We start from the raw sequence: 72,089 nt of genomic DNA on the forward strand, positions 1-72,089 counted from the left end.
TTTGTCGTGACGAGCTGGGACTGCTATGTCTCTAATCGAAGATGGTGGACTACCGGGAGAGACATGTTGTAGGATCGGAATAATAAATCTGAACATTTTGCTTGCTATAACATATCTTGCAGAAAATCTACGAACAATTTCTCATCATCCAATTTCACTCCAGCACTTTATAAGACTGTTTTATCCCTGAATCGGAGCCAAACAAAACGAATGCATATCGATTTATTCAGTGATGTTGCAGATCCGAACCCGTGTACAGTGTGCGACAGTGTGGTCTGTGCCGCTAAAATCTTGAAAAAGAAAAACTTAACAAAAGGTGCACAAACGGTTAGTTCAGAATAGTTATGCCTTAAGATTGTATTTGTATGGATCGGTCATTAAAAATGAAACTACACACTTGAAACCTAATTATTGGTCACCAAAATTTGATCATTGAGAGCATCTTGTCATGTTCTTTGAACTCATCTATTCCTGTCCAAATTTGTGCCGCTATCGAGTCAAATCTTGGCCTAGACTGAGGATCGTGGGCGAAGCAACTCTGCAAATCATTCTTTGTTTGAAATTATCCAGTCCCATAGATGTTATCAGTTGAACTAACTACTGTAATCGACCACATGTGTTGTGGATAGTGATCGGATTCATTATCCAATGTATTGCCACTTAGCACGTATTTTCTGACTTCTTTTGCGTTCATTTCAGCGTACGGTTCCTTGCCATCATGAAAGACCTGTTAATGAATAACTACCTTTCCGACCCACTTCTTTCTTTCCTTTTTTTTTAAAAGAACTATGGCTCTACCTCCCACATGAAAACGCCGAAACTCCACACATCCGTCTTCACAGTATACTCTCGTTTTTTAAGAGTTTCTGGAGCTAGATATCGTACAGGTACCTAAATGCAAGCACATTTTATAAAACAAGTCGAGATTTGGAACAGCAGATAACAAAAGATTTGGAAATAAGAAGCTACATCTTGCTGGATCCTGCCAAAATTTAAATAGGAGCAATTGTCACTGTCGAATTACAAAAGGGTGATTTTTAATATGATTTTTAATAATTCGGTCATCAGATGACCGTGCTGCCACTGCTAGACACGTGCTGTGAGGTGAATAGCTCAAATATCAGCATTAAATAGCATTTGATTCTGAGGTATGATATTCTTTTCTACTGGTAGCTATGAGGCCCAACAGTAAACTCAGGACTTTCTTTCTTGGGCGTTTGATCGGATTAATCACGTTCGATTTCACTTTTTCAGAATCTGAAGAAGGCGATATTGCCGAAACATTAGCCACGAATAGAGGATAGTAACAATCTCGTGCCCGGCTCAATTAAATAAATCAATTATTGAAACATTAACATCCCGAGGTTTCTCGAAAGTCGTATATGGAGACTGTTTCATGATTATCATACTTATATGTGACCTTTTTTAGTGTCTTTTCCTTCTTCTGTGTTCCCACGATACTAAGTCCAAAATCGGAAATTTTTGCAACATCATTTTTCCCAATAAGACAGTTTCTAGCCGCAACATCTCGGTGAATAATCTGGAAAATTAGAATTTTTGGAAACTTTTAAAAGAGAATCTATCGCATAGTACGATGAACACCCACTCCTTGTTCTGACAAGTACTGAAGTCCAAGTGCAGCTCCGTGACAGTACTTGATGCGAGTGAATATAGTTGGGCCCGGCTTTGCTTGTATAGCATCGAGAACGGAACCGCCGGTAAAATGAAATGAATGGAAGAATTGAATAATGTTAAAATGTATAATAAAGCGGACAAAAATGTGCGTGGTGATAGTATCAGAGTCAAATTTGAATAAGGGAAGTGGAAGCTTCCTATTCCTTCGAACCATGTCAACGCCAGAGCCACCGGACTGGGGTTCTGTTAACGTCGCAGGCTATCTTGTATTACTAGCATAGATAAGAATCGATAATGTTTCTCAAGACGACGCAATTCTTTCCAAAACGTTCTGTCCATTCCAAGTAAAAAATCAGTAAGGTAAGATTGCTTATGTTGGTACCTTGTGCAAACTCCATTACTATCATCACAGGCTCCTCGTTCGATGCGACACCGATCAGCATAATCACGTTTGGGTGAACAAGTCGCTTCATGAGCATGGCTTCCTACGAAAAAGACACATCGATCAATTTTGTGCGATAATCATACTATCGAATATGTCCAAAAAAGCCTAACTCTAAACAGCTTCTCATTTTCCTCTGAAGAAATCGATCCAATGATTGTCTTTATAGCCACATCCTTTGACTCTATCAATCCACAGCGAAGTATGCCCTTGTAGACATCACCGAATGCACCATCGCCGAGCTTTTTTGTCCTAGATCGATGCGAATAAAAGTGTCCAACACATGGTGCTTCACAAACTATGCCAGTTCGAGGAATTTACGCTCTGTTTGTCCTTCAATAAGGATATGTGAGACAAAAAAAAGAAAAGAAATGTAAAGTAAGGCAAATACCCAAATTTACTGTGTGTGTGTGTGTGTGTGTGTGTCATATTTTTGCTATATTATCTGCGATCGTTTTATTCTATTATAATCACTTATCATTATTATTTACGAATGAAGTACATATTTTGCGATTGATAAAATTGCGAATGTTGCGAATATTATATATAGTTATCACTTTGCTATTTTTCATATCGCTCGTGAATTGTTGATTTTAAAAGCATCAAGTAAAGGTTTAATCACCCACATTTGAGGTTACACGCCCGCGTGGCACGAGTTGTGAGTTCGGTTAACCCAGTTGCGGTGCAGGGATAGCAAGCCTCTGCAAGCTTGCAGTTTTCTGCCTTAAGCTCCAGTATTTGCGCCTCGCATTTCAATTCGCCATATCGCAAGTTACTTTGATAGAAATACTCGATGTCATTGTGAACGATCAGCTGCAAGGAATCGATGAATTTTTTGCCGCGATTCGCGAAATCCGTTCTAGCTGTCTCAATATGGAGTGAGGGCAGAAGGAAAGCATCAATGTCCGAATCTTGGAAACGGTGCAGTTTGTAAGCGCCACTGTAGCGGACATGAAGGAACAAATGGAGCGGACCAGAGCAAACCAAGTCCTCGGTGAGCCGCAGCCAGCAACTTGCAGTGCAACACTAGTGGACAACTTCTCGCAGACGGTAGAGAGTTGCCAGATGGCAACCGACGAGAAGGATCGTGGTGAAAGTTCCGAACAGGCGAAAATTGCGAGTAATGCAGAGTATATGGAAGCGGTAGAGATGGAATACGAAAAGGCGAGAGACGACCCGAAAGAAGCGGCGATTCGCGCAGAGATCAAATCGCTGGAAACGGAACTCTCGAACATCCAAAAGCGCCTTCGAGAACTGACGAGGAAGCGAACCTGTAGGCAGCGAGAGTATGAGGCAGGAGTTTACCGCACTGAAGAAAGGAAGATGAGATGTGTCTTCTGCGGTGAGCAAGGATTGCACTACTCTGACTCCTGCAGTAAGATGCGAACCGGCGCAGAGAGAAGAGGCTTCCTGAGAAGATGTGGCAGATGTTTTAATTGTTTGGAGCTGCACTGCGAAGGTGGCTACCAGTGCGTAAAGTACCGGATACCCTGCTTCCATTGCAAAGAAAGAGGACACCATTCGGCCACATGCGAACTACCGGAGACCTCAGTGCAAACGGGAGTGGAGAAGCTGCAGTGCGAGTTGGCGATTGACGACATCTTCAGGAGGCTCCGTCAGCTCCGAAAAATGGACAGCGAGAAAAGTTAAAGGAATTGTAAGAAAGGTGGCGAAGATACGACAAGAAGAACCCTGTGGGGGGGAGTATCGCGGAAGAACGCGATTCAAATGTTTTGCCCACGTTCCCAAAACATCCTGCCATTACTGAGGAGATAAAGCATATCAGAGAAATATCAACGCAGATGTTTTGGGAACCTCGTCCAGCACAGTATAAAAGGGAATGATAAATGCGCAAATGCGAATAGCGATGCTACGAAGGTCTCCTATCTCTTTTCTTATTTGCGCGATTGTTTTCTCCATGTATTTCTTTTGCGATTGCCTATTCAATATTGTTTATCATCCTTATATTTGAAATATATTATGCATCATATTTTTGCTATATTATCTGCGATCGTTTTATTCTATTATAATCACTTATCATTATTATTTACGAATGAAGTACATATTTTGCGATTGATAAAATTGCGAATGTTGCGAATATTATATGTAGTTATCACTGCTATTTTTCATATCGCTCGTGAATTGTTGATTTTAAAAGCATTAAGTAAAGGTTTAATTACCCAAGTTTGAGGTTACACGTCCGCGTGGCACGAGTTGTGAGTTCGGTTAACCCAGTTGCGGTGCAGGGATAGCAAGCCCCTGCCATTTTATACCCTAATTTTACAGCAAATGCCATTATTATAGATTTTTATTGATCATTGAAGGCGTGCGAAGCGAAGAACACCACAACAAACCTGACGTCCGGCCTTAGCCAGGCATTCAGACCCGATGATGTATAACGAACGTCAAAAGATGCCCAAAAGGTTTGGTGTAATGCAGTTTTGATTAAGAGAATACAGCATGAAGAGGGAATTTGAGTCGAGTAGAGAAGAGGATGAGCCACAAAAAGCAAGAGACATTCTGATGGGGTGTCATCGAAAAGTTTTACGGGCTTACTGGGATCATCATCCGTACATCAGTATGCTCTGCATCCTATGATCAATTTGTATATCTGTATGGAATTCTTAAGTGGGATATGACAAGTTTCTGTTTTTTTTTCCCTTGGTCTTTTGCAGTATCTTTTTCTGAGTTTGAATTAGCATTTGCCATTTAATCAGTCAACGCATTAAGCGGAGAGTTTAGGATTTGAATTAACAGGAAACCAGCTGTCTTTCCTATGAAAACTCACTTCACAATCTGTTCATGGTTCAATTGCCATTCAGCTCGCTTAACCGCTTTCTTGATAATCGTTCCATCTTCATCTAACGGTATGCGATATCTCCGATGGTATTCGATCAAACCTGTATGAATATTTTTGTCAAAATTAGTATCGCATACCATATACTATCAAGCACTAAGCACCAACGTTCTTACCCGAAACCCACTTGAAACCGTACAGTCTCACATAGTATAGCTTCGCACGTCGGCTATATTTAATGTGTATATGTCTAAGTTCATTCTCATCACGTTGTTTCTTCTCTTCCTTAACATGGAAAGAGTAACGATGGCAGGAAACTCTTCGAAGAAAAGTTCATGCTACCTCCATTTCTTCTTCAGTCTTCTCTTGCGCCTTTTCCTTCTGAAACGTGTTCGTTAAATGGTATATGTGTTATTTAATAATTTAGGAGTTGACAACCTTGAATATTCTAGAAACCAGAAACCGGAAGAGATACTTTTTTCATAGCCACGGTACTGCCATAAGTAGTTAAAAGTCAAGTTACACAAAGTAGATAGCGAGAAAACCCTCAGGGTACACTAAACCGTCAGGTGTTTAAGATTTTCAGAAAGGCAACCCAAATTCACGTTGAACAAGGCAACTAAGTCCTTGCGATATCTATCTCACAGGTACAAAAATGTATGTGCACGTAAAAACTAAAATCTCAAATGATTGCTAACATTGTGTAGTTGTACATATTGGGCTGGGGCAGAAGCCTATTCCTTTCAATATTTCTTATGACCCCACATTTCTTAAGTATATTCATGTGTGTAATGGTTAAGCGAGTGCGGGTGGTGCAGCTTTTAGACTTTTATCGCTCACACTGTCATGCATCAGAATCCTCCTTACGTGTGCGAGAGTATAGAGTAAAAGCGTAACTCCAACGAATCCCACCTTCGCTGCTTCTTCCCCCTCTGTGACAATTCTGACTTGAACGCAAACAAGGACAACAAAATAGCTCATGGTGTACAACGTGGCTCGTCAACAATGGCGAAACTTTGACCATTTGTTAAGTACGAATTAACAACGAAATCAGCGAAATCCACTGGTCGAATTCTGCATAGTCACTGAGCAAGGGTGTAGATCTGAGGATCCACTTACTTCCTCCACCAAACATGCCTCCAATACACGAAATTTTGAGACAAGGGAGGCTAACCTCATTTTTTATCTACATCAAGTGGTTTCAGTAAGTCAATCCAGTGCGCTTGGGACGATATGCATAGATTAGACTGCATAAACTACTTTTTGCAGGTCATTTTGGAAGAAATTTGAAATTTTACATCCTACTACCCTGCTATCCCATCTGTATCAGTTCGCGCGAATTTGATAACAATATTCGATGTGATAGGTGAATCGCATCCTTCTACTTTTCCAAATTATTTTAGCGTAGAATAATGTGATCATTAACATTACGGTTTTGAAGATATGAGTCCTACACCAAAACACGTTAACCGTTAGTTGCTAGATAGGAGGTTTTGTGTATTGTGTTTGTTTTCGTCCAGTCTCTGCTCACTTCATTGTCTCGCCGGGATCTCACACTGTTAGACCCGTTGTCCCTACTTTAGTTATCCCCAACGGCAGTCACCAAGTTCATGTAATACCAGCTATCAGCAGGTAACAAATGCACTTAAATCAATAGAATCGATATATAGTAAGATTAGCAGGCGGAAGGGCTTGCAGGTGAAAAGTAGCCTATCGTCTGTATTCTATCCTTAGGTGGGTTCGGCAAAGTTGGGACGGAATCGATGCATCTGCTGAGATATGTATAACTTATGATTTTTAGTGTGGTGATGATGATCACTTCACTTTACGCTAGCACAACATGGAAGAGAGGAGCAGAATAAGAGGTCCGCCACTTTGAATAATGTTGGTGCATTGTTGCGCAGTCATTATAGCAGCAAATAGCCAGCATAGACAGCTAATAATAAATATCAACATTAACAAAACCTCTGTCGCTTCATTTTTCCGGACGGAGATTATAAAGTATTCCTGCAAAAGGTTTATCCTAAAAATGTGTCTTACAATAAATTCGTATAAATAGTGAGTGGGAACATACTGGCGCGGATGACTTCTTTTCTACTCTGACTGCCTGCCTAACCAGAAAATCTCCCACCTTAGTCAGTAGATCATAAGCCTGAAATGTGGGTATTGTCAGTGCTCCTTCTCACATGGACGTTCCTTTTACTCTGCAAATTTTAATATTATAGTGCTTAAAGGTAGCATACCACGAAATTGAGGTGGTGCGGATTTCAGGTGGAGTATTCATATACGGGGTCGTAGACTATGGAGACGGTGATAGTTCCGCTCATCTCTCCCTGCATCACAGTAAGGGACGCTACGGTTGCAAAGGTGGAGCGTTGGAGTAGATGGCATCGTACAAAACAGCATTCAGGGGCCGGCTGTTTGCAGTGATTCAGGGAGAAATGTGCGGAACCACCCCGGTCCTCATAATCTATGACTCCGTATACGGGTACTCCACTTGAAATCCGTACCACCCCAGATTCGTGGTATATTGCCTTTAACTAAGGAATTGTGTCGGAAATTCACCTTATTTAGCCACTCGGCTTTTGACTGGAAAGAGAAACAACAGAAAAAGATAGAAATGTTAAATTCTCAACAAATTGATGGAAAATCTTCCGCGTTCCGTGGCATGATGCGCAAGGTGCTCACAAATTGGCCATTATTTTGACTCCATTGGTAAGGGTAGACCAGTAGGCGGGCTTGAGCGTAGTCGGAGCACTATCCTCCCAAAAACAATCCCACTCTTAGTATTGTCCATGTTCCATTGTACTTGAATCTTGTCATGGCGAATCCGTACCTTTTTTATTGATTTGTTTCAGCCCTGGCCAAGATTAGTGATTACCCTTAATAACAGCTAACATTTCGGCGTATCGCCTTTGTCAGAACCTGGAAAATCAAAGGCATCTGTAACTTATCCTCTCAAGCGCCTCATCAATTACAAAAAGCATTCAAACGATAATCGTACTTAATGAACGACACAGCGGCTAGCGCTTACCTCATATGTTGGTAACGTATCAGATCACCACGTACCACAATTATGAATCACAATGGTTTTTTATAGAACCCTTTTTATAGGAACCTAGCCCGCTCTGTAGATAAAACCAATTATATGGGTTTTTGTTATTTTAGTTGGATTTCAGATCTGTGTTTGGTGCTCGTCTCGACTCGATAGTTATTGTACTTTTCTTTGTTTGTTTGATTAAGATGTATGGATTAAGTTAGGTTAATAAGAGAACTTTGATGGCCGGGGCTTCGACAGTCAGGGTCTAGCTTGGGAAAAGAAAAGCCTAACTGCACAGATCTTGATATGGGGCTAGTTCGGCTGTGATTTCAATGCACTCTTCCTTTCTGTTCATTTTAGGACTTTTGGCGATTATCCAAGATCTAGTGTTCTGCGTGCTATGATCTCAGACTCGATAGATATAATTGTAACTTTTACCTCTTGATGACATTTCGGGGTTTTGATGACATGTACTACGGTGTGTTCCGAGTGTAGAAGAGAGTTTAGATTGCTTACGCTGCACCAGGCCTAATTAAAGATGTATGGATTAAGCATTAGGCAGATCATGACACTAATAAAAGAATGCCTAAATTGCTCCATTATCTGATGGTCGGAATAGCACTATCGACAAGTCAAGGGCCTAGCTATGGGAAAAAAGTTAGCACCCATTCTTGCCGTTGTTTTTACGTCCAAAATCGAAAAGCCTACTAAAGAAAACAATTATTGAAGCACTAACATGCCGAGGTTTATCGAAAGTCGCACATGGAGACTGTTGTATTACCCCAACATAGATTATTGTTGTGTTGTCTGCCCAACACAGGCAGAATTGGGCACACCCAGGAAGAAAGAAAGAAACGTGGTCCGTAAATGTAGCCCAAAAGGTGACAATATCGAATGGGTACCCGACTGTAGACTGTGGTGCGCGATAAGCCCGACATCCCTTGAGAAGACCCAAAGTAGTGGATGGCCCAGAAAGGATTCATTTCTCTCTGGCTTAGATATCTGATGATTTGAGCAAAGCGGTGCGGTGTGGTCGGCGCCAAATGGGCTTACAGAAGGACGCGAGCGTTATAGAAATACCAAACCTTAAGTGTCAGCTGGTACGCAATCGTGCATATGACCGACTCAATTTGACTTTGCACAACTCCCAGCTGCGTGGCATGCCAACATGGTACAGGCACAGGTATGGATTGCATGGTGTCAGAAGTGTTGTTTAGTACCAAATGCAGGTTGTGTGGCGACGATTGCATGGGGGAAACGGGACGGACTCTCTGCGTTTGGGTTAAGGAGCATCTACATGGACTCGTGGAATCCAAACTCTTTACAAAACTCGGAGCACCCCGTAGAATATGTCATCAAAACTCCGAAATAGAGATAGAAGTTACTACCTTATCTTTCGAGTCTGAGATCATAGCGTGCAGAACACTAGAGACATTTTGGATAATCGCAAAAAATTCTAACGAGAACAAAAAAGATGAGTACATTGCGTTCCTATAAAAAATCCTTGTGATTCATAATTGTGGTAGGTGGTGATCTGATACGTTACCAACATATGAGGAAAGCACTAACCGATGTGTTGTTCATTGAGTATAATTATCGTTTCAATGCTTTCTGTAATTGATGAGGCGCATGAGAGGATAAATTACTGATAGCTTTGATTTTCCAGGCTCTGACGAGGGCGATATCGCCGGAATGTTAGCTGTTATTAAAGATAACTAGTAATTTTGGCCAGGGCTGAATTTTTTCAGTTTTATTCTTCCTCAACCATTCATTCCCATAATACTCGATTTTATCCCAAGGTAAAGCATCGGCCTCTTACGACCCCCTTAGCTTCATCCTCCCTTACAAAAGCTGTTCTGGGTAAATCCCAAGGAACGGTTGACCCTGCCAATAAAGAATATCACTACTAATGCCCCTGATCGACTGTCCTTGAATCTTGGCTGTTGAATACTTAGATTCTTCATTAAACTTCATGAGCTGGAGACAAAAACCGGTACTCATCTTTGCTAACAGCGTTTCGGCATCATCACTTTCATCGAAGTCTAGAATAGTTAAAGCCATTCGCGATTTGTCCTTTCAAACTCTTCAGCTCCTTACAAAATTCATTCATACTGTGTAGAGAGTTAACACGCAACACGTCAAACGGTCCTAAATTTTACATGCTGAGAATGGTAATCTGATATATCACCACAGCTACCAACTACAAGGATTCTTTTAAGGAGCCCCAGCGGCCCCAGTAGTAGATCGATTTCTTCAAAAATGTTCCAAAACGCTTCTGGAATTCCGCGTCTCGTGATCTCGAGCCCGAGTGAATGAATGAGTTCGCATCTCTAAATCCTATATGGAGTTTTCCTTATGAACCCAACAAGAAGTTCCAAGATGTGTGGGAAGCTTCGATATCTTTGAACCCATCCAGATACTCCTTTACCCAGGAGATACATTTGACTTTCTGTTTTTCCTATATTATCGCCCCCACACGACCTGCTCGATCCGATTATCCGCTTCTTATACCATGTAATCCTCCACTGTAAGAATAAACCGCAACACAATTGTGGAGAGCCGGTCCCTAGCGCCTCACTGATATCATTAACAATGTAAAGTATAAAAAACGAAATCTTCTCCGAAGCGTCGATGAGGTTGGTTTTCTTCGAAAGGGAAGCCTATATTGTCGGAAGGCGCGGCTTCTAGCCGGACATCCGCTGGCTACTGTTGCTTTATGAGTTAGTTTTGAGGAACATACTCTTTTCTGGGTGCCCGATCCAATCCTTGCCGTCATCATGTATTAATTATGTTAGGTACTACTCATAGAACACAATGTGCTTGAACGTTTACTGCAGTGTTTTAGGAGGTGCTCGAAGTGGCCACACAGGGACATATTTCGGTTATTATTATTTTACACTGTCTCTTCTTGCGTGTACCACGTGAACCAATAAATGTTGAGAGCAACGCGAGTGAGTCTCTCGAGGAAACCCAAGACAAGAGGACACAACACACATTCTCTCAGATTATTTTCCCAGGAGCATTCCCTGAAGTAAAAAGAATTCCTGTGAATATGGTCTTGGTTCTTTCTCTCTGTCTGTTCCATCGATGTTCAAATTCTACTGATTTGAATTCAACTGGGAAAAATGAAAACAGAAGGGCAAGACTAATCAAGCTGAATGTGAAGGCGGGCGGAAACTTATCTTACTCTTCTGACCTGCTCTTTTGGCAGAAACCCGTGGAAGTATTCTTCGTGCTTAACACTGTGAAGGCCTCCTGCTTCTGAATCTCGAATTTTTGTTATGTGGATCCGCCCATAATTCCTCTCATGCACCTGATGACAAGGGAATAAGTCTTTGTTGAATTTCGCTCTTTTCGCTCATGTATACTTGAGTTTCCTGTTCCTTACACATGTAAGCAGTGGTATAAAAACTCACATCTCGTTCTTTGAAATTATGGTTATCTAAAACTGGAGAATGCACTGATTCTATCATGACCGCACCACAGGAAATCTAGTAAGAAGTGAGTCACCTGTTAGTTTGCGTTTAGATGATTGGGCTTCTTAAAACACAAATAAGCAATATCAGTTAACTAAGGGGAAGAAATGAAGTCAAAGTACCAATGGAAAATAGAGTAGAATGGAGAAATCACAAACACTAAGCGGTGATCTATGAAAGTTTCGTCTTTGTAAATGGAAAATTGTACTCGCTCGAAGTTTGCTGTTTGTAAGTCTGATGAGAACTTATTACATTCTCCTTATCACACTATCAATCATGTTCCTTTCAAATTAGAGAAAAAGAAAAAAAACGCTACCAAATTTCTTATAAATTTACTTTTCAAAACTTTTCCAATGCAGCCACAACACTAAAATCTAAACGATTTAAGATGAGGTGTTGGAGACCTTTATAATTCGATGTCGAAGTTGACATTTTGGAGAGTTCACTATTAAACTCTAAACTCAACAAATTTTCTCGGTTACCTTTGCTTCAGCGGGAAGTAGGCTTTGTCTGTTAACTGAAAGCAATTTTCAACAAAACAAACCTTCTGAACTAGAGTTAATAGTGCGTAGTAGCGTACACCTCCAATTTTGCGATGCAGATTAGTCGTTTGTTCATACAGATACGTCAAACATTTTCGCTTAGATCACACATTTTTCTTCTTACAATATTTTCTTTTGGACTTTTCATAGATGGATTTCCATTTTTGCCTCGATCTGAGAATGAGTGAATCATGATAATTTTCTGGTCGCTTCCTTTTCTAAATGTTCAGTCTCAGCATTACGTGATAAACAAGCATATGGTGCTTTCAGTTTTTTTGCTAACTTTAAGAAGGGTTTAAGTTAACGGTGCTTATTCACTGACGTGAGCTCACTCATGCAGGCTGCATGTGCTGAGTGTGTTAAACATTATGGTTGCCATTTCTGGCACGTCGGAAATCTCGCGTTTATTCAAAAACCAGTCTGATCGATCTTCATACTTTCTGTGGTGTTTTCCTCACTCACTATCACTGATCAATAGAAATTAATAGTGGTGGTATTTTCTGCAAAAAATGTCTTCTTCTTTCTTTTTTTTCCAAATTTAGGCGAAAGATTTCACAGCTCTCTTTCTATTAGCGTCATTTCTACATCTAAAAAATATTCAGACTCCAGCTTCAAACTCTGCTTCGGTGCCAACATAATATAGACAAATGAATGATGTTTAACATAGAATGACGTGAACGACATAATCATACTGATAAAGATAACGTCCCACATCAGATAATGCAAACTGTTGGCTACTATTTAAGCAGCTGTTTGCATGGGTGGTTCCATTTTTGAAGTGGGCATGTTACCAAGATGGGAGGAAATAGATATGGGGAGGATTCACATAGGTGAAAAGCAACGCACACGGTGGCTACGGCTGCGAAACGGTTGCGACGTCCCATTTATCTTCTGCGACATGCACCCAAAGTTACTACACGGCAATACTGCACTATAGCAGAACAATTTTGATTTAATTTCAGATTAACATTAGATCATGTAAACAGTTCGCTACTATGCAAGCAGCAGTTAGCATTCATGCTTCCACTTTCGGAAGAACGGAGGAGTCGTAGAGGTGAAAAGCAACGCAAAAAGTGGATACGACTATGAAATGTTACCTTTTGCGACATGCACACGAAGTTACTGCGCGATATTTCTACACCACGACATAGGAATTCAACGCTGTACAATCCATTGTACCCCATTTTCTGGATATCTGGCGCCGGCGCACCAATCCGACGCCGGGTGGACCCGTCGCACCCCCTTTTTCGAATTTCGTGGCACACAGACAAACACACACATTCACACACACACACACACGGACTTAGCTCGTAATTATATACCAGTCTGAACGTCCGGCTAAAGCCGGACTTCAGAATTCCTGTGGTGTTCGCTCCGCTCGCCATTACTGATTAATGAAAACAGATTAATAATAGTGACATTTTCTGTAACATTAGAAGTGTGATTTTCTAACAACGTTTTCTAATTTTTCGTAAAGGAAATTAAGGTTAAAAATTCATAGTTTTCTTTGTAAACGCGTCAGTTCTACATTTGGAGAACATACAAACTTCACCTTTAAGCACTTTTTCGATACCAATGTAATATAGACAGGGCTTGGAATCATTACTCAAAGTGTAGGATTCCCTCCTGTTTCCCTCAACAGTTATCACAGAATGATGTTTCACATAAAATGAAGTGAATGACATCATCGTGCTGACAAAGAAAGTGTTCCACATCAGAACATGTAAACAGTTGGCTACTATACAAGCAGTACGTACGTCTGCCTCGTGCCTGCAATGCTATGTTCTGGATTTGTATCTGCACTAGCGTCGGTGCTAGAATGGACACAGCAGAGATGTAAATCGCAATTATGAGCACCATCACCCACAGTTTTGCCTACGATGCAAACTCTTGACCAACAGGAAACGAGTAATTCCGTCGTCGTTCATCGTGCATAATGAAAATAAAAAGCAGAAGTTCAAACGAAGCAAACGAAATTCTAAAAAGGGGATGCTACGGGTCCACCGGGGTCGAGTTGGTGCCTCGACGCTAGAAAGCTATAAAATGGGGTGCGGCGGATCCCACGGCGTCGGTTTGGTGCGCCGGCGCCAGATACCTATAGAAGGGGTGCGACGGGTCCATCGGCGCCAGATACCTAAAGATGGGGGTGCGGCGGGTCCATCGGCGCCAGATATCTGTAGAAGGGGGTGCGGCGGGGACAAATGGAAGAATTACTGTTCGACCAGTTCGAAGATCAACGGGAGTCAAGGTGATCAAGGTGATTCTGTCACGTGTGTCTGTCTGTCTCTGTGTGTGTGTGTCAGTCACGAAATTCAAAAAAGGGGTCCACCGGCGCCAGATACCTATATGAGGGGGTGCGACGGGTCCTCCGGCGCCAGATACCTATATGAGTGGGTGCGACGGGTCCCGCGGCATCGAAATGCTGCGCAATAACTTCGCGTGCATGTCGCAAAGGGTAAATGGGATGATTCATAGCCGTGGCCACTGGGGGCGTTGCTTTTCACCTTTATGACTTCTCCGCGTGCCTATTTCCTTCTTCGTTTGTCTCAATTTGGTAGCACGCCTTCATCAGAAAGGGGAAACCCGCATGAAAACGGCTGCTTAAATAGTAGCAGCATGTTTATGTGATCTGACGTGGAACGTTATCTTTATCAGTAGGATGATGTCTTTCACGTCATTTTATGCCAAAACACCATTCTTTGATAACCGTTTATAGAAAACAGGAGAAAAAACATTTCGCGAGATACTTTTAAGTATTGTCTATAATATATTGATAAGGAGTGTTTGAAGCTGAAGCTCGAATGTTCTCCAAATGTAGAACTGCCGCGTCTAGAAAAAAGATTGTGAAGTATTTCGCTTTTAGTTATAATATAAAAAAGAAGAAAGATTGTTGGAGATGCACAAGTCCAATTTCATAGAACGAGTAACACTAATATTAATTTTCAGTTGATCAGTGAAGGCGAGCGAAGCAAACACCACAGAAACTGTGAAGTCCGGCTTTAGCCGGGCGCTCAGACTGATATTACAATTAATAATTTTAAATGATTACACAAATTACAAAATGTTATATTTAGTTTCAGGCGTAAGAGAGTAAAATATAAGCATCAATATTTCGAGACAATGTGTTAATGAGACAACGCAAGTTCGACACTCCATGAAGCAAATATTTGCAAAATAGACCAAAATAGATGGAAACTTGGGACAACTTCTAAAAAATGAATAATCTGATTTTCCGTAGTCTACAGCAGTTTAAAAGGGAGCTTAACAAAATTTAATGGTCAAAAAAGGTCAGGTTCTGCGCACATTGTTAGGCCTAGATGATCCCGAATAGTTTCAGCATAAGTGGACCTAAAGAAAAAGTTTAGGTAATTCCTAAGTCTTTCTGAAATCTTGATGGGATAGAGATTGGAAAATAGGTCTTTTTTTCATAAGAGGACTTTGTCCCATCGAAAGTTTGGAAAAAAAGAGGTCCTGGAGATAAGCTGGTGCAGCATCTGATAGAAAAAGTCCTCGGCTACAAAATACTGGAAGATAATTTGCTTAGCACTAAGTTGCTTCGAGTTTTAAAGAATTTTATTCAAAATCACTCATTTTTCGGCGCATGAACGAAAATAGGGATTTTAGCGGTTCTGTCTGTTCCAAAAAAAATACGACTGCATTTCAGAAGATCATGTATTCGGATAGAGGGTTTAAGAGTACCTTATGTGCAAAGTTTCTCCTTTCCGGATCGTCTGGTTCTCTCAAAATTTAGATGGGACAAATGCAAAAAAAGTCGGAGAGTTTTAAATTTCGTCCCATCAAAATTCCAAAAAGACTAGGAGTTAAAAAAAAAACAACGATGCGACTTTTTTAAGGCAAATCTTTCTCTCTTAAAAACTACATAAGAATTTACTTTTAGTCCTCTTATGGCGAAGGTATTCGCGATTTCCCAGACCTAACAGTGTGCACAAAATTTAAGCTTCTTTGTCCTTAAATTTGGTTAAATTCACTTTTAAACAGCTGCAAACTACGTAAAATTAAGTTCTTTATAGTTTAGAAGTTGTATCAAATTTCTATCTCTTCTGCAAAAATTTGCTTCAGCCGGAAATGGAGGCTAAGGGGTCGCATATTGCAGGACGAAATGTTGATTCTCTCGCTTTTTTTCTTTCCTCTGTGATTCGAACTATGCACCTGACTCTTCTATTTTTTTTGTATCTTGTGCTTTAATCAAAATTTGAACATAATTAATAGATTCTACAATAAAAATAGAACAGAATAAAGATGAAAATATTTTAATTCTAGATATTCAACAATATTTCAGCAATTTTGATTCTTCTAGTAAATGATATTTCTTCGCTTCTGTCAGCTTTTCTCATTTGCCACTTGTTCTTCGGCTAATTTTCGACTTTTCGAAGCACTGGGAATTTCCAGTATATTGAATCGGCAGCAATCGAGAACTGTCGCAGGAACGTTGGTGGAGAAGAAAAATGTGGAGGGAAGTGTCTTCGAGAAGGTCGAGTCCCATCACCGCGTTTGACCCTTTCTTGTTGTAGTAGTATCACGCTGTAACTACGTATAAATGTCGAAAAAGGTAAATGTGACATTTTTATTAATCAGTGAGCGAGTACCAGAAAAAGTCTGAAGTCCGGTTTTTGCTGGACGTTCAGACTGGCCTGTAATAAGCCACCGTTGGAGACAAGGATACAAACTAGAATGAATCACATGTGTTTTTCCAGATTACCAACAGCAATTGAGTTCAGTTTTATATTCGTAAAGCGAACTGCAGGGCCGTTTCTTATTGGTGAGATCTCAACATTGTCAGCTCCAAGGTACACCGTCTTTAAAGCCATTTCACTGCGAATTTCATGCCTATGGTCAGTGAAGAGATGCAGCAACATAGTGTGATTTCTCGACAATGTTTTCAGTTTTCGTGTCCAGTTAGGACTATGTGGGAGCAATAATGGGTTACAACATTAATAAATGGCGCCAAACTACTCTCTTACTTCAGGGAAGAAACTTTTCCCACCTTGTAAGCCGACACCTATCCATTGTTCTAGAATGTAATTACTATCTCCTACCACTGTTTATCACTACTCATCTTCCACCATTCAGTCAAGTGCTAACCCCGCACATGCTGGCGGAAAAAAACAGGAAAACTATGAGGATGTCCAATGAGAATAAGGTTGTCTCCTTTATTAACTATTGCAGCTATTGACATACAGTGTTATGTGTCCTGTAAGATTTTATTGCAAACAATAGTGGGGGTGTAACTTGTAGATATTGTTTGTTGCTGTTACTCACTGGCGGCCTGCCCCAAAATCTACATTAGTTGGAGCAATACGCGAATGGAAGATGCTTTTTATTTATTTATTCACATACACCAATGGTGCACCAGAAAAGAAAGATAAAAAAATGGAACACACTTTGTCTGAGTCAGAGAATATAGTCAGAAACAAAAAAAATTAACAAACTTTACTAAAACGGAATTTATTGTCAGAGAAAACTGGCGCTGTCTTTTTTTTGTGGCAGATAAAAAGTCGAACATGTCAAACACATGAGAACATGTCGTTCTCCTACTACAGAAGGTGAAGAATCCTCTCATGACATCTACTCTCCCATCCAGAGTGCTTATCATTGGTCCAGTTATCGAAAAATCAGGGTTCGGACAGCCAAATTAGCCCGAGACATAAGGAATACGTTGGAACTAGAGACGAATCTGACGGGGGACCTCAAGCAGGAGAGTTCACCAACTTTCGTGATCCTCAAAAGACTGACTACCACAATCTAGACAAGCGGCAGTCAAGACCAAACCTACCAAAAGATGAGAAGCTCAACAAGAGGAGGTTATTCAGAAATGATTTAGAAAGGAGGTAATATGACGGATTATATTAAAGAGAGATTTAACCAAAAGATATAAGTATCCTCGTTAGCAAATGACCTTCATTTAGTGGAATAGATTTCATATGTCGGAAGAAGGGAAAGAGTGGCCTCGCAGTAGGCTGAAAAAGAACTATAGGAGAATCAGTGCAAGAAATGAAGAAATGTAAAAGACAACTAAGAGGTATCATTGACGGTAATCCGTAATCCAGTTCTGTGCCCTGTGCAGAAGGCATCAGACATCAGATCAGAAAATCAGAGGCATGCGGTTAGACATCATTATTCAAACACCGGCTTATGTCAATTTCCTTCAAAATTCGTCTTCAATATGCTACTATGTTCGGCTTTAACAACATCACGCGGTAAGAAGTTCCAAACATCTAGCAGTTTTATAGAAGAAGTTATTGAATATCAGGTCAAAGTTTCTATGCTGTGTTTTAGCGTAATGTAAATTAAGTTGCGCTAATTTGGTTTCATTTCTGAGGATTCGAAAACAGGAGATAAGGTCGGGTTGTATACGTATGTTCCTCACGCTGCTCATACCTAATTTTTTGATACGATCCTTGTAGCTAGTCACCGCTAAGTCTGCTGACATTCTTCTGAATGACATACGGGTAAAAGTCTCTTGCACCTTTTCGAGCTTCGCTATGTGCTTCTTTTTTGAAGGGCTCCAAATTTGAGAGCCATATTCAAGATGAGGTAAGACGAATGATTTGTACAGACGAGTGAGGGTAGTTGGATTAGAGGTGTGACCAATGCGGAATAGTCGAAAAATGGAGGAGTATGCTTTTCTTACAATATGATCCATATGTTCTGTGAAGTTGAGGATATCGTCCACAAAAATTCCCAAGTCTCTTACAGATTTACAAATTTCAAGAGTTACTCCATTCATAATATACTCAGCCACGTTACCTTCACCTACACCCATAATCAGGGACTTGTCGTAGTTAATGCGCAGATCCTAGTTGGAAGCCTAGTCGGACATTTTAACCAGTGACTTGTGAATTGCAGTGCGTACATCGAGGTAGTTCTCGTCATCGTATATGCCTTAATCGTAAATCTTAATGTCATCAGCGTATATTTGGACAATGACGTAAGAAGAAGTTCTGAGCACAATAGGTAGGTCGATAGTGTAGATGAGAAACAAGAAAGGGGACAGGACTCCTTCTTGTGGAACTCTACTTCTGCAAGGGAATTTGGCTGAGTATTTATGGCCAACTTTGACTCAACTTTGTCATGCTTCTGATGCTAAGATACGAGATTATCTAATCTATAACACGGCTCCGTATTCCGAAGTACTCAAGTTTTGCAATTACTTTACAATGACGTACTTTATTGAAGGCTTTTGACAGGTCAACGTACATCATATCAATCAATTTACCTTGATTGCAAGCTAAGGACCGGTCAAAAATACTATCAATCAGGTTGCTAGATGTCGAAGCTCCTGCGATAAACCAATGTTGTTGAGAGGGAATCAGATGAAACTTCTTTAGCCAAGACAATAGTTTATCCTTAATTATCTTTTCCATAGTATCGAGTTTGAACATTTTATTTTTTTTTTCCCCTTTTACCCCTTCTTAAGAGGCGAAAAAAAGACGATAATTAATCAAAAATTTAAAACACCCCCCCCCCCACCAAAAAAACAAAAATTTCAAAAACCAAAAAAATACCCATATTAAATACTCCCCCTCAAAATATTCCTTTAACAACGAAATTTTTAAATAAAAAAATACAACTATCTTCTCCATAGTTTCGACTGGCGTCGGTAATAAGCTAATAGAACGGTAATTGCTCAGCAGCTTTGTGCCTAGGGATTTAGGAATCGCTGTAACTATGGCTCTTCTCCACACTCCGGAACTTTGCCCAATAGCATTGAGATGTTAAAGATATGGGCTAGATGACATAAAGTAGCAGCACACTCCCTATATACAATTCACTCCATCATACGTTTCACTAACCGACGGTTTAAGAGACTTGGGGTATTTGTAGATATCTAAAGGATGAAAAAATATGACACTGCACTGCTGTTGGATAGGAGCTATGCCAACAATTTCTGGAGTGTTATTACTGCAGTCTGAAGAAAACACACTGGTAAAATGCAGGGCTAGGGAATTAGCTTTTTCAGCATCTCTGATATAAATAACTGCTGTTTGATCCACAAGACCAGGGAGTCTTCCATTGCCCTTCATTTTGTGCCTTAAGTATAAATAGAATGGCTTCATGGATTCGCTGTGCACTAAGCGGCGTTCTCGATAAGAAAGATATTTTTGATGTGGAAGTCAATAGCAGAACATACTTTCTTGTACAGCGGGTTATGTAAAGGATAGTCTAACTCTTCAAAAAGACGTTACCTTTGAGAGATCAAGGCTTTCAGTTGAGGTGGAAGATCCATACAAAATGCGCGAGGAAATCGAAAAGGAACAAATTTTGCAAGACCCTCATAAACGTTCTTGCGGAATCTGAGATGAATGTCCGAACATGAAGAGTATTGATGGAATAGAGTAAACCAGTCGACACACCTGAAAAGTAATTGTTCAAGTTAAACTGATCAACTGCGAAAAAGTCAAGCATAGTAATTCTTGGAGCTGACATAGATACAGGTGTTTCGAAATGGACAATTGCGTGGTCTTGTGAGGCTAGCTGAGGAAGAAGCTCAACATCAAGAGTGTAGGTGCTGGGTGTAAGGAGAATGTCAAGAATCCTATCAGCGTGGGTATGCGGATTCACATTTTGCAGGTAACCAGCACTAGTGAAGAAATCTTAGAAAAGTAATGAAGATGAGTTGAAAGCTATGGAGTTAATCCAATCTACATGCAGACTAAAGTCGCCAAGAATAATAGTTTGATAATTAACCGCAAGATTGCTAAGTACGTCTACAAGTTTTTATCATTAGCAGCAGAACTATTTGGAGGACGGTACACGAGTATAAAACGAAGTTGCGACAAATTATCAGCGCACAAAATTTCAGCACTTCACCTCCTCTTCTCACGGATCGATCCGAACGATAGACATTATAGGGCAGGTTGCCAACGAGCTCAGAGTCCAAGATTTTAGTGGTTAACCAAGTCTCAGAAATAAAAATCAGATTCGGTTTGTACAAGCAGAGAAACATGGTGCATTAATGGTGCATTTTATTGACGAGACTGCGTGCTTTAAATAAGTATGGTTTTAGTGTTGAAGAAGCACTGTGCAGCTTTAGGCGTTTCCCGATATGTTTCGCTTATTGTCAGAGATGTGCCTTAGGTCGCCACGGTAAACCACCCACTCCTGCTGACTTTTTCCTCTGTTACGCTCACGTGCTTCTTGTCTCAATTTAACGTTTGTCTCACGTTTAATGCAAGCAAAATATCGTTGACTTTTCCTCCAGGTTGTACAGTCTCTCTGAAGAACTTGAGTCTGGGAGGCCATTGATTACTACGCTCCGCGAACGCTTGTCCGCTTCAAACTGTTCGGCGAAATCCATCCTAACTTTTTAGAAAGTCTTGCCAGCATCTTACTTATAACAGGGTCCTTGTTCCGTTCAGCAATAGCGCTGATCAGGTCTGTTGCTGACATTTGCTCATCGTCCGCTTCTATTGTTTCTGTACATTCTTCCGTTCTAGACTCACCACGGGGGTTAGCCTGCGACGAAAGTGCAACTTGTTTTTTTGCAACGCGAGTGGATCTAGTTGGGATGACTTGATCTATATTTGACCTACCAAGAAGATATCGATAACACAATCGTTCACAGCAGCAGGCAAAAAAGGATTAGTTAAACGGTTAAAAGACCGGAGAAGAGATCGAAACGGCTAAGTAGAGTTTCAAGCCAACAGATGTCAGGAATGTAGATGGGAGTGTTAAGGAAAAAGAAAAAAATTAAAAAGATTTGGAAAGTTAAGTGATTAAAACAGTTGTGTGAGAATGGTTAGAATGTTGAAAAAAGAATGATGGTTATACAAAGAAAGAATCTTAGATTAAACCGAATGTGATGAGGGGAGAGACAGGTGAAGAAACGTTTAGAGAGATAAGTAGGAATAAATTAAAAATGCGAGAGCAGACAATAACGCAACCGCCTGACGCACGTGAACCTAAATGATGATGATGCAACGAGAAGAGGACTAACAAGATGGTTTTATTACGTACTGCACGTGGTTTACCACGCAGAAATACTAAGGAACAAAGGTGACTTTTGTGATCTACTACAATAACACAATGAGTAATAGATAAGGTTAGGACGTATAGGATACTCTCATAAGCATCTTAACATAGGTTGCTGAGAAAATCTGAATCACTGCATGTCTTCTTCAGTGTGGATGTTTGCGAATTCGTTGTAGGGTTTGTTCAACAAATGAACAGCGTACATCGCACATCAATTCAAATCGTTGACACCAAGTTCGTGCAAAGTCGCAGTAGAATGCCTAAATAAGTGTGATAATTAAACTTAAAACTTCATATAGTCCATTGGTTTGCCCCATAAAACCAATCAAAATGGCTGAATGAATCCAGTCCGCCTGCACGACTTTAAAGATTGCATGCCACACGCGTTTGATGTTTGGTTAGTGCAGGATAGTGAAGATGAGGTGCTTAGAGGAAGCCAGGCCACGATGTTCTTATCGTCCGCACCGGCCTTTAGAGAAGGCTGATGTTACACTCCTACATTGTGTGACGCTATTCGATCCTGCGCAACACTCTCTTTAACACATAATCTATCCGGGTTGCGGTCCCCCACATCACCTCAAAATTGCCACCCGTTTCATACCTTTCATGACTGCAACGTTGAAAAGATGTTGGAGGGAGGTGCTGTGTTAGAAACGTTACTGTTTCTATCACTACACCCCGACTTACTGGCAGGACTTGTTTTCATATGTTGAACTGAGCCGTGCATATATTGAAATACTACAAACTAAGTGCACGTTCAGGTTAAATAAAGTTTAGATCTGCAAGTCGGTGTATTCTACTCACCTCCATAACCTCGTCGGTTCTGGTGGCCATTCTCGAAAGTCTAGCAAAAAACTGTTCATTTGTGACAGCCATATAATGACTAGCAGGATATATAATCCTCACAAAGCTTTCGAACATGTGGGCTATCGTGAGGTCTACTTGATTAATGAAGAAATAGACCAAAACTAGAATGGCAAGAAACAGAGAGAGACGCTGAAATTTGACTTTTCCTTAGCAAAAGGAAGAAAATAAACTGTTATTATGTAAAAACATGAATAATCAGTACGGGATACTTGTCTGAGAAGTCCTTCAGAATCCTGTATAAAGACACGGCTCTCCCATTGTAGTCGTAGTCTTGTACGGAACTAAGGCTGAACAAAGACAGTGAATGAAATCTTCCTCTCAATTTTTTTAAAAATGATTTCCTGTGAACCATGAATTCTCTTCTTCTTACTAAGGAGTTATCGTTGAACGATTTGTATTGCATGTGAATATTATAATACATCGTCGAAAAATAAATGAAGAACCGAGTTGTTAGTGTTCCTATCATCCCTAGCATATCTTCAAAAGACTAGAAAAATTTCGCGTTAACCCCTTTAGCACTTATTACGTATACTCAGGGAATAAACTTTTTGTACAGGTGCACGATACGTAAGAGTTCACAGAGGCATTAACCATCAAGTTTAAATGGTAGCATAAATGAACTAGGCTTCGACATCAGTGATAACCCCATACAATGTGGCTTTGCAGATCTACCAAACCTATATGTCGTGTATATCAATGGTAAACCAACACATTCGGAAGGCAGCAGCATGGCTGAATCTTGGAACATAAGGTGGGGGAATACGTTCGTAGGGTTTTATATTACATCTAATTTTATAATGATTTGCTTGATCTTGGAAAAGCGTTTAATACTATTTGAAAGAGTTATATACTAACAGTCTGAACGTCCGGCTGAGGCCTTTTTCGTGGTGTTCTCTTCGCTCGCCCCACTGATCAATTACAACGCTTACTTCTTTCTTTTTTTACTATAAATAAAGGCGAAAGCTTCCATAATTTTCTTAATTGACGCGTCAGTTCTACGTGTTGGGAATACTCAAACTTCTGCTTCAAACATTCCTTCGATACCAATATAATATAGACACAATTTGGAAGTATCACTCGAAGTAAGCTTCCCCAACAGCTATCATAGAATGATGTTTAACATACAATGACGTGAACGACGTCTTACTGCTAAAGATAACGTCCCACGTCAAATCATGTAAGCTGTTGAACACTATTAAAGCAAGCGGTTTCGTTCGTGTTTCCACTTTTTGAGGAAGGCATGAACACTAACATGAGGGAAACGTGCAAGGAGACGCACAGAGGAGTCACAGAGGTAAAAAGCACCGCGTACGGATATGAAACGGTTGCAACGTTCCATTTACCATTTGCAACATGCACACGAAGTTACTACGCGGCAATACTGCTCTATAGCACAAAAGTTTTGATTTAATTTCAGATTAACAATTCCCCTTTCACCGCTCCACTGTGCCGGCGCACCAATCCGCCGTGGGACCCGTCCTAGACCATTTTATAACTATCTGGTGTCGGCACACCAATAATTCCGCGCAAAAGTAGTTGGTTAAGGTCATTGCGGTCATTTTCAAGCGATTTTCTTTGTTCTTCGGTAATCTTGTGAAGCCTCAAGCTCCCAATTTCTGGACATATCTCACCTAGTGAATACGGGAAGAATAATCTTGTGATCTCAGTTGAGTTTTTTCGTCCAGCTCATGACTAGTTTAGTGACGGTTTCCTCAGAAAGTGCTTTGAGACGTTCCCGTCAAATTCAGATCTCCTGATGCGAGGCTTGTCGTCGAGGTCAAAGTCGTCGTATTCGTCTCTACCGGTCTGCTGCGGCGGCTTTTTGATCTCGATGAAAAGCTAAGAAAAGGAGGTGTCGAAAGTGTCAATTATTGCTTCCTAGGTATTTCTTAGGCTAAAAAAAGTAAAAAAGTGAACACATTCAGGAAACAATTGTCACTGTTTTATAGAGCACAAAAAAAAAACAACTCTTCTAGATACTACAAACACTTTACCAAAGAGCAAACAAATTATTATAAAACATAATATTAAATTCTAAGAACATACCCTCAGACCTCATAAATGGGAGAATTTTTAAAACTTTTACGGTCAATAAAATGAGAAACTTTCTGTTTTGTTAATCTAACTACTATACAATGCATGAGTGTAACGTAGTTGGTAGGTCTGGCTGCTTTTTCACCGACGACGGTTCGGAACCACGTTAGAACATCCAAGCCGTTGATCTCTTCGTGATTAAATCAACAATTACTTATATGAGGCGTACATTAGCCTTTAAAAAAAAACGGTGTTGGCTTTCGTAGTGTTTAATTTTACATTTAAATTTTTCCGGTTTTTGTAAAAAGCATATTGCGGATTTCAACGTGTGTTTTCAGCTGCTCGTTTTGCAAAAAGTCAGTCAAAGCGGAAAACATTGGAATCAGCCCAGAATACCGATGACACCGGGGATTTAGAAACTGCTAACGGACTCACGACGGTTTTTTAGGGTTTAGCTCAAAAGGACCCTGACAATAAAAAAGACATGCTGTTATTTTTTGAGGCCTTTTCAACATTGCAGAAGTTTTTGAATAATCTTTGCTTTTTAGGTTCGTTGTTTTCTGACAGTAAATATTTTCTTATCCACAGCATATAAATGGTTATTGGTATATCATTCACTCTGTAATTAAATTAGAGAGAAATTAGGGAGACTCCTGCCACTTAGACATGATCGATCAACAGTTCTCGTATGAATAGTTCTGTCGCTTCGATTGTTTTAGTATTCGTGAAGGGATTTGGAGCGAGGAGCTATGCCACCAATGCCAATAACGGCACCCCTTTTCCTCGCCTTAGTTTTCAATCTCGAAAGACACCCTCAACAAGACTAAAACTAACAGGAGACAAATGAGTAGTTTCTCTACAACAATTTTCATGTGCATCATACCTTATTCCAGTGGAATAGGACGAACTTGATCTACTAGCCTTCGAATGAACAGAACACTTCGAATTATTCTGTGATAGAGGTGTGAGGCCCTCTTCTGGTTGTTTATCTTCATTTAGAGACCTTTGATTGAGAATAGAATGACTTCTGGAACGTTTTGAGCGCTTGGAATGCGCAGAATGCCTGCAATTGATAGCATTTCTTCTGTTCGACATTGAGTTATTCGCGAACCTTGATGCGGACTCATGAACTGGTTGGCAATGTGGTTCCGGCTCTGGTTCAACTACAACAACATCATCATCCAATATCGCAGTATGAGAGCTTCGCGAGCCAACACTAGCTGGACGCTTATGTATCTAAATAAGACAGTAGAATAAAATAATGGCGTCTGTTCGATATATTGTGAGAATGCTGACTGGGCACGGTGGTCTGCTCTCATTCTCAAAAATGGAGCGACTCTCACGCGATGGTTGCCTCACGGGACGCCATATTGAGTGGATGGAATGTGTTGAAGAGTAAACGGGACAAAATCTGGAATTCAAATAGAGAACATTTTCTATTATAAGGTAGATTCATACACACTTATTAATCGTATCAGTTGCCTGCGTTAACTTAACTATAACTACTGCATTGTATGGTGAAGTGCGGCATCTAAGGATGCTGATGTGTAAATTTTTAAGGAGAAACATGGGTCGTGCGTGCCATCCAAATGTCCCATACCGTAAGAGTGTAGTTGAACAGCAGCGTTAATGGGACGGCGTAATATACTAACCCCGGATATACGCACGAGATACAGATCCATTCAAAGCGATACCTACCCAACTCACTACCACGAAACCGTTGCAAAACCGTTGCAGAATGAAATCGCTATTGCAATCGCCACAGTTTGGCCCACTGACGGCAACATATAAAAGAAATCCGGTCATGCTATTTCCTATTAGTGAATGCAAAACATTGATGCTGTACCACTGTGTAATAAATTAGATGATATCGACTTTTCTTAACATTTGTTCGGAAGAACTGATCAAATCAAATCCTAAAGAAGTTTGGAAATGTTGAAAAACTGACTTAAAGAGTAATACTACGACTTAAAAATGAAAATTTGAAAAAAACTGATCTTTACCGAAATCCACCGAAATCTTTCTCATTTCCCGCCTCATCCAACCAAAGATGTTCGTGCAGTGGTTCGCATGTTGGCGCCACAGGACTATCAAATGTTCCTTCTAGGAGCTCATGACTGTGGCAGTGTGAACTCCTAAAGACGCAAAAATTTGTGAGAAAAACGTGTCATAACTTGTGCAAAAAGACCAGAAGAAGCAAAGAATGGATTGGGCGTTCTGTATCTAAGAGGATGTTGATTCTGAACATGCGGCTTAATCCGTGCCTTCCTCTGGTAGTTCCTCTCCGTTTGTAATGGTGAGAGTGTGGCATATATCCGTGGAGTCACTGCAGTCTTGACTAATGGACCACTAGAATCACATCGCTCAAAAAAATAGTCGCAGAAAATAGTTTGAGCAAGCAGTTTGCTCACACACTGTGACGACCAGTGATGCCCACCTGGCAGCAGCAGATACGGCATAGAAATGAGGTAACCTCCATGACTATTGTTAGTGATGTGTGAAAATAAATGTTTCCTGAATCAGTCCATTATCTCAGCAGCGTTGAAACAATTAATGTAACGAAACCGTAGGAGGTCTCACACATCTAGTCATTCTTATTTCTCTACTTCCGCTGTTACTCCACACAAGTCAATACGTTGGAAGAACTGCACCATTATGTTAGCTAATCAATCTGGTGCTGCAAATTCATTGAGGTAGCGTTGCCATAGTTGTAATCTACGTCCTAGGCTCCACTTACCACTGTAAAGGACCTAGCACTAGGAACTTCTCAAGCGCTACGTTTGGCTGAGTGTTAACAAAATTTGCCGCTGTGATTTGGATTGAATTCTACTCTCCTTCAGAAATGTCACATCAGCGGCAGAGATTAGCGCACTAAGGAGGAAATTGGATCAAACTTTATTGTTCATCTACATAATTTAAATTCAGTTGAAAAATAATGGTAGCGGCTGGGTCAGACTTGAGTGGGGCTTCCATGGTCTGCATATTCCTTCATCACATGCTGCTGTCTGCAGTTTGTCGGCAGTGGAGAAGGAAACACCTGAAGAATAGGTAACATATCTAGTACTGTAATATTTTGACGCGTACTTTCCTATAAGATCCTTGCAACTGTGCGTGATTGCAAACTTCTCATTACTACTACGCTACTGTACTTCGTAATCAACGCTGCAACAACTTGAGGCGGACAGTTTTCGCTGCATAACAAGCATTTTAGCATCCTTTGCAATCAAGTGTGATCGCGAAACAATAGATACCATAGCAAAGCTTCCAACAACGTAAAGTAAGCAGAGAGGTTCGTCACAGAACCACCCCACGTTTCTCAACCTTTGGAGGAACGGCCAAGACCCACCTGCATGATGTACCTGCAGTAGACCAATGGGTGTCGACAACTGCACCGCGCGATTCCTGGCAGCACTATGACCGCCACAACAGCCAGTCGTTACTCTTCTGCAACCCCCAAATGACGCGTCGCCCATCTCTCCCTTCCTGCACTTTTTGCCACGTCTGCAGCACTAACGATGCACTTTTTGACGCGAACAAAAAAAGGGGACACCCGTGATAAAAGTTGTTTGAGACTTTTGGTAAAGTAGGGTTGTTTTTGAAGTTTGTATAAGTGAAATGTCGTTTAGAAGCGTGAATGAAAATTTTCGCTTTCCTGTTCCGAATTGTTAAAACGAAATCACCCGTCCATCCATGCAAATACAAGAAATAGTTTCAAAAAAGTTCCAGTAATCGGTTTCAAACTATGTTTCTGTACTACGCTTTCTGGGCACTTTTTTCGCACTCTAGCTAAGTGAAATTGGCATGCAGCGTCTGAGGCGGCGCGACTAAAGCCTCCCAGACATCCGTTGTTCCTAGACCACACTAAGATTTTCTCAACAGGAGTCGTGAAAGGAGTATGAGAACAAGAAATCGTCTTAAAGAAGGTAAAACGAAGAGGGAAGAAATGAAGAATGCAAAGGTTGTCTCCGTTAAATAAGCTCGTATTAGGCGGTATAAAATTTGATTGTAATAGTCTAGCACGTGCGTTGGTAAGAAACCTACTGACACCAGCAAGAAGGGCACCGGCAGACGGTTTACCGCGGTGTAGCGGGATTTCAATTGAAACGATCAGGGATCAATCCCTAACAGAGATGAGGCTTTTGCTGTCAGTGTTAGAAATTTTAACGAAATGTTTTCTCGTATAACAATGATGAATTTTTACGCTATCATTCAAAAAAGCAGTTCGATGCTTTTAGTAAGGAAATAAAAGGCATTTACAGCTGTGGATAGGGATGAAATCAGTGCAAAGTAGGCTTTGCGAGTTGCTTAATAACGACGCTCGCAATGAATTTTATGCACTACAATTTTGCACTATTGTAGAGAAAGTTTCTATACTTGGTATTTCCAACTTTTCTAGTTTCTGTGAAACCTAGCCGAGAAAAATGGCAAATTTTTCCTCTTATTTTTTCTTTTTTTTCAAATTATTCTCAGCTGGCTTTTGAGAGAAGCAGAACACCTGCGGAGATCAAAATTCGAAATCAAAGGTTTCTCTTGATGCTCTATCAAAATATGGATGCGGATTTTGCAGTCCGCTGCCACATTTTGTTAGAGCAATCGTGCAATGAGAAAAAGTCCCGGATTTTTGGTTGTGCGTCAAAACGTAAGTGACTTTGGAGCAATAACTTAGCTTGTACTCTTAACAACGTCGGTATCCATTCACGATAACTCCTCAAGCGATGATATGGGCATCGCGCAGCGCCCAGGGCAGCCGTATTGCTGGTGTGCACACGCATGCATGTGCGCGAATAGGGTTGTTTCGTCGTTCTTCGTTGGGCATCAGCGATTGAAAACATACATACAATATAACATAAAGGACATAACATACATACACAACATACATGCCATATATCTTCATTAATAGTGCTAATGTTATTGCTTAGTAAAAGCGGTCGCACAAATGACATGGCCATATCCCTGTAAAGGAATCGTTACACGTAATGTCTTCCTAAAACTCGCACTATAGCAATTCAGAGTAGGTATTATTCGCAACCATAGTTATGTCAAGTGCTATTATTGTATTGTACTAAGGCGGCCTACATAAATGAAATTTATGAAAAATTTATGAAATGGTAATTCATACGTCTGATAAATTCTGATATTGTCAGCACATGACCAAATCTTTGCGCAGCCGTAGCGCAGTCGGTTAGAGGTTCCGCTTTAGTGTTCACCAAGTCATTCACCCCAAGGTCGATAAATTGGTACCAGACTTGTCTGGGAGGATAAAAGCACTGACTTGACACATCAGCTAGCCACCGGGAGTTATTGTTTAGGCCAGTCACACATTCGTAAACCTCAAAGGACTCTGAGTTAAAGTGAACGTGGGGCGCATCCTAAGGCGATTGGTTAACGTTAAACACTTTATTCCTATGTCTAAACCATTTACTAATGGATGGACTTCCACTTTAGGAAGAAAATGAGCTGTAAAAAACCAGTATTGTGGACAAGCCTTTTCCAATTCTAACCATTTTTACGCACAGATGTTGGTTTGGGTAGACGAAAGAAATCTTTATAGCGCAGAATCCCACGAACAAATAGCATGAAAATCAAAAGAAGGCAGCCGAATATGTTTACCTGTGGTATAACACCCTCGAGAGAATTTAATGTTAAACATTGTCAAAAATCTTCCCAGTATCGACATATATGACATACCACTGTTGTCCTCGACCACTACGCACAATATGCTGATTGTCTATCAAAATGATACATAAGTATGCTCCCGAGACTTTTGAGAGCAAAATTGAATGATCTACGCATAACAATAGCCAGAAGCATTGCTCCCACACACATGTGTGTGTTCAATTGCTGAAAGGAAATTGAAGCACAAGAATACGGCCTATTTACATGTAGCCGCAATGTCCAATCCAGAAACGGGATTTCATGGGCCAGTCAGGAGCTACCGCTCCGCCTGGGCAAAGGTGTGGATATGACTGCCGGAACTCAGTTACGACTAAGAGACTCGTTCGTGAGAACAACGAAATCAGCAACAAAATTCAAAGTTTGACAAAAATTTTAGGACCTTGTAATAGAACCAATCTGCCGGGAAGATTACGACGTACCGACTCAGAGTATCTGCTTTATTTTCGAGACATAAACACAGTTGAACGAAGTGATAATAAATCGGCGAGAAAAAAAAGCAACTTTGCGAACAGTGCGCAAATTCACTACATCTCAGCGTTGGGATTGCAGTTGTGTTTGTAGTGTGCGTACTTCAATTATAATTAAACCGTGACAAGGTGAGAATAATCTGTTAATATGTTCCTTTCAGGAAACATCATCTGGGATGCTTTACTAAACATTATCTGCGATGCTCCAGAAAAAATCATCTGAAATGCTTCTTGGTACCCCTGAGACCTGGTAAGGCAATGGAAAACATCATTAGGAAGGTAATCCTGAAAAAAAGTTTCATATGGATTGTTCCCACGAGAGGACTCTATTTCTTCCACTGAATTACATAGATTTTCCTTGCGGAGTTATTTATTCCATGAAAGTTTGTATTTTGCTCTGTGTTCGAGTATCACAAGATGCATTTAATACTGAATATTTTGTCGAAGATATGAGCAGACTTTAAGGTTTCTGGTCGTGAATGTTTGATCAAAAAAGTTCTTGGATTTAATCCTCTCTCATCAGTGCAATACTATTACGGAGAGCTTTGGTGGATTCATAATTCGGTCTGTATTTTTCCATTCAATTTTTCTTATTTGTATCCTGCTTTGATCCTGCGGCTCAAGTTTTCATGAAAAGCAGACTTGCGCATGCGGGGGTTGATACGATCGCTCCTTTCTTGTAATTTCGACCCATACCGTGACGTCCACGCCACCCAGAACAAGTTCTCGCCATCTTTTGCCGCTCTGATCGATCATCTCCACACAGACAGACATTTACTACCGAATCCGCGTTGTGTTCACTTCTTCTGTTGTACTGACTTCTTCGATTGTTTCTTTTCGCGATTTAGCACTGCTGTTTATGTCTCCGTCCGAACAAAAAGTGCTTTGCGGCGGTATTTTTGGTTTTTTTTTTTAAAACTAACTAATACAGCGGATTTACATTTTGGACAAACAGCTCTTATCAGTCCACGTAGTTGTAACAGACGTGAAAGGTGAACAGGAAAGTGTAAGCTAGGTTCTAGCTCTAGGGTCTAGGTCTCTACTCTGGGAAGGGTCCAAGTTCAAATTTTGGGATCTTCATTCCGATATTTACAAAATAACGGACAAGACCTGGAAGAATCTCGTTTATCGTGTTGTTATTAAAGCAACAGACTCATTTTTGTGCCAATGCATTGATTTCTGCCAGAACATTAAAGAAGTGAAAAGAAAATTAAAGGTGAACACTAAGCGCCACCAGAAAACATTAAAGGCTATTCCTTATATACGAACGAACCCAGTAGTATAGCGACTTTCTGATATCAAATTTTGCGAGACTGTTAGATGCTTCATTGGACTTAACACACAGGGGAGCTTTAAAATGTGCATTCAGCCTCAACTTGGAAGCTTTGCCTGTTCCAGTTTGTTCGGTTTGGTTTAAGAAAAAAACATCCAGCTGTATACGCTGGCCGTTTTTTTTTTTCAGCAGGAAAATTATGTTGAATTAGTTTCGTATGGAAACCGAAAATTTGAACGTTTCGATGATGGCCCGAGCGAGTTTTTCACGAGAACTTTCCATTCCATTCCATTAAACCAATAGAAAATGATTATACAGATCTCATTCATTGAGCGTAATATTCTGTGTAGGGAACGAAGATGAATAGATTCAAGTAGGACAAAACGTTTCTGTAAAAATATTGCTTAGCACAACTTGGAAAAAAACTGTTCCTGTAGATACTTCAATGAAAACTGTCTCTGTCTGTCTTAGTGCAATTATTGAGATGATATGTTGGTTGTCCTATGGCCAGACTATGAACTGTAGATTGGGGAGAATAGCGCGTTTCCGAATGATGATTTTCTTCTTCTCCTCATTTTTTATTTTTATACTCATTATTTTTTGATGAAGAAAGTGACGAAGTAACGGTGAGATACCAGTAAATTGTAGCTGGTGTTGCTTATCCTTCAACTTAACGCTTTCTCCTCTCTTCCTTCATCCTCTCACTGGAAGATCACTCGGTCGGAAACCCCCAATAAGGCCCACCATGTACTTATTTACTTAGTTATTACAATGTACTCGGTGACGGAACTACGTCATCCACATCATCAATTCTGAAATAATTCGTGTATGTACGTATTTGGAAAATTTGAGTCGGTCAGTCTTACCGTAGACGTTTATTAACTTATCCAAGACACTGGAGCATTGGTATGTCAAGGTCAGCAAGATGTTTTATTGCTTCCACATGCATACCTCCGAAACTTACCTGTCACAAACGTAGACGACTACGTGTCTCTTCTATTCTCAGATTCTGACTTCCTCTTGGTCAATATTTACTTCTACAGACTTTGTTACACATATAAAAGACTCGCACATTTTCTAGGAGAAAGAAAATGTATATTTAACAGCAAAATTGTTTCAAGTAAACATCTAAACAAGCAAATAACGTAAGAGTGAAGTTGCATCGAACCTATGCCCCATCCAAGTTTTTATTTATTTTGCAGTTTCAAGGTTCCTCAGAACTTTTTTATATCTCATTGACTACAATTTTTCACTGTTCTTTGGTTGGAATGAAAATGCATAGGCGTTTTAAAGTACTAAACACTATCAACAACTTACTTATTATGAAAAAGTTATCTAGTAAGACGTGTTGCTCCCTCTGAATCCTCTTTTGTGACGTCCCCGAATAGTGTAATAGGACGAGATCTTTCCAAGTGACGTTGAATGTTTTCAAGGGTGCTCAAACACCAATGTACTAAAGTCGATCACGGTACTGAATGAACAAGGCAACGGAGAACTTTTGACATCAGATCGATAACAGTAAATGCAACAGTTGCCGTAGTTTTTTGACCTCTTCTTTCTTGAGGTCTTAGATTGGATCTTTTAAAATGTAATCTTGAATTAGTCGGGAAGTTGTTTTCAGAGGTTATTCTCCCCTGATGCGATTACCCGCACCTTCGCGGGGTCGTGTCGCACTTGAATACAACTCAGCCCAACCTCTCCGGGTAGCAACAACTTCTCAACAGTAAGAACTTGCACAGAATTCATTCAGTCGTCATTTAGTAGTTGATACGAAAGTTTCCATTCTCCATTAAGGTGTTTGAGATGTTTGGATAGGGCTTTGGCAATGTTCCGGACATGAGCACCTTTTATGCAACATCTGGGTAACTTCCACGATGTAGCTGCGCAAATTATAAAGCTCGTTTCCGCCCAGAGCGTACAGTTCAATGCTCAGTTTCCTTTCTTTAATATAAAGCAGTGTCGCAGCGAGCAGGTAGCAATCCGACTGTATACACCGGCTCCAGTTGGATACTATGTTCGAGTAAATACTAAATTGCTAGTTTTTCAGTCGTTAAAGAATCATTTTTTGCTTAACTGTCCACTTTTATACATACTTTAAACGTTTAAATACTCTAGGAATTTGGTATTACACTCAACTTTTTTTCCTGTCCGTATAAAGCAGAGAAACTTCTTAATGTTTCTTGTTGAATGTTTACTAAATGTGCCTTGTTCCGTCTTCTCACATTTGTTGTTCTGGCATCCATGCCGTTCCGCTTTACGTTCCACCCCACTAATGTTTCCAAAACAATCCACTTCTCTTATACTGTTTCAACTACTCATCATTTGTTTACGTATAAACTGGATTCACCGATTGTATGAATTCCTTAAATTTACACATCGCCAGCATCAATGTCGCCATGATTCACACTAAGCTATTGCAATCAGATGCTCCCACTCTTTCCTCCAAATGAAATCTATGGATTCGGTAGAAAGTTTTGTTGGAGCAAGTTTTACCTTGTAAAATGCACCAAAAATGTTACAAGATCAAAGTTAATTTGTTTTGCGCGAATTTCATTAACGACATGTAATAAAAGTTTTGGAAAAGGAAATCAATTTGTTGAAAATGAAAAAATGAAAAGAATGAAATGAAAAAAATGAAAAAAGCTACTTTGTAAGTACTGTTGAGTAAAAACGAATTGAAGCGTGAGTGGTTACGGTCTAGATGGGACTTTCGGTAGCTCTAGTCGTGTTGCAGAGGGGAACAAAGGTCCCACCGCAGCACTTGGAGTACTTCCTCCTACGCTATTCCCCCTACTGTCCCGGTCGTTTTGAACGGGAGAAATCACTGTGTTGGAGTTGCTTGCAGCTTAATTATGTTAATGCGTTTCCGTTTATCCTTCAGCTCTGGGATTTGGATTTCATTCCTTTGCTTCAGCTCGTTTCATATAAAGCTAGAATTTCACCATTTCCTTCATAAGAATCCAGCAGCTCTGTCAACAATCCAGGCTCTGTGACTTTTTGTGTTGTTGGAGAGGGAACATGGATCTGAGTTCTGTCGCAGGCGCAGATACAAAACTCCACGTTTACTATCATTCTTTCACATTCTTTTCCAATTGTTCTGCAACTCTGACCAGGTTACCTAAGGTAATAAGCCGCATGAGCCAGAGTTTGTTTTCAATCTTTGTTAACAACTGATATGCAAATCGCGTTATGATCTTATCGCCTTTTCCTCAAATTGGAAAGGATCCTGCAAAACCAAATTCATAAGTGATTTGTGCTCGAAAAACGCCTCACAACAGCGTAGAATATACAGTTTTCCCGAAGAACAACACTTCAGCCTGAGCTTACCTCTAAATGATATAGCAAACCCCTTGGTACCACAACTTCAAGGTACAAGAGTTTCCGTAGAAGACTGTAGTGCTCGCCTCGCAGATCGGATCTCGCAGGTGCATGGGGTTCTATTTCTTCAGACTTGTCTGTCACTATTGTTACTGAAAACTGCATTGCGGTGATTTTACGACGTATCATGCTTGGCTATGAAAGGAATAGAAAATCCTGAGTTTGTGCACTCATCTAGGAACTCAGATAGAGAGTCACCGCCCTCATTCCGTTCTTGCATGGCTGCCTATTCTTGAAATCCTCTTTGATATATGCGCATGATCGCCGAGCGTGAAGATGCCAACCGAGTTGTTGTGTGAGACCAGCACAAGCACAACAACAGCACAGCAGGTTTGATGCTCTTGCCACCGCACCTTTAACCCCGGGAAACTGCTGTTTTTATAAGAGAACTTTATTATCGTAGCATTTTTTTTTAATCTATACGTATATTCGATCGAAGAATAAGTCGTGAGCGTTATTTTTTCCCCAAACTGGAGTATGCACATAAGAATAGAATGTATTTTCAAAACTCCAGGTATCATTTGCTAAAGGATTTCTCGCATCACAAGAACCACTATCTTAATCTGATTTCCCATTTTATTGTTATTCTTTTCAAATATTCAAAGCGGAGTGTCAGAAGGACAAAGAAACATTTTCGAAACCAGTTGTCTTGCATTTAATGACGACAATTGGAAGATTAATGCTTTGTATGGTGACAAAGTAGTGTTTAAAATTAGCTCTTGTCATTTTTCTTCGCGCCTAAAAATTGAGAATTCTGACCTTGAAGACGGATCACAAACGAGTAATAGCAATTGTCCCAAGTTGTGAGAAAAAGCACTTTTTATTTTTTTTTTAAACAAGCATAAAGCAGGTACTAGAACTTGATAAGTAGTACTCCATTGTTGTTTTTCCCATCATTTTCAACTATTTTTCATAAATAGTTCTTACCTGCTCTCTTATCGGTCCTTCATGTTTATTTTTTGTCTATTTTCATGCTTACCAAGTCTTTGTTTGTTCTTTTTTAAACAAGCTATGTCTCATTCGATGCCCTACGTGTGTAACACAAGCCTCACAAACAGGTTCAGTGTACTTATCACCTCAATTAATTTCAAACAGAAATCAAAGTGTCGGAAATGTTCCATTTTGAACAATTGACGCTCCCGTTTAATGATGTGAAAGGACAAAAATCAATAAAATTAAACAGAGGAAATATTATAGTATTTTATACTCTATTTTATTCTTGTTTTGCCAGCGAGATTTTGCTGAAATTTTATTTATATGATTGCGTATCGACCACATCAAAGCCGTGAAAATGGTGGTAAGTGCAACTTATATTGGGAAAACTGGAAAGAAGCTGAGCTTGCATATCAAAGAAAGCTGGCTGGTGAAAGGCGTGGAAGTTTGCTGACAACAATAGGGCGCCACAAGAATGATGAAAATGGGTTTAAAACAAAGTGTACGATATTGCCCACGAGGAGGAGATATCTAGTACATAGGAAGACATCGAAGCTTGACAAGAAGAGAGGAGAAGTTTGATAGGATATGAATGACATCAAAAATCTCGAACCATTTCCAGATTTTTGATCAAGTTGTCGAAACGACAGGCCATAAATAAATGTTCACGAAAACCTCGTTGGCAAAACAAGAAAATATAAATCCAGTTCACAATGACGAGGTTTCAAGGAAAAAGAGCCTGAACATTATTGCAGTGTTCTAGAGCGAGAAATTCCCCATCACCTCATCACCTGTGCATTTTTCGCTTTGAAATAAAAGGCCATGAATTAATTTTGGACCTAATATTTAATTTTTCTTGAAAGCGGACCTTTTATAAAGAAATAAAACTGTAATTAATCATTTTACTACCGGTTCGATCTTTATGCGTACTATATTTTCGCTGTTGAGTGTTTTAATCTATACGAACAGGATGTGTACCTCAGGATTTCTCCCAGCAGTGAACTTTACTTTCTTCCGTTTTGTTCCCATCGACGTACCGATCCTGACTGAATGTTTTGTAAACTCGGTCAGGAAAGCTTTCAATTTCTTCCGAGCACACTTGCAAGATTAAGTTCTGCATCAAGCGCCGTTTGCTTTGAATTTTACTTGTGAAAGTATTGAGGAACGGGAGACTGCAATTTGCCATTAGTGATTCTCCGGTATTGGTAGCTAATTAATTTTTTTTTCGATTTTTCGAATTTACTTTTTTAATGACAACTTGATGACATTACTGACAATGTTTGATGAGCGACAAATCAGCAGAACTCTCCATTTTCTTTGAAGGCTAGTTAGAAACGCCAGAAGCAGCTTCGCAAACATTATTTACAGCTGAAAAATAGGGTTATAATTTTTAAAAGAGCAACAGAAAGGAAAAGTGAAGTATGGTTGGCTCACACATGGTTATTTCATTTTCCTATGGGTAGAATAACTTTGTGTCGATCTGCTTGTGAAACGCTTCCTGTTAACGAATAAAAGATGGCGCAAAAAATCGGCGTCGTGGAAAGAAAATAGCTACCGAATGAGACCACCAGGGTTTCTTTTGTAAGATATTATCTGTAATCGTTTAGTAAATGACAAAGCGATAAAATACTCGGCATTGATGAATCCCTTTGGGACACGTCAGTGCGTCCGACCTCAATTCAAAATCGTAGAGATAGGCGACCTACACTTGTGCAGCTGACCTCCTTACTAAGCCGGTATCGGCACTTCCCTGGATATTTTCAACAACACTTCTATGATGTGTTTTGGTGAGTTTGTCGAACCATCGGCTGCGCAGTCGCGCTGTTGACGTCACATCGTCGTGCTCGCACAATACTGTTGCAGAAAAAGTTGAGCGGAGTATTCTTTACGCGTCACAATTTCAACGCTATCAAAAATATCAAATCAAAAGACAACGCAAAAAAAATCTGTCTCATTTTTCCCTAAATCCTGCAAATTTGAAGACATCAAGGTTTTTTTTCTTGTGTTTGTAACGCAATTTTTTACTATCACTTTTGCAACACTAAGTGTTGTCATTTCTCGATGCTTTTTTCTTGAATGGCAAAATCTGTGAGAACAGGTTTGCAAGTGATATGTTTAGGGAATCATTACGACCCCACATTAGATGAAAAAAAACGTTCTTGTTGTTGAATCGAGTTTGTTGACTCATTACTTCACTGCTGTAAAATATTTTTTTTTATTTTAATATAAAATACTTTTTTAATTCTTTAAAATATATTTTTCGTTTTCCTTATACAAGCAACAATGGAGAATTTTCTATGGACATATCCATTCTCTCTGTGCACCTTTTTTGTTACCTGATGTCGAGTCTAAGAACGGTGAAAAACTACAACAATTACTTCTAGTTTTGTATTGAACATGAAAGCATCCACATCACCCAGCTCTTGGGAGAGTGTGTAATGCTTATTGTTGAAATTCTCTTCGCAACACCTTCTAATTTGCTCATTTTTATTCCCAGTGAGGTCAAAACAAAACTCGCGAGAACAAGCTGGCTAACTTCTGCCGGTCTATTTGAAAAAGTCAAACTAGTTTCATTGCTGTGACCGGCGCTTCAAACGCAGAAACATGCCGCAAAATGAAGCCAGCTCCTTCCGTAGGACTCTACCGTGCATCTCTTCTTTCTCAAGAACTACCTTTCATGGTAGTGTTCGTTCTTTGTGGAGTACATATTCGTATGACACTAATAAAACTAGCTTTTACTTGAAGTGTCATTTTTTTATGAATCGCGTGCATGTAGATATGGCTCTATCTCCTTTTATTCGAGAAAAAAATTGCACAGCCAGTTTATTAATATCCAATGCTCTTCCAGAGAGCGGTGCTGTTTTTATTATATTTCTTCGCAAACAAAACCTCTCCGAAAAAGAAGCATCATGATAGATCGGGGAAATTCGTGAACTTAGGCTGTATACTACAGCTACCGTTGTCTATCTTTTTGTTTCAGCAGTCGTTTCTTCCGTGGTAGTCCACAATTTTATTTAATTTATGTTTGCTTCACATATCTTCCAGTGTTGTTGGATGTGTTTCCATAAAAATCAACTATTCTCAGGCTAACGAGGAATTCCGTTATCACTTTTGTTCCCTACCATTTGCACTTTAGCCGCATAGTTGCCTGCTTTATCCGACTGTCTCTATCTTCCGCATAGCTCTAAACAGTGGTTAGAAACGATGACACCACTGCATGTGTTCCACTGGTTGTGCTCGGAAAACATTCGATTCATGAGGAGCAGAAAGAACACGGAGGGTGCGCCAAGCAGAGAAAGTGCGTTGCGAGTGGACGCGTAGCGGTCAGAAGATTGAACATATTCGTGGACGATAGAGTGCGCGGTCGTACTTCTCTTAAAGGCATCACCCCACAAATCTGAGGTGGTGCAGAGTTCAGGTGGAGTATTGTTATAAGGGATAGTAGATTATGGAGAGGAGGGTGATTCCGTCCATTTCTTCCTAATTGCCGTAAAAAACGGCCCGGAAGATGCGGCGCCGCACAGGGCTGGCGCGCTTCAATCGAACTCTGTGGAAAATTGTGCGCCGGAACGCTCGAAGCCGTATCTTCCGGCCCGTTTTGTACGGCAATAAGGAAGAAATGAACGAAATCACCCTCCTCCCCATAATCTACGACCCTGTTTACGAATACTCCACCGGAAATCCGTACCACTCCAGATTCGTGGGGTGATGCCTTACAGCAGGCTGACCGCTACGCACACCGGATATTAGTAAGGAAGAACGAGTGTGGGTCAGTCATAGAAAGCGCATGAGGTGAACGTAACACTTTGCAGTCAAAACAACACGCACATCAGCATCTGTATATGATCCAGTCCACATAGGTGTGACTGTCTGAAGAACTTGAATTTCGTTCCAAAATGGAGACCACGTTTAAAAAATGATTACATTCCAAAAGAACAGGCCATTGATCGCCCTGTAATTAATCAGGCTCGTAGTTTATATTCCTTATCTGCTAAAAGAGGTGACACATTTGGAAAAACTGCTCTCTGAAATTCTCTGTATGGAACTTCACTATTTTCATGGAGATAAAATCGTTGAATTTCACAGGCATCAAAAATAAAAAAGCACTGGAAAAACATAGCATTAAAGTTGGAGTTCTTGACGTGACAAAGACGTGTCGAAGTACGTATTTTTCAAACAGTTGTCTCCACTGTTTCTGTAAAGTGCAGCAAAGGAAAGATTCAAAAAAGGATTCTTCTGTGTTTTCTTACTCCTACACAAAAGCGACTTAAGCATAGAGTGCACTCTTTCTTTCCTGGATTAGGAAGTGTAAAGAGGTAGCTTCTACAATTCCAAAACGGAGTTTTCTAATTTTTTTCCAAGGCATTATGATCAGTTGTGGAACAGGATTTGTAAGGATTTTTCTCCCACACTATCGGCCAATTTTGTAATAGATGTGTCCACAGAAATTAGAGAGACATGAAATGAAGTGTTTATTGAGATTGGTTCGAACTAACCTAAACGAATTTCTTTTCTTTTGGGGAAGAGAAAACTTTGACGCCCTGAAATCCTGTTGGAACAGTGATAGGACTTTTTCTGAGCAGTTGTTTCAAATTTCGTAGAAATGCTGCAGTTTGTATTTACAACGCTCGCATAAACTTCTAATGTAAGTAGGCAACATACTCTTATCGTTCAAAGCAACGATGACTGGCACAACGATGACAGAACGAGTTCCTCGCTGCGCGTTCACCATTCACCACGTCCAGGTCGTCCGTCGTGTCACTGCCTTCGACGTCTTAAACGTACGTAATGTAAACGTAAACCACCACCCTGTAATTGCAATTGTAATTGTACTTCCTCCGTTACCTCTTTGCCTTATTTATTGTAACAAAAAGTCCACTTCAAAGTCACGTTGAGGAACAATCTGTTTTTTGATGTTTATGTTATGTTATTGCGGACAACAAGCAGAAATAGCAGGGGTGCATCGTCGGCCAAATTGTGATGGCGAGTTGCCGAACTCCGTTCAGCGAACAGCGCGGGTTGCTACCGACCCGCTCAAATCACTAAATATAACGTTCGTTGGACGAATATTTGCGGTCAAAATTGTAGTACGAGCGTATGAGTTGACACGCCTCCGACATTTACGTCCCACAATAAATAGCAGATACTGAAATGACTGGTTTTTGTTTCGCCTTTGATTCAATTGGAATTTTATCTTCTTCTGCGATGAGAATAAAGTGGCCATTTAATATTTTTCTGAACAACTTCATTTACAGTTTCTTAACATTTATTGGAGCAATAGTGGTAGAAAGCCGAGAGCGGCTTGCGATTTTATTAAATTTGCATTTTCATGACTTCAATTTGACCTCACGGATGTGAGTGAATGACGTGAGAAGGCGCAAAACACACAAAAACGACTGGGAATTTGTTGTAAAGTGAAATCACAAAATTGATCTTCAGTTTCGCTATAGATTTTGTTTGTGAGTCATCAAGAAACAAAAAATCTATCTACTTTTTTCTTCTCTCACAGCACATCTTCCACAACATCGCAAACTCTGTAATTTATCGCCATTCGGGTTCTTCACGCTTGCTAGTTTTTCTTTTGCTGTCTCACTAAATATTCGTGACGGAGAATCAGATGAAAGGACAATGTTCTGGTTGCTTGCAAGAGACATCATCTGAAAAAATACCAAGCATTAGGTGCACCTTTTTTTTGGGGAAAATTTCTAGCAGGCAAACACCTAAAATCGAGCAGAAATAGGCTATCTGTGGTTGTGAATCTATCTAATAGGTGCAAAACAAAAAAAAAAATCTTCAGAATGTCCACATTGCGAAGTCATTCAGAATCAGCTAGAAGTGTGAGCGATTTCTAGACGAGCCCCGCAACTAATTTTTGAACCGGAAATAAACGGCTCCGTGCTCTTCTTCTATTCGGTAAATGTAGACATTGCTAAGGTTTTGGAACAACAAGTTGATATCGCTTGATTTCTCGTTCGGAAATTCGTTCGGATATGTTTGATCCACATAACAATGGGTGAACAATTAAGATTTTTTTCTGTATGGATTCTCGTTGCTTGCTTGAGAAGAGATCCTCTTATTCTAACATTTCTTTGAATTTTTCCCCTCGGAACTTTGCAACCACTTTCAAGAACTTCTACTGAGAAAGACGACTACAGGAAAACTTTAGACACTGTGAGGGGGAAGTATCGTGTCCCTGTCCGTTCTCCGTACATCTTATTAGGGCTACATTAACCTTTTCTGCCCTTGTATGTACGTATGCAAGCTCCAATTTTTCATACGCTGCTTTTCGTATTTCAACTAGTAGTTAAAATTTTTCACTTTACAGTAAGAATTTTCTGTTCTTATAACGTCCAGAAGAAAAAGGAAATTTTTAACATCTTGCAATGGACACTTCCATTTAACAGCCGACTTTATCTCGAAGTTGCAAAATGACTATAGTTCGAAATTAGAAAAATTATTTGTGAGGAAATGGGGCAGAAACCTAGAATCTCTAAGTTAGTAGGAGTGCAATAAGGCAACAACCTCACTTTTTCTTCACGGTACTAATTCTATCTGGACACCATCTAATTATCTGTTGCCATCAAGTCTTTTGCGATACCAACAAACAATCAGATGACCCAAGCGATGACGATGTTTGGAAGAAAAATATTGCAGCAAACACAAAAATTTTAAGGCGCATGCCTTTGCATACAAAATAAATAGACTTAAACACATACCCAGCCTTTCGGTTTTTTTTTTGCACGTGGGATCCAAACACTATTTCTGATCTTTCGTGTACGACCACACGTAGGTATGCGACGGTATCATCTCAAGCTCTTCAGCACTTTTCATAAAATTTTGTTGTTCCTCGTCCTTTTTGTATGTAGGATGTACATGACTAGACTTATTATAATACCTGAGGTTAATCTTGTCGTCAATGCTTTAATTTGAAGTATAGTTTTAAATCACATAAGACACAAAAGCAGAGAGGATCTGTATTTTTTTTGAAAATTCCCTTTTAGCGACAGCTTTTCCCCGGAAGATAATCTGCATCATTTTGAAAATGTAGCATGCTTCGGTGGCCAAAACTTCAGGTGAAGTCATAAGTATACTCTTGCAACGCCTGCCTCAGTAATGTCACCTTAAAGGCAGCCTATCACGATTTTGACTTGGTGTGGATACCACAGTGAAATCCTAAAGCTTGAGTTATACATGGTGGAAACCAACCAGGTTCCACTCTTCTTTCCCTGATCGTTATTAGAAACTTCAGGGAAGACACCATTCTTTCCTACGAAATCAATTGCAGCGCGGCACCTTTGTGCACGTGTCGCGTCCACGAGCGAGCGGTCAAAGATCACCAACTTATTCAGGTAAAACCAATGAATGGGCTACTGAGGGGACCGGAGCGTGTGCAACATGCGCGTTCTAACGTAGTTCGTAGGATTAAACACCGTTTCCTCGCCGACTTTTAGGATGATTAGGGAAGGATGAGCGGAACTACGTCAGTTTCTGCATTCTACAACTCGAACTCTAGGCTTCCGCTCTGGTTTCTGCACCACTTCAAAATCGTGACACCATACGTTTGAATTGGACTCATTTCGTCAAATAAGCTAAATTTGGCAGATTTTTTTTTCGTGAAACCGGAGGATCTGAGGATCACAGATTACTGCTTCTTCATGTTTGCGATGCATGAACTGCCTGATATTGTGGAAGTACCCTGGCTTGTTTCTGTCATGGGCCCAAACAGTGGATGGCGTGAGAAGCTTTGCTATTGGACCCAGGATAAGACAAATGAGACGAATGAGCTGTACACCTCTAATGAAAGACTGTATACAGAAATAGTTCCCGCTATGTAGCAAAATGACCTACAGTCACCTGACAAGTGCGATGATATTACTGGCGGGGCTGATTCGTATCATCTGTAAGAACACCGCACACATCTAATTACGCGCGACATACAATAGTACCTAAATTGCGGGCCAGTTTTTTTTAGGTAAAAAGCAACGGGAGAGCTCTTTTTCTTCTTTGATGGACCTCTATCAAAGAAGAAAAATAGCTCTAACTATCAAATACGTTTTTCCTACAGTCCTGTCAAGGGATATCCACTTGGATAGTGACGTGATGCAGAAATCGACAGGAAACTGAGACTGTTCTTTGCACATGGACACGCATAGCGCTGAAACGCGTTAAAGTCGTTAATGTAGGCCTTTTCATGACTGCGGCTCATTATTTGTTGGTCCTATTTGTAGGGACCCTCAATTTGGAGAAGAAAAGAAAAGCAAGGCACAAGCAGCACAGCACTCTTGGACGTTGTACACGGATTATGTAGACTGAAAGCAAAGAAAAATCCCTTTTTTTCTAAAAAAAAAAAGAGTTCTAAACCTCTGCATACATGTCTGGAGCTCGAAACAGTCCAACGTCAGTATCAGTTGCTACCTCTAATATTTCTCTAGTAGATTCTTGATCGAATTTCGGAAATGGTGCCATGGGAACTCGTACACCTTTCTTGTACGCAATTGATATGGAATCTCCAGTGTAGTTCAAAAAATCCAAAAAGTAACTCAAAATTGCTTATGTCAGAGAACTTTGCTTGCGTTGGTTCCGTGCAATGCAAAAGGGTAATTAATAGTATAAGAATGTTTTGACTAGCTGAGCATAGGTTAGAAGAGATGTTAGTGCCCTTGGGGATCGCTTCAGGCGGATGTAGCTCTCCTGTAATTAGTAGGTGGCAACCTTTTCAGACGTAAACAGGAGCTACGAATGCACATAACAGACAGTACTTGATGTTCTCTTCAACAACTTTCAGTAACGGTCACCTGTTTATAAGATTACTTTTTTTTTGTTTATTTTATTTGTTTATTTTATGATTACTCACGCGTATATACCAACAATAATAGTCGTACGATAACAAACATCAGATCAAAAATATAAAAATACGGCAAGAATAAAAAAACAGCACTCAAAAAGATGGAAATGCACTTAAAAAAACCACATAGTATTACAAAATATTTGAAGTCTTTGGTATGTTGGTCGATCGGCCTCTTCCTTAGCATCATTTGCCTTTGTGTTGTTTGTTTACCTTTACTTCATTTATTGCGCGCTTACATCTCGCTCTTGAATCCACTTCCGTATACCCTTCAATTCAAATGTTTAGAAAATCCAGGAAGAATTTATTCTTCTACATGTTGAGATTAAACATCATTGCTATCTATTGCTGGATGACAAGAACCTACCGCTTGTGGTTACGTGTAAATTCGGGACAGATCAACTTCTTGGGGTTTGTGAGTTGACGGACTCATTGACGGATCTGTTTCGTATCCTCCACGAGGAAGCGAAAAGGGTCATATGTACAAGAAGAAGAAATAAGCATTTGAAGACAGCCGCTAAGTTGCGTAGAGAGACAGTTTTGAAGGTCAATGATTGATGTAAAATTCAGTTGTGTCTCTTTGATGTATCTTTTGAAAAACAGAATTTGAAGGAGCTTGAGTTCATAAGAAGTCAAGATGAACGTGATCGCAATTTATGGAATCGTTCAATTTGGTTCATTTTTAGAGGGACGCCTGTGAAAATTTGGACTGTGAGTGACCTATTTTGTTTGGAGTTTTGAGGTGGAGGTCCTTTCCACTTCCCTTCAATTTGTTTGGCAGAACCCGTTTCCATTAGAGTTAAACTCTTGGAATTAGAGATTCCAACCATTCAGTTTAACCTACATAAAGTTAGTCAAAGTTTCTGGCGTTAATCAATCCGCTTGGGATGTGCCCCAACGTCCACTTCAGTTCACAATCATTTGAGGTTCACGAACGTGTACTATACAATGACTTGCGATGGTCAAGTCAGTGTTTTCATCCTCCCTGGCAAGTCTGGTACCAATTCATCGACCCCGGAGGGATGAAAGGCTTGGTGAACGCTAGGGCGGATTCGAACCTCCGATCGATCGTGCAGGAAGCGGAAGCTCACTACACCCGCCCTTCTTAATCCTTCTTAATTTTCTTAACCTACATAGTTCGAGGGAATAAAACACTTGTATAATTCACGTCATTGTACAGCATTGGTATGCGATAACGCTTCCGCTTTCGTATCCCTTCTCGGTTACACGCAGCCGATGAGTCGCTCACTCGATCACTTATGGTTACGATCCAATATACGCCCAAGGCTGCTTCCACTACGTCTTTTGGGAAACTCAGAAGTCGTTACTGATTCCTGAACCTATTTTAGTGGAAAGAATCGTAGTGAAGCAAGTTCCGTCGTGATTTCCACGCAACAGTTTCATCAGTTTGATGCGAGTATTCGGTGACCAATTGAATTTGTTTTGCATTTTCCCTCTTTTCACTGCAATTCCGGCATCCTCACTCACTAGTGTCGTAATTTGATTCAAGTCATTACTGTGCAAGTAAGCGTCAAATTCTCAAACATTCAGTGATGCTTCCTCATCATTAGTTTCCATACCGGGCTGTGCAGTTGCCCTAAAACCCGTCTCTTCTTTATTTTCCTTTTCCTTGAAGCAGGTTTCTGTTGTTGAAGGATAGATTGTACGCGCGCTCTTTATACACAATTTCAATAGGAAACGAAAAATTATCTTCACATGGTAAGTTGAATAATATAATAGATAAGTTGGTGGTTTCAGTCTGTTCGACGTTAGCTTTCGAGATGTTCCTGCAAACTGACTCACTATCGTTAGGGGACAGCGAAATAAGGTGGCCCTGACACGCGATGCTTTTCTACGACAACCGTTGGGGCCAGAGCAGTGAGCGACTGGATTCTGTTGGGTCGGGGGTCTTCTTGTTGTGCTATACTAAATCAATCACAAAGTCGCTCAAGGAAGAATTTGAAGAATATCGCGTCCCACCCGAAAGAAGAAACCACTACGCGACCATCGGACGCTATCGGGATGACTGGAAGTATTACTGGCGCCCGCTAGAGCAAATCGACGAAAAGCGGGAGTCAAGGTGATCAAGGTGATCCTTAGAAGTAGCAAACGCTCTCATTCTATGAATGGTCACGGCGTGTAGTGAAATGTGAAGATCGAGATCATTGTGGAGAACTCGTTTTTGCCATACAAAGTTGGCCTCGTCTCCTCTCCGCTCCACGCATCCATCCATCCTTTCCCATCTCGCCCATGACTGCTTTGAAGCGTCTGTAAGTGGTGTTTGTTCTACGCAAAAACTAATCCGTAAAAACCTGACGAGATGACATTGGCCTCGTTTGAGGCATTGATGCTTGATGTACATTGAATAGCACCTGTTACTCAGGTGTAGGCGACATTGAATGGTCTACAATGGATCAAAAAACGCGACCCTCTCATTTGTGTCGTACTAATGCGATGACGCGACTGCTGTCGTCACATGCGAGTACAGCGCGGGTAGCGCGAGGAGTTATCGCACATACTGCGTTCCTTTACCCCGCATCTCTTTTCGGATATTACTTCAGAACAATATTTCTAGAGGAAAATAGGACGAAGGCTCAGTGGAGCGTGCGACAATGCACAGTATGACTAGCGATATTAAAGAACGAGAATGAAGTGTTTGAGAAATCCAGGGTCTTTATGTTCAGTAAAATAACACAAGTAAAAATAAAGTGAAGTAAAATCTTATTCAGATCCCGCTAGTGTTAAGTGCTTTTAAATAGAAGGACGGATAGGAAATGGTATATTATACTTTAGAGCATAAAATTATCTTAAAAATAATTTTCCTAATATGAACCTGTTATATACTATATTAGACTTGGACCTCCCCTGTTGAGGATCAGTTCTGAGGTCCGGTAGGCATCCATTATTACAGGAAAGCGAAGGCCGTGCTATGCCCTCCTCATATGACTGTCTTTAGATATTGTAGCAGCTCAGATGTTCAACGGGGATGCTCCTTTGCTCATACAGATATTTACAGTTGATCTTATCCACTTAATCCCGTGATCCATTAATTTGCAGTTTAAGTTCTGCAAAATTTTTCCCGCCTCTATTAAAATTATAATGTTAAAAACACGACCTAGAATCTGAGTGTTATGTGATTTTTGTGCTGGTTCGTTCTCTGTTCGTTTTCTGGAGATACTAGTGAGCTGTTCATCTGTTCATCCACCAGTGCTTGAGTTCATTTCCTGAAATCCTTGGCTATCCACCAGCTCATTTTTGAGTAAATACGAAACAACAGAGGAGTGAAATGAAGGTCTCAGCCAACTTCATTTTTTTTCGCCCCATCACGGCGGTTATTTAGGTCGTGGAAATAAAATCTCTTGAGCGTATAAGATCGGCTCTAAATGTTTAGTCCCCAGAGAATCAATAAGAAATCTTAGCTTGGTGTATTGAGTTAAGCAGAAGACATCATATTGAGACTGCCTCATTTATGAGAACATTCCCGCATCATCCACTAATGGGCGCCGTCATGCATCAGTGGTGGGAGAAAGAAATACCAGTGGCAGTTCCCGATTGAATTCAAAGACGACATATTAGATGGTGCCTACAAAAACGACAGCTGTTGCATTATTCTGTGCTTTTTTCGGTTGTTCATTCGAAAAGTGCCGGTTTCCCGACAAAATCTCATTCGTAGGGAACGCTCGGGGGATTGGAGCCAGTGCTTTGCACACATTTAATTAATTTTCTGGCGAACTAATGATATGGGATCAGTCCGAAAGCACAAACACATGGATTGCTACAAGAAGCGTTGTTCTTCTTTCACTTTGATTGTGATTCACGTTGATACATTTCGTGAAAGAAACAATATCCTTATTACGGAATCATTCTCATTACTAGTTCGCTTTATATTTTAGAAAAAAAAAACGAATTTTGCTTTGTTTCCTCATCTCCTTTGCCCGCAATCCTACTTTTTTCGAGGTTGAACACTTCTACGAAAATCCTCTTATAGAATCCGCATCTAGAATCTGCGCAGGAACCTCTGAACGTAGAGCCGAGGTGACAAGCAGTTCGGTTGGGATGAGCTCTAACGTTCGTACAGATTGTTTCTTCAATCTTTCCACTGAAGAAAGAATAGATCTCTTCAAGGTTAGTAGTTGAGTTTGATTTTTGATTTCTTCGGTTTGATTTTCTTTCTTCGGCTTCTTCAGTCTTCTTCTTCAAGTTTGATTTCTTCGGTTTGGAGAAACTCAAATATTTTATTCAAGTAGAAAAGTAATGACAAGGAGCGGAATTTTTGATTAAATCGAACTTTCCCTAAATTTATTAACACTGCTTTTGTACAGAATCTAATTGTTTAGAGTTGTGCTTTTAACTCAAATCCAGCGCAATTTCAAAAACGGTTCCTCAACTGAGTTAATGAGATTTTCCAGCCAGCAAATACGCAGTTCCTCAATCACAGGACTTTTCTTCGTCCTAATAAATCCGATATACTGACACCGATGCTAAATATTCTCGTTTTATGGCTTTCGATGGCTCCACTCAGCTCTCCATTTCTTAAAGGCATCACCCAACGAATCTGAGATGGTATGGATTTCAGGTTACGTATTTGTATACGGGATCGTAGATTATGGAGAGGTGGGTGATTCCGTCCATTTCTTGCTAATTGGAGTAGAAAACGGCCCGGAAGATGCGGCAAGTGCACAGGGCTGGCGCGCTCCAATCGAACTCGTTGTAGAAAATAGCGCGCCGGAAACCCGAAGCCGTGTCTTCCGAGCCGGTTTTTTTTACGGCAATTATAAAGAAATGGACGGAATCATCCCCCTTTTCTTAATCTACGATCCCGTGTACGAACAACACGTGAGATCCGTACCACCTCAGATTCGTGGGATGATGCCTTTAATGTTATTTTTTCTGGATGAATTATTATGAAAATTCCTGAAAGGAAAAGAAAGCAGCATATTGAGAGGGATTTGCTCTGCAGAAGCACTAGCATCATGATTTCATAAATATTCAGAAGAAAAAAATCTTAAATGATTTCGGGTTTGACGCTTCAAAATATATAATACATCCTGACACTAGGAAGAATGGACGAGATCATTAGTCAGCATGAATGGTCTACTCTCCTCATTAATTTCTCGCTTTTTTACTCTGTAAAAGAAATGCTGACATCATCAATTTTCGTCGATTTCCCAAACAACGAGAACGAACCTTGACGAGAACCAGTTTAACTGTGACATGGTCACAGTGCCCCTTTTTGAGCGACCAGGGGGTGCAGAACAAAATCGTTGTAACCATTGTTGTGTTTCCATTATCATTAGGTTGAGTGGTAGGCCATCAGCGCTTTTTCTTCGAAGTGAAAAATGCACATATACATGAGAACTGTTTTTAAATACTACACATCGTTGTATGGAAAGTTATTCACTCTACGAAAAAGTGCTTATCAATTCTTTCAAAATTTCATTTTTTTTCACGTTATTGAAATCAAGTGAGAGATTGCTAATGTAGTTTTTTTATTCACCTTTAAGGATGCTATGCAGATCTAATTTGCATAAAGTTTGCCTATTTACACCATACTCACCTTAACTACTGGTGCAGAAATAAATATATAAAAAGAACTCCATGAAATTTTCGCCCATCTTCTCCTTAACACTTTGAAGACATTTTGAATCATACTGAATAACAATTTTTTCCCGGCTCCAAGGACAATGTGTAAGGTAGTCGAATCACGCTGTAAAATAAAGACACAATTTTCTCACACTTTTTTCTAAAAACACGAAGAAGCCTGCAAATTTTTCAAAATAAATTTTGTTAGAATGGCGCTGAACAAAATCATGATAAGCTTAGCTAGGAAGAGAGGTAGATTCATTACAGAAAAAAATGGCATTTGTTACAGGAAAGCGAAAATGCACGTCCGCTTCTGAAAAGCAGAAAATGCTTTGTCGGATATGGTCGCTATTAAAATATGGAAATTTGCTCAGTTCGTTCTCGACTTTTTAAAGCATCAATATAGGTAATTCTGTAAAGAATGGTGGATAAATGTTAATGTTGAATAGAGAAAGTCAACTATTTGTAACACTTCTTTCCTCTATTTCATTGATGCCTCAAGGAAATTTTTATTCCACAAAGTTTTACTTGCGTTAAGGGATGCTGTGCATAATGTTTGGTGATTATTCTGTGGCTCTCTGGAATTTCTAATTTCTGACGGCGAATAGCTTGAAATTATGCAAAAAGCGATGTTCGATCCGAAAACTTCAAATTTGAAAGATTTGGATCTGAATCTTTCCTTTTGTTCGTGTGTGATTCAAGAAAAGCACGACTTTCTCTAATTACATTATTTTTTTGTGAAAGAGGCCAACGAAGCATTACTTTCATAAGGTCATGCAATAAATAGAGCATATTCCGCCAATTTAGAAAAGAAAAACTCTTAGAACATGATGATGAGGAGTCAATTTTCCTGTAAAGGTGAAGAGCATAACATTACAGTATGACAAACTGTAGAATTATCGGTATCCGAGAGATAGAGAGCGGTAAGAGGCTGTTTGATTTGAAAATCTTTCGTACCACTAATATTTAGCGCCGGCAGGGTCTTCGCATCGACAATGTGTTTCGGACTTACTTCGGTTGGATGGTTCTACCGCTAGCACTTATTGGTGCCATACTTGTCTCCTTGTTTATCGTTACAGTCTATCAGGTATGAAATTTCCTTTTTTTCTTAACCTCTTCATCCCGATGTCAAAGCAAAGAAACAAAAAGCATCCACGTCTCTCAACAAAATGCACCTTTCAGGCTATAAAAGCTCGCCGTGTCAGTCGAAAATGCTACATCTTACTACTGAATCGGGCCATCGGAGATCTTATCAGCTGCCTTGTGGCACTAGTTGTTTGCGGATACGTGCTGCTTTGGCACGAGATAAAGTTAGCAATATTTCTTCGCCAATTCAACACACACCCACTACAAAATTAGGACTACAGATCACTGAGGGAATGAAATCTAATTGTATCCTAATTTTCTAGTGATTTCAGTCGCGACATGGTAATTCTCATGGAGTCGTTCTTCATGGGTTCTTTCTGGTCCGCAATGGTTTCCTACGTGGCACTCTCAGTTTTAAAGGTATGAGTATAAAGTTGAAGTCTTGTTGGGTAGAACTGTGCACTATGAAAGTTTCCTTCCTTGAATCTTGACATAGAGACTGCAACTTGTCAATGTGAAGCAAGAGCAGAGATTGTTAAAACTCTTTTTTACGGTTAACGTTTTGGCTTCGTCAGGTTCATTAGGGCCTGAAAAGTCAGAACATTTACAACATATCGTCTCATTTGCCTCATCCACAAAAAACACCGCCTTTAACACTGTCGTTATTGATTGGTTCACTTGCAATTGGACTAGCTTTAAAGGCATCACTCCACGAATCTGAGGTGGTACGGATTTCAGGTGGAGTATTCGTATACGGGATGGGAGACTATGGAGAGAGGGGTGATTCCATCCATTTCTTCCTAATTGCCGTAAAAAAACGGCCCGAATGATACGGCTTCAGGCGTTCTGGCGCACTATTTTCTACAAGGAGTTCGACTGGAGCGCGCCAGCCTTGTGCGGCGCCGCATCTTCCGAGTCGTTTTTTTTACGACAATTAGTAAGAAATGGACGGAACCTCCTCCTCTCCATAGTCTCCCATCCCGCATGCGAACACTCCACCTGAAATCTGCACCACCTCAGATTCGTGATGCCTTCAAAGTCAACTACAAACTCTTTTCATTTAGCTGTTCGCTGTGTGGAGGCCTTTCCATTATCGGAAGTGGTTCACTATGAAGCGCTGCATCAATCTTATAGTATTCAGGTAAGTCTGGCTGCTGTCAACGAATAAGTACGAACTAATAATAATAATACGTAATAATATTAGTATGGACAATATGTGCTAGGATTCGATTAAGTACTTGATTCATCTTCTCCACATCCTTTACCTCCTTCACGAAGCCACAGCTGTTTGATGTTTTCTCAGTGTACCTCTGAGGTTTTTAAATGGAAACTTTTTTAATCTGACGTTGTGGCTTTTTTCCTGTTCGTAGAGGCTTAAGTATGGGTTGACAAGAGTAGTCTCACGTTCATTTTGTCAAGCGCCGCACCATTCTGGATCAGTGTTTCGATAATCGTTCAAGTGAAAGCGGTGTACATTGAAATTAGTCTTACGTAGTTCTGGTAGCACGCACTTGTCGCCGCTCTTCGGGCGAGTATTACTGCGTAGGACCAACAGCGACGATAAAGATGATCTACATAATTTATGACACATGATTTATGATACTACATAATTGCACTACTGCATTATCAGTCAGTTATGGGTCACAGAACGGCACAGTAATCCTTTTTCTTTCAATGTATATGAGTTCCATTTCTGCTTGAACGATTATCGAAACACCGATCCAGGGTAGTGAGGACGTGATGAAATAAACGTAAGATCGTTCCGATAAACCTCCATTCAAACCTCTGAAGACGACGAAAAAACCGAAACGTCAGGTTTATAAAAGTTCCATCTAAAAATCTTTAAGGCACCGTAAATGCCGAGGTTCCAAAACACGAGAATGTTCGAACTACAATTGTTTAAATATTAAAATATTCAAGAGGAAACTATTTAGTAGGGACATATAGTGAGTAGACAGCACTGAGTTGGCCATAGTCGCGTGCTGAAATTATCGAAAATTCGGTTTCCGTCCACCTCCCAAAATGAACGCTTCATTGTTTTAGTTGAACTCTTACGAGGTTGCGCTTTGTGCAATCGCTGCCTAACATTCCTTCCACTTATCCTCACACCTGCTTCTTTTCTGTTTGAAGTACAGTGCTATGCATATATGAGAATCTTCCTTGACCTCCGACTGTACCAGCCAATTTGCAGCTGGGTGGTATTTATACTCATGATCAGCTACACTGTGGGTATATCGGCTCTCGTCAAGATTCCTGCTCTCAATGAATGGTCTGGATGTAAAATGGAGACGTGCCTGAGAGCAATGTACAGGTAAGATTTTTTGGACCGTAAGATAATCACAGATACTCTTACTTGAGTGGAAAAATTAATAGCCTGAAGAGAAATTCCTAATACAATTTCTAGATCCCGAAACGTTGTTACCGTTGGTGTCTACATCTTCACCTTAGTAGTTTTTGTTATAACAGGTAAGTACTCCCGAAAAAATGTTTGCGTTCGTTTCTTCAACTTCTTCTTCAACTCCTTGTTTACTACGAATTACAGTTTTGTTGATACGACGTGCCCAAAAATTCGTCGACTCTTTTAAAAAGAGGGATTCCACTAACTCAGAAGGTGGACGTCGGGTTCGATTTCCGCTCTGGAAACTCGCGCTTAATGTTGCAACATTTGCTGGCCTTTATCTCTTTTACGTCATTTGGTAAGAGATTTTTTTTTGCTTTTTGTTCGAATGAAAATTGTGAAATGCGTTCAGGTGCATTGGCTTGCTTTTAAACAAGGATCAATGTTTCTTCCAACGTAACTATCCTGAAATGATGAGATTATTGGCCTTCGTTCGATGCTCGCTACTGGTCCGAATTCTCGTAGATCCTATTCTCTCTTTCATAACTGACTTCCAGGTAAGCATTTGAGATTCAGTATTTGGTGGTATTCGCCATTAAATCGTGTGGAACCTATGATTTTTTTCTCCCAAATGCATTCAGTTTTGAGAAGTATTGCTCGACAGTAGTATCATATGGATAGTGCGAATCGGATATCCAGATCAAATTATTGAAACTTCTCCGCATTCATTTAATTATAGACCTTTTTTATTTTACCTCGTTTCAGATTCGCCGCGGCTTTCTTGTCTTACTCGGAATTCATCGCAAACTTACATTCACCTCGTCGAGAATCTTCCAAAAATCCACATGTTCCGATGTTTCTACTGCAGACAATAATGCGATTGAACAAACTTCGCGTAGTCATACTGTATCAACTGTTTCCTGTCCAACAGCTATGAAGTTCTAAAAAAATTCTTCGCTATGAAGAACCTCGTTAATGCGAAATGTTGCTAACTCAGTTACGGAGGAGTTCTGAATCATAATCACAGAACTCTTGTGCTCAATCACTTACGCACTCTTCTACTGCTCAATGTGCAGAATCTTCGAAAGTTTTGAAGTAGTTAGCTTAGATTTTATTCTTCGATATCGTTATCGTCTTTTAAATAGATATCTTTATATATCTTTCTATGTCTATGGTATTTTTATATGTACATGGCTATTGTTTTTTTTTAATTGAACTTGTCTTTGCTAATTGGGTACATTGTCCTTCAACGGGTTACTATTTCTCATCATACTCATCCAACTTGCCTCAATGTTTATTTTTTATCTGTTATTTTCATTCGACGATTCCTAGGCTACTTCATTCGGCTTCATTGTGCACACTATGAAAATATCGTTATTTCTATATCATGTATCATGTAGTTTTATATCATGTATTTTTTGAATAGCATACCTCCCATGGAATCCTCTTCGCACAGCTTCTAAAGCAAGTATTTTTGATTTTTTTTTCGTTTCACGTTTCCAAAAGAGGGTGCTGTTTTTCGTGGACGAGGTATGAATGAAATGTGCCAGTGGTGTTCTCTGTTAACGCAGTATATCATTATCGTTACAAGTTTCACTGCTTTGGTTTCAAAGTTTACTGTGTTTAGTTCTGTTCAAAATTCTGGAAGTACTGAATCCCAAACGTGACCATTCGGTATAAGTGGGAGCTAAGGGATTAAAATACTGACCGGCGCTAGGTCTAGGGTGCATACGCTTCAAATGACAAACCTTCAACCTGCAGTCGTGCTAAGTCTCAGATTAGTTCAAATAACGAGACATCTACTTCATTTGCGAGTTAGCCTTGCTGTTTTCCATAATGTGTAACGTATTAGGAAGCTGACGACGCATGGATCTCTCTACGGACCACCAGAGGTACGGGCGTTGTTCACGAGTATAAACATAACCACGTTCAATTCCCTTTTAGTTGTTCACAAAATAGCGTGAGAAACAGCCTTGTTTGACCCCGTTTATCCAACGATGCCACCTATCACGGGTAATAGAACAATAACAATCCGCAGGTCGTCTGTGATCGTACGAGTGGTTCAGGTTCTGCTGCTTATTTGGGTTATATTCGCTCCATTGTAAAGGTTGCATGGGGGTGGAGTTGCCCGCCTTCTATCGCGTAATAAGTTGCATCGTTACGGAGATGAAGTAACAGAGGACGCACGGGTTTTGAAGTCACAACAAACGCACTCTTTAGTTGTAGAATTACTCGGCGAAATGCAAACTGCACAAGCATGAACTACATCCTTAGCTCTGCCTACCTGTGTAGCAAATATGGTTAGTATCGCGATGCAATGCTTTTGAAGGCATCACCCCACAAACCTGAGGTGGTACGGATTTCAGGTGGAGTATTCGTATCTAATTGCCGTAAAAAACAGCCCGGAAGATGCGGCGCGTGCACAAGGTCTGCGCGCTCCAATCGAACCCGTTGTAGAAAGTAGCGCGCCGGAACGCTCGAAGCCGTATCTTCCGTGCCGTTTTTTTACGGCAAATAGGAAGAAACGGACGGAATCACCCCCTCCCCATAATATACTATTCCATATACGAATATTCCACCTGAAATCCGTACCACCTCAGATTCGTGGGGTGATGCCTTTAACAAAGATTGCGAACATGATCAAAAGTTAAAAGTACAACTTCTCAAAAAAAGTATGACGATTTTTGTTCTATCTCTTTTGAATTTAGGCGAGTAATTCTTCAACTACGTAAACTACGTACTGCCTTTCATTTGACTTCAAAAACATCGGTTGAGTTCCCCCGAGGTGTGCTTTTTTTCGTGAGAAGTTTGAAAATTAGATAAGCTCGGCGACAGAGCTGCGGAATTATTCAGATGTGGACGTGTGCCACGTTCTTTGCCACGGCAGTTAAGCCGAACTCCTCTCTGCACATACTCTTAGTCATTCTCAGCTGTACAAATCCCGTAACTCCCTTCTAAACGCACTGATAACACAATTTGAACACACTATAATAAGAGAATGATTTTTTAGTAGTGAGGGAAATATTTGACATCCGTAAATTACGCCAAAATACTGCTAGTGTTAGCAAGAACCTATACAGCAACTTTTCGACCCAGCATTGGCGTGAAACGTGTTGTAATGCGTTGACGCTTTCGCCTCCTCGGCGAAGGCGCGCGCTAAGGTCCCTAAAGTACGTGGAAAAGTTGCCGGAACTCGTTCCCTTCTGCATTTTATTGGTTTTTCTTACTAAGGATTTGAATAGCACTGCTTGACTCGGCTTACGTATTCTTCACAAATTCTCTTCCTGTTAGCTTTGTCGTTTGTTTTTCTGATAGGAGGTTTTCAAGATCTTGTCTAGCAGGAATTGGGGGCGTAGTTGTGGATGACTAGCGTTTTGTGTGACTATAAACATACTAGAATTCTCAAATGTGTCCCAGAATAGAGAGAATAAGACTAAATATGGGCAGTTACGCAAAATTGGCACAGAGATCCAATTCCGATGAAACGAAATTCTTTGAAAAAAAAAATCTGGAAAACTATTGAATTAGAGAAAACATATTTTTATCGTATTATGACTGCGAAGGATGAAAATCGTGCAAACCTACGCAAAAAAAGAACAAAAATGGAATCCCTACACAATGAGATCTTAGGGCGCTCCAGATGCGAAACAAACGACAAAACTAATAGAAAAGCACCTCACTGAAACTACGTCACTACGAAACTAATGAAATAAATTAAATGTGAAGGGAAAAAATTGTCTAGGCCATGAATGCGCTCAGTACTGCATTAATTATACAATACTTTCTATGCTGCAAATTTATTTTCGATTGATTTCGTCATTCTTTGATCTTCGGGAGGGTGTAGCGCACTTGGTAAGAAGTTCCGCTGCGACTACACGATCGATCGATAGTTCCAAATACCTTGGTGTCAACCAAGCTTTTCATTCCACCGGAGCCGATAAATTGGTACCAGACCTGTCTGGGAGCATGAAAGCACTGACGTGATACATTGGCTAGACCTCGCAAGTCACTGTACAGTCTAGACACGCCTTCGCAAACCTCAAACGATTCCGGATTGTAGCAAAGGCGTTGGACTGATTAGCGTCAGTCACTTTGCTTCTTATCCACCTTAATCTCTGATTTTTTTGTGCACTAATATTTCAAAAATAAACCAGGCAATCTTTTAGAAGGTTGAATTAGAGTAGTTCTGTTCTGTAGATTATCATCAATAAATCCAAATAATATTGTCGAAGTCAGTCATGTTTCATTCCTACATTGAATTGGTGACAAATTCATGCTAAGGAGTTATGGCTTGATCATTTTCGCAGACGATACTCCACTGAACTGTTTGTATCCCACTACAGAACGTTCCCCACCAAATCCAGTCTTCTTTTAATTGTTGAAGAACATAGTCAAGTTCAGGGGATCCATTCACTGAGGTACGTTTGAAATGATAAAGCCGTATTGAACTTTGAAATCAATTCTTTTGTTCTTTTCCTCAATATCAAAGGACGAAAACTTGAAAAAAAACTATCTTGGTTTAACTGCAATTATCAGTTCAGCTGCAACCTCACGGTTTTCTTTTCGTGAGAAAATGAAGTGCATAAAGTGCACGTCTTTTTCCACCCTTATGGAGACTTGTCTACGCGTTCAAATTCAATTCCGACTTGTGTGAGGTTTACGAACCTGTGACTAGCCTATACAGTAACTTACTGGGACGAAACGATGTGTCAGGACCGTGATTTTATTTTCCCAGACAAGTCTGGTACTGATTTATTGGCACTGAAGGGATGAAAGGCTCGGCTGGTTCTACAGTCTGGCTCTAGAACCTTTGAAGTTCATCGGTCATAGCTAAAACTCATACAGGCTGCGCTACACTCGCTCCTGCGAAAATGCTCGAAATAATGAGACGAAACAGTGACGTTCAGTATGTGGTCCGTTTCGTTCTCACTGCTACTGTAACTTCAGTCAAAACTCCTCTTAGTGACTGGTACGACAACCGTTGCACCTTTTGAAATACTGATTAGGGTGTAACCATTTTAAATTCAGAAGACTTCCGGGCGCACGTTGCAGGAGTTCTGGACGTTAGCAAACCTTACATGACAAAACTCTGTGACTCTACGTAGGTGTTCCCTATAGTACACTATTGCTCGAGCGTTTGGTTCCTCACTCGAAAAAAAGGGGATTCGTAGGTTTTGGATCCAAAGACTTTTGCTAGAATTGTTCTTACTGTTGTGGATTCGCGCACCAGATCATTTTTGTTCCTTCCTCCTTAACCCCACTCAAGCTGAAGAAGACAGTCATGATACCTTACATATACGTAGATACATCATATCTGACTTAAAGGCATCACCGCACGAATCGGAGGTGGTACGGATTTCAGGTGGAGTATTCGTATACGGGATAGTAGATTATGAAGAGGGGGGTGATTCCGTCCATTTCTTCCTAATTGCCGTAAAAAAACGGCCCGGAAGATGCGGCGCGTGCACAAGGCTGGCGCGCTCCAATCGAACTTCTTGTAGAAAATAGCGCACCGGAACGCCCGAAGCCCGTATACGAATACTCCACCTAAAATCCGTACCACCACAGATTCGTGGGGTGATGCCTTTAATTTGGTTCTTAAGATGTGAGGCTCGAATAATTCCGCAAAATGACTGGCTCCTACCGACGGCTTGGAAGGCGTTCTTTGATTATTCATCTATATTCGTCCATATCTACATTAGACTTCTGAGCACCTCCTTTTCTTCCGTAACTGTTATGAGGATGAGCTGGCATCTTCCAGAAATTCCCAATTCCAAAGATGTCACTTTTTTGGAATATCAAGAATAATCAAGGTCTAGAACTAATCTTCTTCGCATTCCCGTTACATCCGGCTTTTCTTACAAATGGTTTGTCTCTTTCCTGTGAACTACTTACGTCTGTTAAGTCTATGTTCCAACGTTTCCTAATTAGAATTATTCCTCTTTTATGTTTTTTGTTTCTATTCTATTTTTATACTTACATTTCTATACGGAATTGGTACTAGCTTGAAAGGTCAGTCTTCCCTCCAATTCATGATCCGTTCTCAAGTTTAATTCCTAAAAACTTCCATCTCAAAGCCGGTTCATGAGAGCCTGCAAATCTTTCGTTAACTTCCTAATTCCCTTACCAATCATTTCGATTTAATCTTTTACTTTATACTTTGGTTTAATTCAACTGGCCTACTTAGTGATTTCATAGTTTCCCTTAAAAATCATTCTAAATCTTCTTCTTAAATCATTTTATTTTATTTTTCGCTTTTTGCATAATGCATTGCAAAATGGTTATTGGAATCGAAAAAGTTATAATATTCGCCCAAATTGTTGTTTCCGTTTTTGTTGTTTTATGACGTTCTTTTTCTTTTTTTTTAAATAATGTTTTTGTTTTTACTGTGTTCCTTATTTTCTTAATTGGGTTTAACCTCCTTTGTTTTTAGGTGTAGCGACGCCCTTTGAAGTGTTTCATCAACTAGTAGTACTCCTCCTCGGCTAAATTTCTCCTGGCGTCAGCTATAAGCAAGCCACCTACTGCTCTCCTCACATTTTTGAGAGGGTAGGCTTTTAGTATGTGGGAAGGGATATCCTATTATGGACGCGGAGCAATTACTCAGAGCTCGCCGTGCTCAAATTTCGGTGTGTTCTCCCAATACAATCTGATATTTGCATCGTTGAAAAACAGCTCATTTGTTGATTCACACGTGTCGAAGTTGTTCCATCAACAACATTCATCAGAGCGCTCATCCTCAATGCTCCTAATTCCCCTGCATCCCACTACACGTTGTTTACGCAATCCCGACTGATAATCAGGATATTAACAGTCTAAAAAGTCCACATTTCACATTTTTCTTATGATTTTTCTAGTAAAATATGCAAATACATTTTAAGACCATGTAGTTGGTCAATCCATACTGTACGGCTTGAGGCATTCTAATGAAAAAGAAGTGACGACTCCGCTTATCTCCTTATGTTTGTGTTAACAAGCTCACGGCTCAAGTTTTTTTTTCTGTGAGTAGTGTCTGGATCTGTGGTCTGCGTCCGTGTTTATTGATTCTCTTCCACTATTAGGGTATGCTGCTCGGTTCTGTCTATTTTGGAGCGGTCGATTTGCATTACATTGCATGTTTTTAAAAAAATATACAAAAAATGCAACAATAAAAAAATTATCTTTTGCCTGATGTTCATGACAGCACTTTTCATTTGTTTTAATATAACGTTTAATATTTTCTCACAGATTCTCAATGTAGCAGGAAAACAGATCTCTCTAACTCTTAAACAAAGTTTATGCGTCTTCTTTATTTTTCTGAATGAAATTTAAGGAACTATACTTTTTACTCTATAATTACCTTGGGATCTGTTTTGTTCTTATACCTGCACAGATTAATAGCTTTTACTGAGCGGTTTCAGTGCATACAAACTGCGAAATATTTCTTATTCTATGGAAATGATATCCTTCGTCAGATAGAGCTTTTCTTTCTTTTTCTCAAGATCTCAGACCCACACATACATATATGGATCTTTTCAGCAACTACACATCCTATATGAGTGAATAAAGATAGAGTTCACAGAACTTTCGATATCTATTGAATTCACAAGCAGAGGAGATAAAAGATTGAAAAAGTGTGGGAGGTCTGGAATAATTATTCCATAGAGTCAGTACTTAGAATTTGATTTTTCGATGAACTGCTCCAAAAACGTCAGTCCTTTCCTCCATCTCCGAGCTGTAGGTCGTACCTGTCGAGATCTTCTAGGGCGCATTGTCAAAGGTAGACGTTTTCTGAAACAATGTTCACAGTACCACTGTGCGTACTAGCGTTTTATTTCAAACTATTTCAGCAGAATCTCTCCCGTCATTGTTTGCACCACGATATTCTCTCATTGTGCTCTTAGTGGAAGTGAAACATTCATTTAATTCGAGCCATTGCTCAAAAACTTCAGCGCTGTTGAGAATTCGATCCTCTGCAATTTCCTCTGACGAAGATATGTTTGTTATGAGGCTAATTTATCTGTATGGTTCGACTTCATTAAAGTGTCGTCCGTCTATGTAATCTGACGCTTCTCGGCGCGTCATTCGAGCAAACACTCGGCGAGTAGTAAACGCTTTCTCTCGCGGGGTAAAGGTGAGTCCTCCTTACGAAATGCGATATCTAGTTTCACAACGAGAGCAAGGATGAGACTTCCGTCTTTTCCTTGTAAAATTTCTTTCTTTACGATCCGTGTTCATATTATTCTTTTTTTTCGGCTAAGACTTCCAACCGAATACATTTACAAAGTCTCCTTTTCTTAGATACGAAATGTAAACGACAGAAATATAACATGCGCAAATAATGGACATATGACGTCGTTGTTCAGTGCAGATCAACCGCCTACGTGCTCAGTACTCTTAAATTCCTTTTTTTTTACTGTATACCATTGAAAGAAGTATGATTTACCTGGTACAAGCTCACTCCGACACCTACTGTGAAGACTACGATTGTTCTATTGTAAATTTCCATAAACTAACACAAATCAAGAAATCGGTGTTGATACCAAGATTGGTTGTGTCTTGGATATTAAGTTGACGAATCGCGTAAATTCGTGGCCATGGTCCAGAAAAAGTTTAGAGGTTGGAAATCTAGTGATGAGAGATTTACACCAATAGATCTGGATTAGATTTAGATTTACTCAGATTTTAGATTTAGATGTAGAGTAAAGCTGAATTCACGCCAAAGCCTCACCTTTTTTACCTCTTTGTAACTTTCTTAGACCAAACTAAAAGTCTGCTCATTCTTAGATGAAACGTTTTAACTGGGGGTACCAAAGTTACAAAGCCGTGGTACCTCGTTAGTCTGAAATTTCTTTATTTATTGTCCTAAACTATTTTCAATTGCATAGGGGCATTCTGAGCAGCGAAAAAAGTTGCAAACATGGTACTCAAACTCCTCGTTAGAGGAAATCCCCAATGTTCGATTCTCTGCAGAGCATACATAGTAGATGAGGTTTGTGACATAGTTTGTCGTCACCGCAGCAAAAATGCAAAACACCACCTACAAATCTAGAAATCAGAAGCAGAGGCATCAGAAGCATAAGCACTAAGGTTGTTAACCCTACGAGGCAACTCTTCACGCTCAACAGATTATAAGAGGCGAAATCTCATGGAGTTGGCATGATTACTTGTGTGAATGTGAATGTGTGTACAAACTAATGTCTTTCCTTGGGTAAATTTGTGTCCGCGGCGCTACTACTGCCTGCGATCCATGCATTTCTTTCGCGCAGTTGAATTTTTAATACTTGCAAACCCTTTCTCTTGGAAAGACTTCAACATTGAACATTTCTCTAAATGGTGCACTTAAAGGCGTAACTCCCAGCTAATAAAAAGGCGACCCTTGGTTTTATGATTTGACAAGATTTACAAGCTCATTTACTGCTTTTGAAGTCTATAGTCTTGAATTTCTACCACTCGCTACAGCAATCGCTGGTGTTCCAACGCTTCACACTGGATCAGATATCCGGCTCTTCCGGTGAATTTATTCTGAAGTCCCAGAACCGTCATTAACTGGGACCTTTTCGCTTCACTAGCCGGCTTTTGGAAAGGTACCGCAATGGACAACATCGACGTCGAATATGATCGGCTATGATCTTGTGGAACATCTTTACGACTGTACGAGGAAAGTGGAAGACTCTAAAACTGCTAAGAGATGTCTTTGTCTTGAAACTCTAGAGCTGATACGTCAGCTCGCAACATCATGAGGCAGAGGCAACTACGGGTTCACGTTCGAGCTCGCAAGGCTTTGCGGAGAAGCCATAAAAGAGGTTTTCAAAGGGAGAAGAGCAGAAGTATTGGCTGAAGGAGCGGAGATGGACGAAACCGTTTGTTACGTCCATCAAAACATCGCCATTCGTAAAACAAAAACGAACGCTTTCACAAACCAAGTTGGAACAACGACAACGTCAAAAAGAGAGATAGAGAAAGTTATTCACGGCTTCTACTCAGACCTCGCCGACAGTCATTTTATGACACGAAAAGAGGAGTCCAACATGGTGATGAAACCTCATCAGAAATATTCACGGATACTCTCGAAAACGCAATGTGAATGCTGGAATGGGACGACAGAGAGTTGAGATTGATGGATTGCAGTTATACGACGTGCTGAGGTCGTTCTGATAACATCGGGCATCAATCAGGCGTAACAAATGCCGGTCGAATTTGATGGAACTTGTAAAAAATCAGTCATTCACGCTCAGCGGAACAAATATGTCTAAGTGCTTCAATTATGTAAATCTGAAATCGGGAAATTAACATGATGAACGACCTCCTGTGCGCTGCAGGAGGAAACGAGCGGCTTGGGGAGTTTACAAGGATATTGAGGACATGCTGAAGAGGACTAAAAACATCCCGCTCCGTGCTAATGCTACCGGTCTTCTTCCTTTGACCTACACTTTAGAAGCGTGAGCGCAACGAAGCAGGAGAAAAATACGGTTAAGGTTATAGAACGCTCAATCGAGAGGATTGTGCTGGGAATAAAGGACGGAACTGAAAAAGGGTATTCGATGTTCAGTCTCATGTCAACTGCCGAAGACCGAAGGCGTTGCGTACCGAGAAAAGTTAAATAAGGTGGGCCGTACAAGTGAAGCGTTCCAACGACAATCGCTGTACCAGAGGCATAAGCAACAGTGCAGGCGATAGAAGAGAAGTTTTATGTACTTTTTGTTTTGCTGGATATGTAAGTACGTGAGTGTGTATTACATTAGAATTTGACATTATGAAAATCTGTAGATTTATAACACAGGTAATAGGTGTCTGTGCTTGACTCAGTAATAGAAATCCCTCATTTGCTCCATTCACGAATGCTTTTGCGAAAGCTCTGGCGCTGACACTAACGCAGTTGACCGTCGTATTTATGTACATCCTAGCAATTCCCTCAATCACATTCTTTAGTGAGACATCCATAAATAAGCTCATTTGACTTCAAGAATCAGCAACTTCCAATCTTAGCTATTTCATCGGATGACATCTTATTCAATTTGCGCCAAGAGGGATCAGTGATTACCCAAATATCCTCGACGTTGTTTTGCCCACATCGCCGTTGGCTATGTTTGTGGGGGATAGCGGGGAGGACGTGATGACGTCGAAGCCCCACATATTTTATATTAGCCATTACCTTATACGCATTATAAAATATATGAGTTCTTTTTTGTCTTCTTCCTGCCACTCTTTCTCTGCTTGGTGCAATTCTCTCTTTCTTTGTCCTATCCAATCCAAACTAAGGGCACGTGTAACGAAGCGGTAAGAGATCCGAGTGTGGATGCACAGCCAATAGTTCGAAGCCGTATCGTGTCAACCAAGTCATTCATTCCTCCGGAGTCGCTAACCTTGCACAAGATGATGTACAATCAGAAGCTAATATCAGAGGCATCATTTGATCTAAGAGGAAACACCAAAACATTAACTTTGCTTCCTAGGTCCAGAGACAATTTTGACCGCCCAATCTGATGGGGAGTTATTCGAACGTTTCTATTTCAAAAATTTTTCTCTTACTAGTTTTATTAATCATATGACATATAGTGAATTTTTTTAAGATTTTTGGCAAAATTTTTTCTGTGACCACAATATATGCATTCTGCATTGTGCCAATTACATATTTACATTAAACGCTACAGATTATTCTTATTTTAGTACAAGAATAATTCCTCTCTTGATTCCTCATTATGACATTGTTGTAAGCTTCCATGGACGGCTTTAGGTTGCAGACGATACTATGATTCATTTGAAACGGTTTTCTCGGGAACCTGTTATGTTTATCACTATAAAATATTTTCATCTTGAAGTCTTTGGAGTTTTCCATTCTAATTTTTTAATATTCTTATATTTTCTGATTAACGAGCTTGTGAAATCGCCTTTACAGTATCCGTCTTCATAGCAGTGTCATCAAAGTGGGTTGGAAGGTCGTAGGGCTGTGGTGTTACATGTTCTTTCAATATTTTGCGGAAATAGTTGCAATTTTTCTATTTCACCCATACGGAAACTAAATTCAGTTGTCACGCTACGGTAATCTGAGATAACATCTTCTTTGAAGAAATCAAAAAAAAAGAGAGACAGTTGTAAAGATGTCAAGCTGTAGAACTGAAATATTTATCACAAAGTCATGTGACCGCTGTTTGATGCCTAGAATAAGTAATAAACCAAGCGATCCTGCCCCTCTGACCTTGAAGAAGCCAACTTTCTTTAGGAATAACAAACCAAAATCCTTTCGACAGTGAACAGCTCTCTAGAAATAATTCCATACTGCTTTTCAGAATTGGAATGTGTGTTTTTAAATAAACGTAGAATCTAACACTTATTCCAAAAATTAAAAATCCTAAAGCACCGTATTTAGGGAATTCAGTGTATAGATATCTTCGTATACCATTTCCCTCGTGTATATACGGCTACCACTTCTCTTTTCTAGTATTTAAACGGCGGCAATTCTGCCGCCGGAGCTATCGAATTTGTAGTATGTAGCTATACATACAAATATAGTTACACAAACAGAAGCACAATGAAAAAAATCCCTCAATACTGTGAAAAACTTTGGAAAGCATACATACAACAGGGAAGTGTAAATTATTGATGCCGCTTCAGAAAAAAGTCGTTACGAGAAAAGAATGCTGGAGTTCCATAACACACAACTCGAGTCGCAGCCTTCAATAACGCTATGAAAAATTCGTAACATTGAGATGTAAAACCGCCACGAACTTCTATCTCAGAATCCGTCCCCGACGGATTAATCGGTCGCAAACCGTCGGAATTTTTGGGAGTGCGCAGAACTAAATTTTGAAAATGCCATTCGAAAGCAAAGTAGCTGTTAATTTCAAATATACTTAAAGAATTTAGTTTTGACAAATGTGTGGCCTGGAAACATGCAAAAGTTCCCCAATCTCCGTTAATTACTTTTACACATCTGGAATCGCACCATTCACATATCCCACGGATTCATCTCTGTAGAAGGAACAGCTGTTCGAAGGATTTGCGTTAATTTGTCAAAATTGGATGAGATGTTTTCTATTGCTCGTATGGAGATCATTTAAAACACATCATATGTGGGTTCGTTCAAAATTTCTATTCTCTTCGGAAACTGACGAAAGTGCTGCATTGAAGGTTAATGAAAAAGGCATACAATCCTAGCTGTGAAAAATCGTTTGGAAATTGTGCAAGCGAACAATTTCTTCTTGACAATAGTTCAAGTTGTAGGTATCTAGCTTTGCAAGTGTCCAATTTTTCAACACCAGACCTACAACTTTATTCTATTTTGTTACTTCTTCCTATCCTTGGACAGCTGTCTACATTCCCTGAAATAGCGAGTTCTTCTCGCAAAGTGACACTCTTTCGAATGATGTCAAATTCACTTTGATTTCCATGCATCAAAATTGTATGTACCACAGACCACGACTTTGTATGTAGATGACAACAACATTTTCAAACCCAAAATGAAGCCGTAATTGTAGCTTAACTGAGTCAGTCATTGATTTCAATTTCTCAACGATCCTTAAGCGAATAATAATAGGCAGGAATCAGATTAGAAAACTTCCAAAAGCTGGCATATCGATGGACGCAACCCCGTCAAATATTCATCAAAGAAGACAATAATTGGAATCCAACATAGCCCGAGGTCATAGTTGGAGGAGTTTTTGGCGACTGAAACTTCTGCAGCTCTTCAAATGTCAAAAAATTGTTGAAGGCATCCGACATGTTGATTCATTATCCCTTCCTCACTTGTGGAACTTTAATTGTTGTGCAAAACTGATTGTGGTTTGTATCGTAATAAGCACAAATATATATGTAGAGAAATTTAAAAAGAATCTGGTTTGCACATTTGAACCTTGCAAACCTTGTGAACCCCACTTTTCATCTCTTTCCTTTTGTTTTTTCTTACTTTGTACTCTCACCTTCGTCAATCTTCAGAAAAGAGTTTAAACTGAAATATCCGAACAACAAAAACCATCTCAAATTTGTTAAGGTGCTTTTTCTTTAGGTGGTTGATTTCCTTGCCCTCTTACAACACCACTTGCTCATAACTTTCCGTAGGAAAGGAGAACATGGAATATTTTCATATTTTAGGCAAATATTTCAAAGGCATACTATAATAATCTAGAGCATAGCTTTGAAATGTAAACATAACCGATACCACTGTTCAATTTTTTCAATTAGTTTAATTCTCGAAAAATTGAATTTCACATCTCTAGTAGAATGATGAGTTGATAATGACTTAAGGGTATGCCGTACTATATGCAGTAATTATTGTCCTTTTAGATGAAGTCGCTTTCGCATTTCGTTCCGTTCTCTCTGGATGGATCTCTTAGGAGAAAAGTCACTGATGTGTAAACTGTTCCAATTTTTCATTTTAAGCCAGTGAAGAGAAGGCGACGGTGGATGACGGTGCCGCACCGTCACTCACCGTCGGCTGCTCTTCACCTTTTTCAATGTTTATGCATAACATTGTATGTATCCGCTCATCTGGAAGCATCGTTTCCGCTTGGTTACTTGCGCGACTGGACTTCAGTGTGACATCTACATCTAGCTTCGGCTATCACTATGTTACGAAGTATTACATGGTTACGAGAAATGACAAATTCAGCTTGAACGATTTGAAATTGCATTTTTTGTCTTCTTCGCTATCCTCATAAAAATCGGCGGTGAGCAAATGTAACAAACTTCCTCAGTGGAGCTTTCAACGTCGTCAGTCTCTCCTTGGATAGACCCTTAATTAAATTTCTGTTTACGTGTGACACTCTTCTGCGTATGTACACAATATGAGAATGCTTCGGCTGTCGCTGCATCTCACTATTTTGCCATCAAATCATAGTTTTAGTCATGTTAAAAAAATTCTGGGAAGGCAAAGAAGAAAAGTGCTATTAATTTCTCTATATCTTAATTTTCCCTGAAGTCTCATCTTTTCTTCTCCCTTATTTTCGAGGCAGTTTGCTACGTAGTCTACGTCGTCGCTTTTCCTTCTTCGAATTTTTTCTTCAGCAAATGATTAGTGAGATTGCACTTCAGCCAGCAGAGTTGAAGTTTTTGCGATGCTTCTTCCACTGTACGAGTTCTATCCTCATCACAATGAAAGGATGTTGCATATATCCGCATTACAACCGACACCTGCTCCTATCCTTGGCGCGTAAAGTGGGAACGTGAAAGGCTGCCGAATACTCTCAAAGTCATTAAAATTTTATTGAGCGTTGAAAAGATCAGACCAGGACTATCCGCACCACTCTCTTTACTCCGCGCGCTCATTTCTACTTTGTTCATGTCTACTCTTAGAAAATAAGGCTAGATCCTTTTCAGGTTTGTGTTCTGATCTCTTCACCACTCAAATTGGAATGAGTTAGTGTTAAGGATTTACAGCTTTCTATTTTCTCTCTGAGTCCACAAAAAACTCAAATTTGAAAAAGATGTAGGGAACAGATTACAAGCCATTAGAATTTCAGTGCTCAGTCTCACTTTTTTATTTTTATTTTCTGGAGTCTCAGTCTAGACTCAGGCTCCAGAACATTACAAAACAGCTGTTGTACCATTAAAAGTGGGTGACGGGCTACAAATTTCTACCATAATTACTTACGTGGAAGGAAAAAATCATATAAAAATGTCGCTGCAGGATAGATTGTTTATTGATGTAAGAAGGTTCAAGCTAGAACTTTCATGATCCATGTTCTCCGTAACAAACTTTGAATTTGACGGAGAAGTGCGTAAAATCGGCGACTTCTTCTGTAAAACAAAAACAAAACTCTCAGAATGACCGCACCGCTACTGCTTTAATTTACTGTGAGCTCCGCTAGATGCTTAGAATGGATTGCAGCTTTCACGTTTGGAATGGAAGATTCTGCTCATAGGACCATTTCTGTTATTATTAAAAATATTTCTACATTGAACACTTTGTCGATGATGCTCCACGTTTACGTTGCCTCCAAATTTCCATTCCTTCATTTTTCTTTTCTAAATGTCTTCATTTGCATTTCAATTCCTCAAGTCCTCAAAAACAAAGTTTCTAGAAAAACCTCTGAATTCGTAAGAACACTGTGCACCTGGCGCCAAATTTGTTTCAGCAAGGTGTGCGCGGTTCGGCGGCATCTGGCTTAACAGAGCGGAGGAAAGAAGGAGTGCGAGTACAGAAGAGCACGTTTTTCTGCAGATGACGCCTCCCGTCAAAATTTGTTTTTCCACTTTTTTCGGTAACCGCTCTTATGAAAGAAATAGCATTCGAGTGTTTATTTGAAAAATTCGAACGTGTCAACATGGAGAAACATACAGCAAGACATTGATCAAATATAACATTTTGTATCTTCAAATGGTATGTGGTATACGCTTTTTTAGAGAAAAGATCGAGATCTGAGAAAATGAGTTTGGACAGAGTAAAAAGGCAGCAAAAGGAGTTCTATAAAAAAAGTACGGCATTAAGTTTCGCCTATGTACCTGTACATGCGACGGTGTTATGAGTTCACTTTCACCTCCCCCAATCTAAGTCCGGTCTTAAAGCATTTTTTAGCATTCGTTTGTCCTTTTGTTCTAGGGTTATATGCAAATAGTGTACCCATTCGAAAATGTGTAATTTATCGACCAATTATCGAATTGAAGAAACAATATATGTATTTGAGTTTTAATTGAATATATTGTACTATTATAAATATTCCATGTTGACAGGACAGGAATTATGAAGCTATAATTTTTCTGCCAACATATCTCCCCTTAAGGATTCGTTTACACATTTCTTTTTTGAGTAAAACAATGAAGAAACAATTATTTCGTATTCAGTTTTCCTTTTTCCATATTTTGAATACGTCGTATAGAATTGTTGGTTTGATGCCGAAGATACATACATTCGTACTTTGCCCGTTTATTTGAGTTGTGCATTTTAACTGCTTCCTTTTGCAATAAAACATCATTTTTGCGTTGATACGGTGTAAGGGCCGTACTTCCATGTAGGTATAAATTTGTGTTTGAAAGTGTTTGAAACTTTGAAGTGTGTAAGAGAGGTCCTACACTAGTGCTGCCATACTAAAAAAAAACCTCCATTGAGTGCATTTTACTGAAAATTTCTCGTAACTTTGGACATTTCTAGACTTTAAAATGTGAGAAGAGTGTTACGGTTGGATTTGATTAATTAAATACAGATCCTGAAAGTGTGGAGTGTGAAGAGAAGGCCAGTCGATCTCGCCACGTTCTTTTTCTTCTGTTTTACAAGTGTCACTTCGTACCTGCTCTGTGTGAGCCGCTTCGATTGCCATTTTTTCCGCCAACAGCACTGTTTTCAGTCTGATATCTCGGAGCCGAAAGCAATTGCGCTCGTCATCCTCGTTCCACTCTCTCGGCCTCTCATCTGCCTCGCAACATCTGTCAACATCGCAAATTATCTCATGCTTCCTCTCGACATTCCTACAACTTGCCGACCTGATGGTCTCTTCTGACTCCTACGTATGTATGTGGGGTTTCGGAAATTTCGTCGTTCTTGCTCTGATGACAATTCCTGGACAGAATTGTATTATATACTTATATAGATAGATTCTATAAAGGAAGCATGTAAGTGAAGAAGTGAGTGACTGCCCTTAAGATATTTTTTTAAATCCTTCTACCAAGCATGGTATTTTCGCAATCAGTATAGTCGTGGTGACGTAGTCTGGATATGTTCACACCCAGTTTTTTCAAAGAATCTACGAACTCCTCCAAATTCTACTTTGGTA

General features: G+C 40.0%; 6 protein-coding genes across 8 annotated transcripts; 2 read left to right on the top strand and 4 right to left on the bottom strand.

The window, feature by feature from the left end:
• Positions 1–415: 415 nt before the first annotated feature.
• Positions 416–11,387, bottom strand: RB195_015033 (uncharacterized protein; the record flags this gene model as incomplete). Its single annotated transcript, XM_064205550.1, has 14 exons — positions 416–538; positions 599–727; positions 799–891; positions 1,421–1,540; positions 1,607–1,878; positions 2,018–2,120; positions 2,191–2,329; positions 4,866–4,977; positions 5,051–5,159; positions 5,217–5,255; positions 6,840–6,881; positions 6,949–7,026; positions 11,111–11,227; positions 11,331–11,387. 14 exons carry the CDS (start codon positions 11,385–11,387, stop codon positions 416–418), a joined length of 1,533 nt encoding a protein of 510 aa, XP_064061431.1.
• Positions 11,388–16,782: 5,395 nt separating this feature from the next.
• Positions 16,783–17,785, top strand: RB195_015034 (uncharacterized protein; the record flags this gene model as incomplete). 2 transcript variants are annotated; one of them, XM_064205552.1, is made up of 5 exons in its annotated part: positions 16,783–16,859; positions 16,920–16,940; positions 17,024–17,093; positions 17,189–17,356; positions 17,555–17,785. In XM_064205552.1, the coding sequence occupies 5 exons, from the start codon at positions 16,783–16,785 to the stop codon at positions 17,783–17,785; spliced, it is 567 nt and encodes a 188-aa protein (XP_064061432.1). The 2 variants fall into 2 exon arrangements, with proteins under 2 accessions (XP_064061432.1, XP_064061433.1); XM_064205551.1 differs by lacking the exons at positions 16,783–16,859; positions 16,920–16,940; positions 17,555–17,785 and having other exon boundaries at positions 17,043–17,093; positions 17,189–17,377.
• Positions 17,786–19,710: 1,925 nt separating this feature from the next.
• RB195_015035 (uncharacterized protein) lies at positions 19,711–21,343 on the bottom strand (the record flags this gene model as incomplete). Its single annotated transcript, XM_064205553.1, has 5 exons — positions 19,711–19,781; positions 19,878–19,984; positions 20,140–20,307; positions 20,379–20,547; positions 21,286–21,343. 5 exons carry the CDS (start codon positions 21,341–21,343, stop codon positions 19,711–19,713), a joined length of 573 nt encoding a protein of 190 aa, XP_064061434.1.
• Positions 21,344–22,071: 728 nt separating this feature from the next.
• Positions 22,072–27,137, bottom strand: RB195_015036 (uncharacterized protein; the record flags this gene model as incomplete). 2 transcript variants are annotated; one of them, XM_064205555.1, is made up of 9 exons in its annotated part: positions 22,142–22,185; positions 22,730–22,769; positions 22,832–22,921; positions 22,995–23,079; positions 25,710–25,889; positions 25,938–26,062; positions 26,123–26,237; positions 26,830–26,961; positions 27,091–27,137. In XM_064205555.1, the coding sequence occupies 9 exons, from the start codon at positions 27,135–27,137 to the stop codon at positions 22,142–22,144; spliced, it is 858 nt and encodes a 285-aa protein (XP_064061436.1). The 2 variants fall into 2 exon arrangements, with proteins under 2 accessions (XP_064061435.1, XP_064061436.1); XM_064205554.1 differs by having other exon boundaries at positions 22,072–22,185; positions 22,730–22,921.
• Positions 27,138–27,747: 610 nt separating this feature from the next.
• On the bottom strand, positions 27,748–28,299 carry RB195_015037 (uncharacterized protein; the record flags this gene model as incomplete). The annotated part of the gene is made up of 2 exons (XM_064205556.1): positions 27,748–27,863; positions 28,173–28,299. The coding sequence occupies 2 exons, from the start codon at positions 28,297–28,299 to the stop codon at positions 27,748–27,750; spliced, it is 243 nt and encodes an 80-aa protein (XP_064061437.1).
• Positions 28,300–49,454: 21,155 nt separating this feature from the next.
• Positions 49,455–55,350, top strand: RB195_015038 (uncharacterized protein; the record flags this gene model as incomplete). The annotated part of the gene is made up of 10 exons (XM_064205557.1): positions 49,455–49,523; positions 51,952–52,068; positions 52,164–52,291; positions 52,400–52,487; positions 53,132–53,208; positions 54,259–54,378; positions 54,472–54,533; positions 54,610–54,763; positions 54,818–54,962; positions 55,171–55,350. 10 exons carry the CDS (start codon positions 49,455–49,457, stop codon positions 55,348–55,350), a joined length of 1,140 nt encoding a protein of 379 aa, XP_064061438.1.
• Positions 55,351–72,089: the final 16,739 nt, after the last annotated feature.

The sequence above is a fragment of the Necator americanus genome, chromosome V (genome assembly GCF_031761385.1).
Source record: "Necator americanus strain Aroian chromosome V, whole genome shotgun sequence".
Lineage (NCBI taxonomy): Eukaryota > Metazoa > Nematoda > Chromadorea > Rhabditida > Ancylostomatidae > Necator > Necator americanus.